Source organism: Raphanus sativus, chromosome 9 (assembly GCF_000801105.2).
Source record: "Raphanus sativus cultivar WK10039 chromosome 9, ASM80110v3, whole genome shotgun sequence".
NCBI lineage: Eukaryota > Viridiplantae > Streptophyta > Magnoliopsida > Brassicales > Brassicaceae > Raphanus > Raphanus sativus.
The window spans coordinates 32,173,165-32,240,981 of NC_079519.1; the positions used below are offsets into that span (position 1 = coordinate 32,173,165).

Below are 67,817 nucleotides of genomic sequence, written 5' to 3' on the forward strand. Positions count from 1 at the left end.
AAATGGATAAAAATTGATTAATAGAGGCAACGTGATCTGTACCAAAAGCTGTCTATATATAGCTCTCATGTGACACCTTTTGCCATTGGTGAGATTAGGTTCTATATGTTTGTAATGTGATATGTACATACATAGGTCCACATGTATGTATACACACGCCTAACTCATGTCTATATGTGTGCATATATATATGGATGAGCAATCAAGATTCTTCTAAGTTCATCATACGCTTATAAGAAATGCTTTGTTTTACCTCTTCTTTTACATGTATGGCTGTGTTTAAAACCTTTAGCATTGCAGAAAATATTTTTTATAAATATGTTAACTGTATAGATTCAGATGTGTGGTTACTGTGATTTGTTAGTGGATAGTTGTATCGGTCGACAATAACGTATTATGCTGATAAAAGCTTTTGTTTAGTAGATCCACCACGTCTACTATGTTTTGGATCGAACAAAAAGTCTTAATAACTTTGTAAGAAGGTTCATTTACTATAATTGATGAATCAATTTGCAATGAATCCAATGTTGCATAGATATTATTTACGTATTAAAGACATCGATGTTTTAATTTCTTTTATTAAAAAATTATTTACTTTAATTAATGAAGTGAGTTAATGAAAAATAATTTAAATAAGTATTTAAACTGTCTGTTAACATGTCTAAAGGAGAAAATAGTGTTAATATAGTTATTGGGAAATAAAAATTAAATATGTTTCAAATAGCTGAATTGTTAATCTTTCAAATATATATGAAGTATAAAATTAGTAAATTACTAATACAATCGTTAATTTATTAATGCAAATCAATTACTCTTTCCATTTTATGAAGATTGGTCATGTTATAAGTCTATTTTCATGAAATTGTTGGGTTGTTAATTTTTATGCAATAATACAGATGTTTCCAAGATTGGCTTGTTAGTTTTATGCAATTACAGATGTTTACAGATATTTAACATTTGATTAAGATGTGTGAAATCCTCCAAAATAAGTAGTATCACTTTATAACAGAGGGAATAAATAAATATCAAAATGTATAAATCATAGGCAAAGAAAACTCATATTCGTGACACATGAACACTCCTGAGGCAAACTATTTAAGTAATGCAAATATAAATCCGAAAAATAGATGACCCCTTCCAGTTTTATTTATGTATAACATCAAACGGAGTTCAAATATATATCAAGGATTTAGATCATTAATATTACATATAAATTATATCCCCAAACCTCTAAGCAACGAGGCAAAAACCATATACATGTCACTTACTAATTACAGTAATCCTAAAAATCACAAATCTCAAAGTAATATTCCATATTTCTGATCCATCTTGACTAATCAATTACCATTGAGTAAATGCATTGATGACCAAATATCATCCATGCCCCAATAGTTTTCACCGGTTTGATCATCAACAGTCATTGGAATTGAATAATCTGCCGTTGCAGTCGCAGTCCCAGTAACCGCAGACGCAGAGTAGTTACTATAGTTGAAATCCATGTTGGTATGTTGATAGGACGTAGTTGAAGGAGAATATGTCTCCATCGCTTGATCTTGTGTACAAAAAACATTATGGTTCGACGTACTTGCAGCTTGATCGTTGATTTCTGAGCTGTGATGAGATCCAACGGAGGACGTTGTTGTTGCTGTCACATCGGTTTGTTTAATGTATTTTTGGATTCTTGTCCTCCAGAAATTCTTGATTTCGTTGTCGGTTCTTCCTGGAAGGTGTTTAGCGATTTTCGACCACCTGATCATATAATAAGATGTAATGTGACTGATTAAGACATAGTTACGATGTATACTTTCTTTATACTTAATTAAGATGGTGAGCTAATGGTTGTTGTGGGGCAAGTACATCTAGATGAATCCAAAACATTAAGGTTTGCATCTATTTCACTGATGCTTTCTCTATTTGTCACGAGACTTTTTACTTTTGTACTGTTATTACATGTACTATGTTTGGATATGATTTATTGATAATTTTTGTGTGCTGCTAATAAGCCTTATAAAGTTTATCCATTAGTATTTCTGCAAGAGCGTTACTTTTTTGTTTGTCTGTTAAAAGGGTTTATAAAGTGAATTTTGTTTAGTAAAAGCTTCCTTTCGTATCAATAAAATAAAATATCAAGATGTAAGAAAAGTGAAGCTAATTCGAAAGTAATAAAAAAGAACTGTGAAGTTTAATGCAAGAAATATGAAATTAGTAATGATACTTTCTACTGAATTAGAAAATCATGTACTATACCTTTTTAATCTTGGGCCATATTTTTTCCAGCTCTTTTCATATCAATGAAAGATAAAATAGAAAATCGATAAATTAAACAACAAGGAAATAAATAAAGCCGAGTAAATCTTTCAGAAACGTGGGAAGTCACTTGAACAACTGGACTTATATAAATCATTTTAAAATGGGGATAACGTAGCCACGTGTTTCGGGAGAAATAATGTGCACGAGGTTTTCATGTTGTTTTGATAAAAAGCACGAGGTTTAGTGTTAATGTCAAGACAATTTCGACATGTGCGAAACTTAGAGCTGACGGCTAAGAACAAACGTCGATCAAAGGTTGTAACAAAGATGTTAAACGCTTTTTTTGCTTTGGTCACCAAAATTGTTGCTTTATTGTAAGATCTACTGGCGTATAGCCTCAAAGAGTTTCTTTTTGGGGGGGAGGGGGTCAAATAGCCTCAAAAGTATGCAAACAATTCAAAGTCCGAAGATTTTCACTTTGTTATTTCGTTACACGTAGTGTGTAATATATTCTTTAATTTGTATGATTTAAAAACCAACCTGTTTCCCCACTTAGCATGAAGTTCCATGATGGTGAGCTGTTCCTCCGGCGTGATGTTTCCACGTCGTACGTCAGGGCGGAGATAGTTGAGCCACCGGAGCCGGCAACTTTTTCCGGTGCGTTTGAGACCTATACATATATATATAAACATTCAATATAGCTTACAAAAAAAAAGAACAATCATCATAGCAATTATTGACTCGTACGTACGTGCATATCCACATAAGCAATTGATTCATGTGTGTAATTAATACATACGTATATATTTACTATAAATATATTGCATGCTTATCAAAACACTGCTACTATATATATTTTAGCTACCACACATACTTTATTTTCATCGCTAGGCCATATATATTTTAGTTACCACTCATGAAAACATCTTAGAATTTTGTAGAATGAGATATTTAACAACGAACGGACATATTAAGAAAATATTTATTCGTTCTTATAAAAGAACAGATAATAAGTGTAATTTATTTATAAGCTTACAAAAAATAAGTATAATTTATATGTGTATATATATATCGATACAAGAGAAAATATTGTATGTTGTATGATGATACCTTTACATGTTTTTTTTTGGTAAAAGATACCTTTACATGTTATTTAGGTCATACATTACAGATAACGTAAAGAAATATATATTATGTTATTGGTGATTTTTTTTTGTTGAGAAAGTACGTTATTGGTGATTTTAAAAATAAAATAAAATGAACCTGCAGATTTGGCGAGAGTGTTCCAAACGCCATCGCCGTGGTTGGCAATATAATTGATAAGAATAAGATCTTCTTCCATCGTCCACGGTCCTTTTCGCACCTCTGCTTCTCCTGATGATCCCGTACCTCCACTACTTATTCCTCCTATTTTTTCCATTTTGTTATTATTTATATATCCACACGTTCGAGATTTATATAATTTTAGCTAGAGAGAGATGAATATAAAAGAACGAGTGAGAAAATAAGTGTGGTGAGTTGATATTGAAGGTTGTGGAAGGTGAGCTACTGCTTTTATAGAGACTAAATTCACCGCGTGATTAGCAACCCTTAATCAAAATTCTTAATTAAACATGGTATTTAGATTAAGCTTTAATTAATCACAAAATTAATTTTGGGTTTAACATTATATACTAATAGTACATTGAAACAATATATAACACCTTCAATGACCTAACTATGGACAATACACACTTGCATCATCCCTGTCCGTGTGTATGTAGAATATACATGTTAAAGATTAGAGAGTCTTTGATGCATTTATGCAAGGATGCCACACATTGCCATTTAGATTCACATACATACGCATGCTTGTTGATGTGAGTGCATTAGTTTGGATTTTATATGAGATCACCCAAAAAAACAAAAGATCTTCTTCAATGGCCCATGTACGATTTAAATTAGTAGTCCGATGCTGGCCCGAACGTAAGACAGAGATATTTGTGATCGTCGATTGCATCCCCTATATAAATACTATAAAACATTAAGACAAAGTTGGATCCAACTTAATTCTAGGTAATATTTTTTTGAATACTGTATAATATAATGGATATATATATACAACATTATCCTTAATTTAATATATTTATGGTGTGAATTTAAATGGAATGATTATTAATGATTTCTTTTATACAAGATATTATTTATAGGAATTAATGTATCTTAATTTGTTAAACCAAAAAATATCTTTTAACTAGGTTGTTAACATATCTTAATTTTTCTCCAACTATTTAAATTTATATATTCATAATAGTAACAAATAAATATTTTGAACTATTTCTTATACGATCCAATATTTTTAAACATATTCTTCAAAAAAAAATAAAAAAAAATAAAAAAAATAATATTGTCATATAAATAAATTTTGGTCTTCTATAATATTGTTTTTCATTTTCTCGAACAGTAAAAAAATTCATAAGAATTCAAAAGCTTACGAAACTAATAGTTTTTTTCAATTTTATGTACAATTTAAAAGTGTATAAAATTTTAATTTTAAAAATACTATCAGTTTTCTTTGGATTTCTTAATGAATCAACTAAATTTGGATCACAGATTTAGTGATAATTTTTTTAATTTTTTATCAGGCTTCGTCAGATATTTAATTAATAATTTTTTTATTAAATTTGAATCAGATTATAATAGAAATCCACTTTTCATAAAAAGTGACAAGTGACTAACTCCTAACTTAATTAAAAAAACCCCTTTAACATCCCAATTAGCCAAGAGAAAGACCCTTTCACATTTCAATCGACAAAGACTTGCCTTTGTTGCCACATACATTCTCTTTTTGTACCTCGTAACATGCAGTTATCTATAGAAAGAAAAAGCTATGATTAGATGGACCTTAACGTAACCTATACAAATCTGCCAGCATTATTGTTTTAGCCTTCGATTTCCAATGCAGTTTGGAAAAAACTATATACACAATTTTAACCAAAAAAAAACTATATACACAAAAGTTATTTTATAAACTTGATTTTTAACGAATAACTAGATTTTGACCCGCCTTTTAAAAGGACATGTATATTTTTGTTTTTTTTAGTTCAGTTTTCATATTTATGTATTTCTTTATAATCATATATGTGTATAAATTTTAATCAAAATCGTTTTATAAAATAATAGCAATTTTATAGTTGACTCGATATATGCTCGGTGTTTTGTATTGTAATCCTATGCCCGTTTCTTTGTAATCATATTTGTCTGTTCTAGATCTTGACCCGTAGGTATAATGTTGGTTTGTAACTTTTTCTGGAAATATAAAACATTTTCTATAATTTGTTCTCATATAATAATGAAATTTAATTTATATGTTTGTGTATAGCATTTTTTAAAATATATGTAATAACTTGTTCCATCATATCAATACATATTAATAATAGCTAGCTATTAATATTTATTTTATCAAATATATATATTTTAAAATTATAAATTTTATGCATAGTATTTTTATAAAAATATTTTTTTATGAAAATAAGATAATTCATTTACATAACCCGCTGATATTAATTTTACTTATATTTTAAAGCTTCAATTTAAATACAAATTTATTAATTTATATTGGTCAAATTTGTTTTTTTTATATAAATTTACTATAAGTCATTCAATCTGTCCCATGCTTGATATATATATATATATAGAATTATTTTAATATTATAATTTAAATGTGTATACTATAATATGAAATTTTTGATTACTTTACATATCTTACTTTAATAATTAGCTTTAATAAGTTGATATATGTTGTACAAATCATGAATATATGTTATTATTTAATTTAATAATTTATAATATAGTTAATAAATGGATTAAGTTACTTTACATTTATTAACTGGTGGAGTAATTTAATTATGAATATAATTTTATAAAAAATGTAGAAAATTTTATTTCTTATTCTATATGTAAAAAATGAATTAATATTTGTTTATAATTGTAGTTAATATTAATTACGAATTTTAATATTTAAAAGTAAATATTAAAAGAAATATATATTTATATTTTAAATTAAAAAAAAATTATTAAAATAAAATCTTAAAGAGATACTTAATAATATCTTTTAGAGATCTTATTTTGAAAAATATTAAAATAATATATTAGATATGGTATATATTTAATAACAACTAAGTAAGAGAAATAATAGGAAATTAACTAAATTTTATGGTTCAACCTAGACTACTTGAAGTAGATAAAAAGTTCTTGTGTTATAATAGTATTGATACGTAACTAAAAATACATATAAGTAAATTATACAATTTTTTGTTCAAAGAAAAAAAAATTGTTACTCGGACATATAATAGATACATACGTACATCCAAAGAAAAAAGAATCATATACATCTATTTAGTTAGAGCATCTTTATCGGGAACACCTTAAGTGTTCTATAGGATTAAAAAAAGAAGAAAAAGTAAAAAGACACAAAGGATATGTCTTATTTAAGAGATATAAACAACATGTCTTACTGCACGTGTCACAGCAGCATCAACTTCTTCTTCTTTTCTCGCTCTCTCTCTTTTTCTTTCTTTTTTTTTTATGTTTTATTGTTTTTTAAAAATATATATATTAACTAAAGGATCATATTAAGAGTTATTCCAATAAAGATGCTCTTAGGGAATTTAAGATTTATAATATATTGATATTTAGTTACTTAAGGAAAACAAATCAAAGATATTTCTAAAAAAATATTCTCTTTTAATAACTTTTTTCGTGTGGAGTGGTTATAGTAAATTTAGTTGTTAGTTTAAATAAATAATAAATACAATTTTAAATTAAAAACAGTGGCAGTCCTGTAAATATTTTGAAAACCCATGAGGATGTCAAAAAAAAAGCTGCTGTTTTAATTGTATTGATTAGTTGTTAGTTTAAATAAAGAATAAATACAATTTTAAATAAAAACAGTGGCAGTTCTGTAAATATTTTGAAAATCCATGGGGATGTAAAAAAAAAGGCTGCTGTTTTAATCGTATTGACGATGCTCTTAGACTCGCAAGAGTAATTATATCTCTTCGATAAAGCTTTTTTTTTTGTCAACATATCTCTTCGATAAAGCATAGTCAAAGAGTTTTCATTTTTGAAAAGGGTACCTGATTTTCCACATCATCTAAAAGTGTATATAAGTACTCTTAAAGCACTTTTAAGAAAATTGTCTTTTTGTGGCTGCAATTTATTTAGGTAGAAATACCTCACATCACTAATATGAAATTTCAGTTTAGCAAAAAAAAAAAAAGCTCTCTAGACGCGTCAAAACTCAATAGCACTTCTCTAATGTCAAGTGTCAACTATCACGATAAATAAGTTTTTTTTCTTGTACAAAAATTCATATTAATTGACTTTGTAACTAGTAGTTTTCGTTTTTTATATGTATGGATTAGAAAAAGTTATAATTAAGTAGTTATTGTAAATCTGGAACTTATATAATTTTTATGATCCAAAATAAATATTTTATAAAAGTTGAATGGTGAAAACATATTTGATACATATTAAGTAGAATTATTATTTCTTCTATTTTATAAATTTTACTGCAGTGTCATATTATTTATCAAGAGAAAATGTTTAGAAGGAGTCGTCCAGCGGGTTCGGCTTGGTTTTGGAGATCAAATTTTGGTTAACAATTTTTTATAAAAAAATGATTATCTCAAGTAGAAATAGTTCTAACCATTAAGTCGGAGATCTTCGGTTCGAGTAACCACTGAGACGAGATTATTATTATATAATGTAGTTTGGGAGGTCTGAGGTATCACGGGTTTCGATCCCAGCATGTTAAGAAAAATGTTTAGAAGCTTTTGGACCAAATGAATCTAAACACTTTTTTTTAAACCTAAAAACTCTTACATCATCGACCTGAAAAAAAAACTTAGAGCATCTATAGAAATATTTTCTATTTTAAAAATTTTCAAACTTTATATTTGAATTTACAAGGTGTTCTTCTCAAAAAGTGGAAGCTGTCTATTTTAATATTTCTAAAAATACTTTCTATTTTGAAAATTTTCAAATTCTATATTTGAAGTTACAATGCGTTATTCTCCAAAAATGGAAGCTGTCTGTTTCAATATCTCCATATCCAATACGGAGTTATTTGGAAAGATCGTATAACTAGCATAATATCTAACTTAGTGAAACGATTTCGCAGCAGCGATCTCATCGCTGAGTTTAGCATAAACCAAACTGTTAATGAAAATAAACACACATAAAATAACTGATTTCGAATTTCATCTTATTCTCCACATAGAAGACAAGCTTGGTGTATATCTCGCTGTCTCATACGATCACCAGGTAATCAAAGATGACTCATATTTTTTATTTGGAGTAGAGATTAAATAATCACTTTGTTTGTTTTTACAATCCATACTTGGACTTGTGTTTAAGAGTTTCTCCTAAACATCTTTTTAGGAAGCTGGGTATTGATATATAGGCTGCACTAAAAAAAATTGCAAAGATTTTGAGTTTTAAATCTTTCAAATTTGTTTATACCTGGAAGTTTAGAACCAACTGCACGCTCTGGAAAAATAAAGATTATTCGTGCTCACTTTACAGAATATTTATTTTATTTTTGGAAAAAAAGTTAGGAAAACTGAAGACGTGGACTCCTCTCAGTTTCACAATAAGCAGATGTTTAGAAAGGGCAAAAGCGTATCGCTTTATGTTATGTCATCTAAAGACTGATACTGTAAGTAGGAAAAAAACAAAGCTTATGGGGTTTAATGGCGTCAACTTAAGTGACTTAAGCTTCACTTATATGAGTGGCTAAAAGGATTTCAAGCATAGTAATTTAGGTTCATCAAGTAGATGTGTGTGGGGGACCTTAAGAGATTAAGGAACACATGCATGTGAATATGTGATCCCAACAACTAGTTTTGTATAATAGAAAGCCTCAGTTCCAAAAAAAACAACAACTAGTTTTGTATCAACCAATTATAATAACTGATTTTTTTTGTCACAGATAATAACTGATTATATTCTCTATAAAGTTTAAGTTTTACAGGAATTTGTTTTGTAGATTTATGCCATATATTATTTATTGCGGCGAATACGATTTACGAAATTAATCGATAGAAAGTTTGCTTTATGGATAAGGCAGGCCAATAATCTAATAAGATGTTGCATGTAATAAATGAAGTACAACCACATATTCCAACTTGGCCACCTGCTTTTTTTTTTCTTTTTAAAATTAGAACATTCTTCCAGAAAATAATTGTTTTTTAATTATTTTTTTTTGAGAAAGGGCTCAGAAAAGAATTGTTGTTTATAATATATGTTGATATACATTAAACATGGTTATAGAGTAAGATGGAATATGAATGATGATAAATTATAGTTGATCTGTTCGCGAGTAAGATTTGTTTATTGAAAATAATGTCGATTTTGATTTTTAATAAAATAAGTAGTAACAGTATATTTTATTTAATAGATAGATTTACAAATGTTATTAATTTTATAATTTGATTTATTAGTATATATGTGTTTCTCTGATTCATTATTCTCAAACATCGCCACATAGATTTGTTATGATATTACTATCAGAAGAAAATATTCTTTTCAATCTAAAACATTGATATTTTTTCTTTCCCGTTTTGTTTATTTCTCATTCTATAGAACTAATTTCTTTAATTTAGTACTCATAAAATATCAGGAGTAAGTTTATTTTGATATTATTAATGATATGATATTATTACCTCCGTATTTTAAAACCTTCTTAGCCATATAGATATAGAGTAGAAGCCATATATATATATATATATATATATATATATATATATTAATATTCTATAAATTAAAAAATATTATAAATTAATCATTCAATTCTAAGTTGGACCGGTTCAAAATATAACATAAATCGATAAATAATAAAATAAAAATATTTTAAAAATTCTAAATAAATATATGGTCTCATTAAAATCACAAATTAATAAATTGTGTATCCATACATTTTATATAAATACAAACAAAAGAAATTGTATTATTCGCTTTGTTTACAGTTTAATTATATCTATATTTTCTTAACAATTCAATATATTTTATTAATATTTAGTAAAATTATATCTAAACTTCAGTTCAATTTTAAAAAATTATTTATATACACCAAATAATATAATAAAAATAATGTGAAAGTCTAATTTCAAAATTTTAGTTAATTTATATACGGTAATATCAATTTTTATTTAAAAAATATAATTTAAAATAAGAAAATATATAATTATTTATAAATTAATAAATTAATAAAATAATAAATTTTTAACATTATTAATTTATAGAATTTTTACGGTAGTCGATAGTTTTTCCTGGTAACAGATGGAATGTAGGTTTCAAAAAAAAACAGATGGAATGTAATAAACATGTGGATTCTCGGCCAAGTTTTATGCTGGATCTAAAAGCCTCTTTAGGTACAAATGAATGAACGTCATGTAAAGACCCGAATTTTTTTAACCTCAGGCTATGAAATACTCTCAAGGTACTTTGCGATCTGATTGTTGTTGAGATTATTATAGATTTATTCGCTCATAAATAATCAATTATTTCAGTTAGTTTTGTTTGTATGTATTGTGACGTTTTATGATTTATTATGTCATTTACCAGGTAAAATTAATTTTTAAAAATAAAAAGATACTTTAACGTGGTTAAAACTTGTTTTTGTTGGTCATGGATTAAATTTGTTAACTAAAAGAATTAAAGCAATGTTTGACAGCATGCCTGTTTTAAATGCCATTGGTTTAAAGCCTATCATCATTATTGCTACGCTATATACTGTATAGTATCAGCTATTCATTTACAAAATTGTAATTTTCTATTAAACACTGTCATTTGGCTTCTAATGTTTTTAAGTATTAATTTCCAAAATTTAGAGTAGGTTTTGTCTCCATATATAGAGTCAATATTGAATAAGAAAATATAAAATTTATTTTAAACCTTCTGATTTTCGTAAAATATCTTTATTTTCTGCTAGAAGTTATTGTATATTCATTGAAAATAATTGTTTTGCCGTTCTTTTAACCGTTTTGTGAATATAATTTTCCAAAAACCTAATCGCAATAAAAAGAGTATGGAAGTGTATTGAACTAAGAATTTTAGAAGATTTGAGTTTTTTTCTAAATTCACTGTTATTCAACTAATTATTCTTTAAATTTCTTACAAATCATGTGTTATTGAATATATAATTTATGTGAAATCATTTAAAACCAAGTGAAATTCACTGTTATTCAATTATCAATTTATAAAAACTTATCAAATCCAGTGTTATTCAATAAACAATTTTTTGTAAGAGGACTTTGTAAAAAGATTTTAGAATACTTTTCTTTCATTTTTAGTTGAAAATAGTTTATACAAAATACACACCCCCATAGGTGTTGTTTGGAGAAATTTTCAAAATTATATTAAAAAAACCATTAGAGAAAAACACGTGCAGAAGTGTATCAATGATACACTAAAAATGAATCCTTGCTACTGCCAAGTTAATAGTTGCAATTGTAGTACTTGAGATTCAAATCCAGAGGACCAGTCTACACTCTAGTTCTATAAGTTTCAGAATCAAGCTAAGAAGAAGATATGATTTGGTTGAATTAGGCAATAGTAAACAAGCAAAATAAACACGAGATTGATTCAATTAAACAAGAGCTAGCCTAGGGTATTTTATTGGGTGTTGAATTGGAGCCAAACAATTATTCAAGCGCGATGAAGTGCTTTCTAGAACTCGGATCACTCAGCTGGAACACTCCACTGTCGTGGTAGTGATCGCTTTGCAGATCGATCTCACCATCTAACTGTCGTTGGGATGAAGATCGATTGCAAGCTTTAGAGAACATGTCCGATCAGTTCACTTACCACCCTAATATCTACTTTCGCTGATTAGGGATACTAAGCTCATTCAATACATGTCAAGTTATCATCCTAAGCGGTTAATTAGGTGATGAACTAGTGATCTAACATCAAGTGATCAGTTTAATGAAAGCAGTAAGAACAGTATGAATGAAGAACAGTTATGGATCGCTTATCTATGTTTGTCTCAACACCCTAAAAACCCTAGGCGAGCAAGATCACTACTCGATCATGATGCACATAAACAAAGACATAAATCCTGAATAAAATTGCATAAGAACAGAGTATGAAACAATAGGGTTCAGATGATCTTCTCTATGAGAGGATGGATTTTTCTCCCTTACAAGTTGCAGATCGCAAATACTCAGTGTTTTCTTGTAAAAACTAGCGTAAGAAAATAGAAAATAGATAGATGGCGTTTTTATATGGAGGCGCCAATTAGAAGAAAAGAGATTAGGGCAACAGGGCTTTAATTCCCGAAATAGGAGTTTCCATATTCGTCTGGAACAATCTCCGGATCACTCCGTCTGCTTGTTCCGCTTGAGAGAGAACAGTCTCGGGACTGTTCTCTTGAGTGTTCTCTGCAGGAATGCTCCAAAAGGACTTCTTTCTCATCAGGCACCTTCTCTTTTTTCTTCTACTAACTCCAGATCTGTAAAAGGTCAAAAAGGACTAGACTGACACGAATTAGTGACTTGAAACAAATGAAAACATATATACAATGATGTAAAAAACACCATATATCAATCAATTTACTTCATTCTCCAGTCTTATACCCAACCCCCTCTCAATCGATACATCAAACTACTTCGTGAAATTGCAATTTTGTTTCGAGTTTTGATTACATCTTCTCCTTTCTTGTTTTGGGTCAGTTTATGCCGAAACATTAATTAAAAATTGTTCCCTTTCTCGTATTACATAAGATCTGTTACTTACAACAATGATACTCTCATGACAACAATCTCAGACTCAAACGAAATGCAAACACTGATAGGAGAAATTTGAGCGGTAAAGGTAAATGTAAAGATGTGATTGTTGCGGCCTCAGAATACGACAAGAAAATTGATGAGAATCATTGTAACTATATCGTTCATGAGGTGATGAAGTTGGATTTAAACGATGGAAAGGAGAGGCAGACATTGGGAGTTGCTTCTGCTACTTGTGCGTCAGGATCAACGTCTACTTCTGGTTCTACCACTGCCAGTGGTGTAACTGTAGAGTCTGATGAACCAATGATAGATATTTGGATGGTGATGCATGGATGCTATGAAGTTAATTATCATGAATGAAATTGTTTTGCTGGAGATGATTGCTCATGGCCATCTTTGATTAGGCTGCAATATAAGCTATCTAAACTTGATTATATATATATTATAACTATGATATATAAAATCAAATTTGGGATGTTAATGTAAGAAGTGGACTTTGTAATATACATTGTGGTTTAACGAAGTTATTTTCTCGCTTTTATCAATCACTGCTTTAATAGTGACAGACAAAACAACAGGGACCGCATCAAATGATAGTGAAATCTCAAAACACTACAAGTCTACGAGTCTACGTCGCTGTACTATAGTATATCCGTGTTTGATAGTATATAATTAAGGAATGATTATGAGCCATCAGTAGACAAGCACATTACTCGTAGACTTGTAGTGTTTTAAGTAATAACTCAACATTAATTTATTAAAACAAAAAACTGAAGAAAAAACAAAAGAAATGTTCATTTGTGCACTGCATCAATGGTTTACAAAGCGAAAGCTAAAAAGAGTACCTGCCTTCTACAAGCTCCATGGTCATGAATCTTGCTGAGACATAGAAGTCCTTCCGCTTGAACCTAAGACCATGTCAGCACCAAACTCAATTGCTTTCTCTATCCCATCTGAACTGTAAGATGCAATCTTGTGGTTGTATGCAGATGGTGTTGTACCCAACAAGTCATTCTCAACGCAGTTATACATCTCCTTGCAGAGATTCTTAACCACATCACGAAAGTTTATAGTCTCAGCCTTCATCTTATTCAACTCATCACTAGTATAAGACTCAAAAGGCTGGTTCAAAGTTTTGGAAAGTCTCTCAATATAACCTATAAGTTGCTGCTGCAGATTCTCAAACAGATTCTTCTTCATCTCTCTTTCCTCATCACTCATCTCTTTTTTGAACAGCTCTTCACCAAACATGTAGAAGGCAAAAACATATGTATATGAAAGAACTTTTCTTGATCTCAATAACATGTCGGCCCCATCTGTTACCCATGTCATATCCTTATGCATAACGTAGTCTTTTTTTGCTGACACTGACGCCGCCTTCTCACGGACACTCGCTCTAAGTTTATCCTCCTGCTTTGATGAATCTTTATGTGATCTGTATTGGTGATAGTAATGTGTATACCTTTCTAAATCCCTTTTAGCCATCTCCATTTGCTTCACCTTGTCTTCCTTGAACTTACCACAACTATGACCATAGATAGTAGTCATATCATGGCTTACACCAGTAGCTCCACCACACAACCAACAAAAATGCTGGCCACAGATACATGTCATGAGGTTGCACCCATAACTCCTGTCGACAGGTCTGCTGCATTTAGGACACATCTTCGTGTGGACCGTGATCCAGTTAAGCGTCTCGGACTCATCTTCACACTTCTTGCTCCATAGCTTCCACATCAAGCAAGAGCAAGGAGAGTGAGACTCGCAAAGACATTTGAAACAAAACTGATGACCACAAGAGCATTCAACCTCGCCATCATCATCTTCTTTCCATATCGCGTTACCGCAATGAGGCGTGCTCGGACACCACTTGACCCTTTTGTTATCGTCAACGTATGACTCAGCGAGGAAACGATCAAACTTGTCAGCTACTTCGGGATGAACTAGCTTCTTAACAACATCTTCATCGCAAATCGCGTTGCATTTATAAGCCATGCATGCGATTCTTTTGCTCATACCTTCGTTGATCTTCACTGTGAAATGCTCCTTCCAGCAGTTATTACAAAAGCAATGACCACAGTCCATTGTCGTCATCGTGTAGCTTTGTAAACCATCTTCCATACAGATCTCGCAACTCATCTTCTTCTTCTTCAAAGAGTACCGAGATTCAGACAAGGAAGGACGACGATCAAAGACAGTAAGACCGACAGTTTTAAACAGAATCTCTCTGCCTTTTTCACTATAAACATCGACGAGTTTATCAACGTTCCACTGGTAATGAATGAGAAGAGTCCTTGCTTGGCTCTTCTTGACAGTGAGCAGGTCCATAACCCTAGCCAAAACTTCCTTCTGTGCGGCTACGAGTGATTCATTCGTGATGAGTTGGCTAGTTGATTTTGCGGAGGGCTCCGGCTCATGTTGTTCAGCCTGCTGATATTTATCATTATCATACATATCATTGTCCTCCTCCTCTTCTTCTGCTTCCTCGTCCTCCTCGTAGCTCAAGTAATAGTCCTCATCCATGGCTAAGAAAAGATTAACCAAGAGACACCGTAGAGGAAGAAGCAGAGACCGATCAAATCTAAAAGAATATTTATTAGACTTAAATCACGCAAATCCTTAGGGGTTTGGTATTTGTTATTTTATACACAAGCGTAACATATTTCCTTAATACAAAATTTCTTCTTTTTCCTTTTTGTATTTAATTTTAGTATAATATAAATTAAAGGAAATATTTGGACTGTTTGAATCTCAGTCAGTTAAATATATGCTAAATTTCCGGAGACTTGTTAATATCCTTTTATAATCCTTTTAATAAAAAAGTAATATTAACAGAGTAGTTAAATATTTCACCACAAAATTTTAATACAAAATCGAATCAAAGAAAATGTATTATTATTTTTATTAAGATTATCTTAAAAATCTTAGTTTATTAAAAGAGAAACAAATACCAATAATCTGAATACAAATATTTTACCATAGTTTTTTGGTTCATATTCTACATCCTAGAATTTCTCCGGTTGAAGCAATTAACCGAGTTCTTTTGAGATTCTAAGTTAACACGGTTTAATTTTAATGGTTTATAATTTTCTTTCACCAAGATGGCATATCAAATCAAGAGACTTAAATATTTTCCATGCATTAAATGTTGACAGATAAAAAGAAGTTACATGAATTAATCCGATCAAACTCTATTTTCCGGGAACAAAGTTGGTGGCGTAAGCCCATGCATTGTTAGCCACAGGGTCCGCAACATGATCAAACAGGTTCTCAATCGGACCTTTACCAGTAACAATTGCTTGGACAAAGAATCCAAACATTGAGAACATCGCAAGCCGACCGTTCTTGAGCTCCTTCACTTTCAGTTCTGAGAATGCCTCAGGATCCTCAGCTAAGTTCAACGGGTCAAACGCTCCACCCGGGTAAAGCGGGTCAAGACCTTCACCAAGAGGCCCACCTCCGATTCTGTACCCTTCGATTAAGCCCATTAGCACAACTTGAGAAGCCCATATAGCTAATATGCTTTGCGCGTGGATCAAGTTAGGGTTTCCGAGGTAGTCAAGTCCTCCTTCTGAGAAGATCTGGGAACCTGCCTTGAACCATACGGCTTCACCAAATTTGACTCCGTTTTTGGAGAGAATCTCTGGGAAGGTGCAGCCTAAAGCTCCTAGCATTGCCCATCTGCTGTGGATTACTTCGAGCTCACGGTTCTTTGCGAAGGTTTCTGGGTCGGCGGAGAGACCGGCGGTGTCCCAGCCGTAGTCTCCTGGGTATTCTCCGGTTAGGTATGATGGTGTGTTCTCTGAGAATGGTCCTAAGTACTTGGGACGGTCTGGTCCATACCTGTTACATTTTGTATGTTGTGCACAGAATTATATGTTTTGATGATCAACTATATATCAAACTGATAAATATATAAACATAACCTAAATCAAATTCGAATATATAAAAAAACTTAATTTCTAGTTTTAAGAAATTTAAATAGATTTAAAATCAAACCTTGAACCGCATTTTTTTTTTTGAAACTCATTTTAATATTTAAAATGAAAAACTCATTTTCTGAAAAAGTAAAAAGAGAGAAGTTTGAGGTAAGAACCAGATGCTCTGAGGAGTAGACTTGACGGTACGACGCATGACGACACGACCACCACCGTTGGAAGCTCCGACTTTGCGGAGGAGATCGTTGGAGGGCTTAAGTGCCGTTTGGCCAGCAAAAGAGGAGTGTTGGATAGCTGAAGTAGCCATTTTTTTTTATCTAAACAAGAACACAAGTAAAGAGAAACAAGCAAAGATGAGATGAGATGGTTTTGGTGTTATGTTATGTATGTTCGATTTTATAATAGAGATCCAATGGTGTTTATCTACTGGAGATTAGCATATGGACATGTCAGCGAGTTCTGATTGGTTAGTTAGATTTCCACATACTCGATTCACATGTGGAGGAGATTTCTAGAGGCTATGGTTTTGCCACGTGCAGTAGCAGATCTTGTGCATAGAGGAAAACACGTCAGCGAGTTCTGATTGGTTGGTCTAGATTTCAACTGAATAGATTCATATTGTGCATAAGATTGCTAGAGGCTATAATTGTGCCACGTGTCAGTGGAAGATCTTGTGCACAGAGGATAATGTACACACGCACGAGGTTTCGCTTCTTTCCTATTGGCTATGCGTGAGATTTTGCGATAATAAGACCTTTTTAAGAAAAATCTTCATTTTATTCATCTTTTCATTGCCCTTTCCGGAAGCAACATTTTGATAAGACAAATTTTATATTTAAGTTGATAAAAAGCTATTTTATAAATCATTAGTCAATGAAGAAAAGGTTTGACCAAAAAAAATCATTAGTCAACTAATTAACTATAAAAAATCATACAATATCTTAAAAAGGAACGAAGGGATGACGGGGGTGATTGGTTCGACTGTGACTGTAAAAAATTAGCTGTAAAAGTTTAGCTGTAGATAAGTTGGTTGTAGCTGTAAAGCTGTTATTGTAGATTTTTTTGCAGAGATTTTTGCTGTAGTTAAATTTGTTGTAGCTGTATGTTATATGTTGTAGATATTTTAAAATAAAATATGTGATGTATATATAAAATAATTATTTTTAGTCAATTAAAATAATTTATATTAATGATTATTATAAATTATCAAAGTTTACTGTTATTTAAAATGTGATATAAATAATATTTTATGTTATTTAAAATATTTCAGCAGTTTTGAAAACACCCAGAATTAAAATAAAATATTTATAAATATTTTTATTATGATTATCTAATTTATTTGATATCATAAATAGTTTTTTTCATTTTAAAGTTTCTACATCCTATAAAACAAAGATGTAGATTTTTTGCCTAAAATACATAAGAAAAAAATTTGCTTTAGATTTTTTGTTGTAGCTTTAAAAATAAATCTAAAACATGATTGGTAAAATTTTAATTTGTTGTAGGCTTTGACTAACAAAAATAAAGCTACAACATGATTGGTAAAGTTTAATGCTTTAAAAATAAATAAAGAAAGTAGAAAGATAAAGCTAAACCAATCAACTCCGACCATTGCAGCAAGTCTAAGCTGTTTCTCAAGAGGCAAATAGTCTCTGAAGGGTACACAAATGTTAATATGCATCACCTTCACAATCTTACCAGTTAAGACTAGACAGCAAAAATCTACTCTATGCATATTTTAATATCTGTGATGTATTCTGAAGATTCAAGAGAAGTTTCTTCGAGACACTGGCTTAGACCCTTCCAACAAGAGACTCTTAATGAGCTCTTCTGATCATAACTATACAATTGGTCTGAAGATAAAGAGATTACAAAGCAAGAGATATCGTCAAACAATTTATCCATTCTAGAAACCGAGAAAATTCTCAGTAAATCTCTTAGATGACAGAGCAGGCATTACTAGAGAGACTGCTCTAGTGCCTTGAATCTGGATATTTCAGACAACTTGTCCAGAAAAGCTAGAAGTTCATCAAATTCGCTTGCGTGAGCTAATGAACAACTGAAGCACTCTTCGCCAAGATTTGTTACCTTGGGAAAATCTCCTGATTGCAATACTGTTAGAACCGAGTTCGGTCGAAACTAGTAAAGAGAAGACGAAGAACTCGTCTGTGGGTCTAACAAAGACGTTTTATAGATGAAGAGGTCAGGAACTAGTTACGGAGTAAGTGTAAAGAGAAAGACAAAGCGAAGCTCGAAGAGCTAGACAAGAAACAATACAAGATAGCGGATAGAGAGGAGTAAAACCCTAGATCTAGCCGCTTGTGAGTGTGTAAAAGTGTGGATCCCTTTCACGCTGCTTCCTCCCTTCCTTTTATAAGCGGCTTCTCGACGTTCGCCCTAATTTCCCTTGATTCGGATGGGCTTTAAGTCGACTCGCCGGCTTAACGGGCCTTTTGTCATTTAGTCGACATATTTACTAAATTAACCCCTTTTGGGCCTTCTCGTCGACTCATTGTCCTTGCTTCCTATCTTCGGTCACTAGGCCATATCTCGCTATTCATCGGGCCCTTGGAGGGATGTAATCCTCCTCCTACAGTAAGTCCCCCCCCAGTTCGTCTGTGGTCAGTGGCAACTCGATCCGGTCGGACTGTTTTATCGGAGGGTCCGGTGAATTCGCGGGTTTTGGTCTGGGATCCTCTTGGTGAACTCCAGATGCCGCGTTTGGTCGTTGGTTCTTTGACAAGGCTCGGAGTGGAGCTTTGGTCGCGACGTTTCGAGGTCAGCGGAGGTGCCTTCACTCGCTGAGGTGCTTTTACTCGCTTCGGTTGATCGCGGCACTCCCCAGCCACCAAGTTTGGCGAGTAAAATTCTCACCGCAGTCCGTGGAAGCGACTCTTTACTCGGCCGTGTGTTCGTTTTGTCGCGATGTTCTTGTTGTAACTTTCCCGAAGACGAGTTTACTCGCGGGTAAAAGCAACGGTCGTGATGTTTCGGGTAAAATCCTCACCGCAGCCCATGGAAGCGACTCTTTACTCGCCCATGTGCTCGTTTTGTCGCGATGTTCTGCTGTGACTTCCCGAAGACGATTTTACTCGCGGGTAAAAGCAATGGTTGTGGCGTTTCGGGGTTCGCGGAGATACTTTTACTCGCTGACTAGTTTCTTTAGGTTGCAGGATTCCCTGGTGATCAGGTCTGGCGAGTAGAAATCCCCATCGTAGCCCGCAGGAGCAGATTTTACTCGTCTGTATCGCTCGTTTGGCCGCGATGTCCTTTCTGTATCGCTCGTTTGGCCGCGATGTCACTTCGTGGCTTTCGAAAGCGAATTTACTCGCTGGTGAGCTTATTTTGTCGCGATGCTTCCCACGATTTCACAGAAGGATTTTACTCGCTGCTTCTTCTCCGTTACTCGCTAGCATGATTGTTGTGTCGCGATGTTTTCCCGTGATACCAAGAAATGAGTTTTTACTCACTGGTTAGCTTCAAAATTGGATTGGTTCAAACCGGTTTGGATCCTTCGATTTTTCTCCCAAGCCTTGATTGGTTTAAACCGGTTTGATCCCGGTCGGATTTACCTCTAACTCCCGGTTTAATCGGGTAATGATGTGATCGTGAGTGAGGAGAGAGAGAGGTTACGGGCCTAATTAAAGCCCATTTAGGCCTTGTTAGGTCTAATGATGATGCTTGGGGAACCGTGCCTGTCCTTTTGCTATAAATAGATAGTTGTGCTTCCCTTTTATTATTCTTCTCTGCAATCTCAGGTATTCTCTTTTCTCTCTCCCTTCTCTCTAACTTCGTTTGTTTTTCTCTCTCTAAGTCCCGCCGGTAGGGTTTGTTGTTTCGAGTAGTCATCATGTCATCGGGAAAGAGGTTATCCCGCGAAGAAAAAGGTAAGGCTGTAATTGTCTCTTCAGATCCGAAGGCGACCAAGTCGCCGAACACCCCTCCGAGAATCGATCCAGATCCGTTACGTCGCGATGCGTCGGGAAACGCGACGAACGCGGCTTCTGGGAAAGGTTCGGCGGTTAATGCGCGAGATGGGGACAGTGGAGAGAGAGTCGAAGAAAACGCCGGTTCTTCGCGCGAAGGGACTGGGAACGACGGGCTCGAAGCGCAGGCGCGAGCTTACAGAGTTCCAATTAAACGACTTCGCAAAAGGAGTGTAGATCCTCCGGAGTATAGACCCACGCGCTACGTCTCTCGTGATCTTTTTGAAGAGCTTCCAGCGATTTCTCGCGATACTTTACGCGATCCTAGGGTTGAAGGGCAGTGCTGGAAGAACGTGTTTCCCAGCTACTCTACTCACAGTAGCGTGAAGCATCTATTGAAGGTTTGCGGGGCTGTTGGGGTGACCTATCTCATACCGTCTGTTAGGCAGAGACCTTGGTCGCCGCCCGTGGGATACCAGTGTGTCTACGAGTCGTACTTCGGTGTGGACACGAAGCTGTGGTTTCCCATCCATCGCCTGATTACGGCTTATATTCTTCGTCGGGGAGTGGCGATTACTCAGTTTCTGAACGGATCGTTCCGAATCGCGGTCGCTTTGATGGTTATGGCCGCTGAAGTTAACATCCCGATGAGCGTGAGGACTTTCGAGGAGCTGACTTTCTTGAGACCCATGCCTCACGGAATGCATTCGATCAAGATGCGTCCATCCTACAACGTACTAACCGGTCATCCGAACAAGACGAAAGATTGGCAACGATACTACTTTTTCGTCAAGTCAGACGAGCACGCGTTCGATGAACCACCGGGAGATGACTTCCCGGTCCTCTGGGATAATGAAATTGGTAGATTTGTAGTTGTCTCAAGATTCCTCGAATTTCTGAAAGTTTAAACTTGTGTATTTTTTGTATTTTTCTTGCAGTTCGTCACCCAAATACAATCGCGTATCCGGAGAAGTTCTTTGAGCACGCCCAAGCTATCGCGACGCTTAGCCATCGTCGGTGGCCTGATCTTAGCGCTGATTGGATTCGCCGCTGTCAGGAGCGCGTAGCTAGAGGTACTTGATTTCCTGCTTTCCCCCCCTTTTTCTCGATAAGTCGCGATTCTATGCTGACTTGGTGAGTGTTCTTATCTTTCTCTTTCTCTTTGCAGAGATTTGGCGATCAAGATTGCCCTGCGTAGTCGTTCCCGGGAAGAAACGCTTGTCATTGTTCACAAGGAAGCAGCAGAAACTCGTGAACAAGGCGAAAAAGATGAGGCAAACTCCGGACTTGAGTGCTATTCTGAAAGGGCAAATGAGATCGTTGAGCAAGAAGAAGACTGCTACTGTCGTTGACGACGAACCTGCCGCAATGGTTAACGACGACCCTTCTCCAGTCGCGACTCCAGTTGTGGGTAAGGGTGGTCCTCCGACTGCTGATCGCGATGGAGGAAAAGAAGGGAGTGACGGTCCCTCTGAGGTTGGGCCGGATCCCGATCAAGCCGAAGAAGAGCTCCCTCGAGCCCCCACGGAAATGGCGCAGCAGAAACCGTCGAAGAAGAAGAAGAAGGAGAAGAAAAGATCTCGCGAGGAATCTTCTAAGAGGGAAACCGAGGGTTCGAATGCAAGTCATGAGGATGCTGTTGAACTTTCTGTGAAGGCGTCTCCGGGAGCGCAATCTAAGAAGCAGAAGAAGGTTCATTCTTCTCGCCAAGGGGATCCTCCGGTGGTGGACACTACCCCCGACGATCCTTTCCCGGGGGGAGAGAGGGAAGGCGACTTTACTCCCGCTGCTGATCCTTCTGTCGTGAATCAGAAGAAGGCTTCAAAGAAGAAGGTAGGCGTATCGCGTAGTGCTCCTTCTTCCAGTGTGGGTGCCTCGGGAAGTTTCACTACACGAGGGCCTCGCGTGGACTTTCCTGATCGGGTGATCTTCTCGTACGACGGGGACACTCCGTTGATCTATAATCCGGTTCAGTGTGCCGAACTGACGCGTCAGGTGAGAGGTGGACCTATCGATCTTCCGCCAATTGCTGACCTTTCCTTCAAGGATGAATATATCGAGGCTGCTCATGCAAGGAAACGGGTAACCCTTCCCTTAGGATGAATTTTGATTTGCTTCTTAAGTTATCTTTGGTTGTTTTAATTCCTTCTTACTCCTTTATTTTTACACCGCAGAGTGACGGAAGCATGAACCTTCTGGTGGAGAAGTATGAAACCGAGCTGAGACGAACGCAGGCGCAGCTAGGAGCCGCTGAGGAGTTGGCTCGCTTGAAGGACTCGGAGCTTTCCCGCTTTCTCGCGAAGGATGCTGAAGATAAGGAAATCCTTCGTGGGAAGTTTGAAGGATTGAAGACCAAGCTGCTAAACTCTCGATCCTCCGTCAAGGCCCTTTCTCGCGAGAAAGTCACGCTGGAGAGGGAAAAGAAAGACCTGGAAAAGGAGAGGGACGCTGCAGTCGCCAAGCTCATCTCGGAGAGGCGAAGGCTCAGGGATTCTCGTGTTTACGAGGTGACACTCGAGAGAGTTAGAGTTGAGACAGCTATGGTCGTGAAGGCGAAGCGCCGGTTCGACAATATTAGGGATTATTCTGCTCGTCGTGATGCTTTTGAAGAGGCGCATAACCTGTATGGTCAAGCGTTCGGGACGCGGAAGTGCCTCGAGCTAGCAAAAGAGGAAGGCTACGACGTTTCTCAGGAGTTGATCGACTTTTACAGGGTGCAGGAAGGTTTGTACAAGTTAGAAGTGGACAAGCTCAAGGTTGGTGACATTCTGGAGTCTGATCTCTCTCTTTCTCCGCTTATTCTGCCGTCCACGTTTGTGAGCGAAGAGGTTCTTGCCGGTCTTGACAAGTATGGATCGAATGACAGTTTCATCGATCCGGGAACCTTAGTGAGGATGCAATCTCCAGACGACTCTTTTGATATTATGGCGAAAGAGCGTGGTAAGGCCCCAACGGTTGCAGAACAGGGAATGACCGAGGATCCGATTGATACCCAGGAGGATCCGGGCGGGAAGGATGCGGCTTCAAGTAAGGCAACTCTTCCTCCGGATGTTGACGGGAAAGTGCTTGTCGCGGACCTTGCTGGGGTGAAGGATCCTTCGGAACGGAAGGAAGATCCAGCCAACTAGGTTGCCATGTTGTTGTATGTTTTAAATACATTAGTTTTCCGTTGTCTTCTTTTGGATATGTGTTGTTTTTTGAGGTCCTGCGGAGCCTTTGTTGTATTATTCAGAACCCAGAATGTTTCGGCTTTATCGGATGTTTCTAGTCTTTATCGTATCTCCTTCTTATCTGCTTTGGGCTCTTTCTCCTTTTTCTTTCTTGTTGTTGTGTTGCTTGACTGCCGAATTTTTCTTTGGGCAAGGAAAGAGGTTTAGTCGCTGACTTTGCTCATCAAGTCGCGCCGTTTCCTCCCTTCTTTTGAAGGCAATTTTACTCGCTGATAGCTGATCAAGCCCGGCTTCAAAAAGCAGTTTTGCTCGCTGATCCTGCTCGTCAAGTCGCGTCGTTTTCTTCCTTTTCCTGAAAGCATTTTTACTCGCCGATAGCGGTTTTAATCGCAGGTTTCATGGCTCCCGAAAGCAGTTTTACTCGCTGTTTTTGTTCGTTAGGTCGCGACCTTTCCTTCCTTCTCCAAGGTGCGATTTTTCTCGCCATATTCTTGTTTCAAGTCGCGGTGTTTTACTACGACGTGCATTCCTTAGGCATTCGTGACGGAAGAGGTTTCACTCGCGGGTTTGGCCGTCAAGTCGCGAATTTCCTATCTTTCCTTCGAGTAGCGATTTTTTTTTTTTTTTTTTTTAGGTTATGGCTGCGCCGGTTAAGGCTGCCTACGTATCTCCAAAGAGAATCAAGCCATTCGTAGTTCGTCGGAGTCGAGTAAGAGTGACGCAGAGGGTGCACTTACTCGAGTTTCCTTTTTTTTTTTTTTTTTTTTTTTTTTACAATAAGGCAAGAGTGGCTCGTGAAGCGCACTTGCCCGTTTGTTTGGTAAATGAAGCGTGCTCGTCGCCTGCTGGATCGCAACGAAGCTAGGCGGAATAACGCTTAAGATGCATGGAGTTCCATGCTCGGGGAACTGCGTCGCCGGTTGATGTTTCTAGACGATAAACTCCAGGTTTTACGACTTGTGTGATTCTGTATGGCCCCTCCCAATTAGTACCAAGCTTGCCAGCCTTCCACTCCTTAGTATTCTCAAAGACTTTTCGAAGAACGAGATCGCCTTGTTCAAGAGGGCGCGACTTGACCTTCTTGTTATAGTAGCTCTCAATCTGATGTTGGTAATTCTGGATTCGGAGCAAGGCTTGATCGCGGTGTTCTTCGATTGCGTCAAGGGCGTCAAGCAGCATACTTTGGTTGAGTGCAACATTCTGAGGCATTCGGGACCTGCGGAGGCTGGTGACATTGACTTCTGCGGGAGCCATCGCCTCAACGCCGTAAGCCATGGAGAATGGAGTGCACTTGGTTGCGGAACGCGGCGTTGTGCGGTGAGACCAGAGAACGCCGTCCAACTCGTCGGCCCAGCAACCCTTTTTCAAATCGAGTCGTTTCTTCAGTCCATCAATGATTGTACGGTTAGACGATTCAGCTTGGCCGTTACTCTGCGGATATCGCGGTGTCGCGGTGTTCAGGCGGATCCTCCACTTATCGCAGAAATCGCGGAACTGATGCGAGATGAACTGCGATCCGTTGTCTGTCACGATCTCATAAGGGAGGCCGTGACGGCAGATTATGTTGCGCCAGACGAACTTTTGAACTTCCTTGTCGGTAATGTTGGCGAATGCTTCTGCTTCGATCCATTTGGTGAAGTAATCGGTGAGGACGAGGACGAAACGCTTCTGTCGTGAGTTCGGCATCGGTCCGATGATATCCATTGCCCAACGCATGAAAGGATACGGTGCTGTAAGAGTGCGCAGCTGCTCGGTGGGACAGTGGATAGTGGGTGCGTGTCTTTGACACTTATCGCAGCGTTTGGCGTAAGACTCGCAGTCCGCGTTAAGAGTAGGCCAATAGAAGCCTTGACTCCGAACTTTAAGTGCTAGAGCTCGCCCTCCAGAATGATTACCGGCCGCGCCTTCGTGATTTTCAGCCGTGACCAGTCGCGTTTCGTCACCTGATATGCATTTCAGGAGGACCTTGTTGGCGTTCCAACGGTGTAGTTCGCCGTCGATGACGACGTAATGGGCACTGCGCGCCTTCAGTTTTCGCGCTAACCACTTATCATCGGGAAGGGTGCCGTGTGCTAGGTAGTTGATCAGATCGGTACGCCAGTCGGGGGTTTCGTCTGATGAGGAGTCGATATCCATATCGGCTGCAACCGCTACCGCAGAGACGGAGGTGGTACTCGCGTCTTGCGCCGTGATGCTGGGGGTCTCGATCCGATGAATGGGAATTGTCCGCTTGATCTGATCGTGTAGCTTGCTCCCAAGGGCTGCTAGAGCATCAGCGCAGACGTTCTCTCCTCTCGGGACTTTGGTGAGTTCGAAAAATTCGAAGTCCTTCGTGAGGTCCTGAACAAGCTTGAGATAGGCGTCCATTCTTGCGTTGTGCGCATCGTACTCGCCGTTATATTGACTGGCGACGAGCTGAGAGTCGCAATAGGCGCTGAGGCGTTTGGCTCTGACGGTCTTGGCGAGGCGTAACCCTGCGAGGAGGGACTCGTACTCAGCCTCGTTGTAGGAAGCGGGAAAGCCGAAGCTGAAAGACTGTCTTATCAGTTCGCCGGTTGGGGATTGAAGCTGAACGCCGGCGCCGGATCCTTTATTGGTTGAGGAGCCGTCGACGTGTAGAATCCAATTGCGAGATGACACGGCCAGATCCTGCTCGAGTTCGGGTGTGAGTTCGATCAAGAAATCAGCGAGGACCTGAGACTTGGCTGCTGTTCGGTTCTTGTATACGATGTCATGCTCGCTGAGCTCCATCGCCCATTTCGTTAGCCGCTGAGAGTGGTTAGCGTTCTGCATGATTGTGCGGAGGGGCTGATTGGAGAGGACTTCAACCGTGTGAGACTGAAAGTACGGGCGGAGTTTCCTCGCCGAGTGAACCACTGCAAGCGCCATTTTCTCGAGGGTGGGATAGCGGGTTTCGGCTTCCGTCATGCGTTTGCTCGTGTAGAAGATCGGTTTTTGCTCCCCCCGATCTTCGCGTATGAGAACGCTGCTAACGGCGATAGGCGTGACGGCAATATAGAGGGTGAGAATGTCTCCCGCTTCTGGTTTCGAGAGTACTGGAGGAGTAGTCAGATATTGCTTAAGTTGGCCAAAGGCCTCTTCGCATTTTTCGTCCCAAATGAATCGTTTGTTTCCTCGCAACAATTCAAAGAAGGGAAGGCATTTATCAGTAGATCGCGAGATGAACCTGTTGAGCGCTGCTATTCGGCCAGTGAGGCGTTGCACTTCTCGGCTGTTCTTGGGGCTTGGAAGATCGAGGATCGCCGATATCTGTTTGGGATTAGCTTCAATACCCCTCTGAGTGACGATATATCCGAGAAATTCGCCGGACATAACACCGAACGTGCATTTAGCCGGGTTCAGTTTCATGCCGTACTCGTTGAGTGTTGTGAAGCAGTCTTTGAGGTGCGTGAGATGATCCTCAGCTCGGAGCGACTTGACCAGCATGTCATCGATGTATACTTCCATCGTCGAACCTAGCTTGTCGGCGAACATGCGGTTGACAAGGCGCTGGTAGGTGGCTCCCGCGTTTTTAAGGCCGAAGGGCATTACTTTGTAGCAGTAGGTTCCTCGATCTGTTATGAACGCCGTCTTCTCGCGGTCGTCAGGATGCATCATTATTTGGTTGTAGCCAGAGAATGCGTCCATGAATGTCAAGAGGGCATTTCCGGCAGTCGCCTCGACGAGACGGTCGATGTGTGGGAGGGGGAAGCTATCTTTTGGGCACGCCTTGTTCAGATCCGTGAAGTCGACGCAGACTCGCCACTTTCCGTTTTTCTTTTTGACGACGACAGGGTTAGCGAGCCAGTCGGGGTACTTGACTTCCATGATTGAGTCGGCGGCGAGCAGTCGGTCCACCTCGTCGTTGACTGCCTTGGATCGTTCGGGTCCTAGTTTTCGGCGCTTTTGACGGATAGGCTTAAAGGTGGGGTCAACGTTTAACTCATGAGAGGTGATTGCTGGATCGATCCCTTTCATGTCGGATGTGGTCCAGGCGAAGGTGGAGACGTTCTGACGGAGAAACTCGGTGAGTTGCTGCTGCATATTGTCCGGTAGGGATGCTCCGATGCGGATCACCTTACTAGGGTCAGCAACGTCGAGGGATATATCGATGACCTCCTCTTGCTGGGGAAACGCCTTCTGTAAGGGGTTTGAGACGGTGTTAACATGCGAGGTTTGTCGCTGAAGTTTGATGGTTGCGATTAACATGTCTCTAGCGGCTTGCTGATCGCCCCGTAGCGTTCGGATTTTGCCGTCTGGTCCCGGGAACTTGACGCATTGGTGATAAGTCGATGGGATTGCTCGCATCGAATGCAGCCAAGGGGTGCCTAGGATCGCGTTATAGGGGGCTTTAGAGTCGACGACCGAGAACTTCACGGTTCGTGTCGTGCCACATGCGTACACTGGAAGGCGGATTGTGCCGATCATGGCCTCGGAGGAACCGTTGAAGCCTGTGAGGGAGCGGGATGACGGTTTCATACTTTCCGTATCGACGCCCATCTTGTCGAGTGTGTCTCGAAAGATCAAATCGACAGAGCTTCCAGTGTCGATGAGAATTTTGGTAACCTGACAGTCGCCAATTCCAAGTTCAACGAGGAGGGGGTCGTTGTGTGGCATGTGGATGCCAAGGGCGTCGTCAGGCGAGAAAGTGATTTGATGATCGTTCTCAGGTTTTGTCGGCCACTTACGCGAGGAAGTTGCCTGACGACGGTAGTCTTTAATGGACCTGACGGAATCACCGCAGGGCGGGGATCCTCCCATAATAACGTTGATGACAGTGTCTTTTTCTTGGGTGGGATGCTGAGTTCTAGAGGTGTCGAGCTTTTGTCGTAGATCGGAGTACAGGGGGCGATCGAGCTGGCTTCGCAAATCTGGTTTCCTGGAATTGAGCTTTTCTCGGAGATCCACGGGGCGGGGATTCATGGGACTTGGGGTATCCAGTCGGCGAGTCTTGGAGGAGTTGATCTTCTCGCGGAGATCGGGGACATGACTGACCGCATCTGCCGCTGGTTTCTCCTTCCGCTTGAGGGTGTTCCGTAGGTCGCCAAGTGACGGGCGGCTCAGCTGAGCGCGCAGGTCTGGAGGAGGAACTTGTTCAGGTTCGTCGCTTGGAGGTTCCAGTTGCGTCAGGACGACGTTGATGCGTCTTCTCGCTCTCGGAAGTTCATGATCGCCGGTGCTTTTGGCGGGCCTTGTGAAGACAGTCTCGACGCGGCGCCGGTTTCGCGGCGATTCCTCGTCGCTAGACGAGTTACCCTTTTCCGGGGATGCTGGAGCTGCTTCTTCGGGCGTTGCTCGTCTCTCTTGCTGAGGAGCTTTGCCTTGCGACTTGCTGGTTTTTTTGTCTTTGTTTTTGCTCCAGCTCGCCGGTCCTCGGGCCCTAGGTTTCGGGGGCTCGATTTCGAGTTTGCCATTCTCGACAGAGGAAAGAAATTGCTCGAAGAGCGTCTTACATTCCCTGGTGTTATGTGACTTAGCGTTGTGGTAATCGCACCATTTCTCGGCTCCCGGAGGCCGAGAGCTCACTGCTGCGGAGGAATCCGGCGGTTTTCCGTCGGTTTCGCGGTTGTAAACGTTCCAACCTTTCTCGCGCACAACAGTCGTTGACGCCGGTGAGTTCTCTTCGTCAACAGCGTACACGAAATTCTTCTTTGGGGCTGCTCGGTCGCCTGATGAGTGTTGTCGTGGCTCATGTCGACTATCCGCGTTCTTCGAGCCGGTTTTGTCGGCTGTTACAGCTTTAGACGCGTTTAGTTTGCCTATCAGGGCCTTTGTATCTTCTTCCATGCGGATAAAGTTATGGGAACGCGCGATGGCGTCGGAAAGAGACGTCGTGGGGTTCCTGTAGAGGTCATCACGGAAAACCGAATGGACATACAACGTGTTTTTAAGCGCGGCGACCGCGACGCTGTCGGGTAAGACGACCTTCGAGACTATGGCTTTGAACTTCTCCATGAAGTTGCGCAGGCTTTGGTCTTTTCCTTGAGCAAGGTTGAAAAGATCAGACACCGTCGCGTCTTCTTGAGTGAACATGATGTAGTTCTTCAGGAAAGCGGACGACAGGTCATGGAAGTCTTTAATAGAGTTCTCAGCTAGGCCTGTGAACCAAGTAAGGGCCGGTCCTTTCAAGCTTTCAACAAAAAGTTGACAGTAGCCGGCGTCGCGTTCTTCGTCGGAGAAGTTTGCACGGCGCACTGCGATGTTGAAAGACGTGATGTGAGTCGTCGGGTCGGTGAGACCTTCGTACGTCGGTAGTCGGAGCTTCTCGATGTGTCGTAGTCTGACGCCGGTTATCGCCGGGGAGAATGGTGTTCGGAGGGTGTTCGCCAGAACACGCTCTATCTGCGGTGCGGAGGTGGTGACGCAGTGTATCTTGGAGTTGATGTCTAGGAGTGACTGTTTGAGTGCTGCTACTTCGCGTACCATCTGTAGATCTGGGTTCGCAGGGGTGAAAGGCGCGGCGTCTGGGTTGAGAGTACTGGGAGGAACGCCGTGACTTGTTGGGTTAGCAGCTACGTCACTTGCGAATAGTTGCCTGCGGATGGTGTCGGTGGCTGCGTCTGGTGCACCGGCGAGAGGAGCGAGTAGTGCTGCGATTGCGGCGATTTGCTCGGTAGCTACTTTTTGGGCGGCGTCTTGCCGGGCGAAGCGCTCCATGATGGTATCGACAAAGGCGGGGGCTATCGGGATAGCCGTGACTGGGGTTAGACCCGGCGCGTCGTGCTCGTCGCCGGAAGTGGAACCTTCGGGGTTCTGACTCATCTTTGCTAACGTTACTTTGCTAGCCCCACGGTGGGCGCCAACTGTTAGAACCGAGTTCGGTCGAAACTAGTAAAGAGAAGACGAAGAACTCGTCTGTGGGTCTAACAAAGACGTTTTATAGATGAAGAGGTCAGGAACTAGTTACGGAGTAAGTGTAAAGAGAAAGACAAAGCGAAGCTCGAAGAGCTAGACAAGAAACAATACAAGATAGCGGATAGAGAGGAGTAAAACCCTAGATCTAGCCGCTTGTGAGTGTGTAAAAGTGTGGATCCCTTTCACGCTGCTTCCTCCCTTCCTTTTATAAGCGGCTTCTCGACGTTCGCCCTAATTTCCCTTGATTCGGATGGGCTTTAAGTCGACTCGCCGGCTTAACGGGCCTTTTGTCATTTAGTCGACATATTTACTAAATTAACCCCTTTTAGGCCTTCTCGTCGACTCACTGTCCTTGCTTCCTATCTTCGGTCACTAGGCCATATCTCGCTATTCATCGGGCCCTTGGAGGGATGTAATCCTCCTCCTACAAATACATCAGCCTGAGTCTCTTGTTGCGAGATTTTTTTTTGTTGGAAAGCACACATGCTCATGGAGTGGTAAATTTCAGTAATCGAGTAAGAAGATTGTTGATAAGTTTATAAATAAATTGATAACAAATCATAATTTTAAAAACTGGTGAAATGAGGAATAGGTTGGGACTTCTATTGTGGAAGAACATTTTAAAGAATATATGATTCTGCAAGTGTACTTTGTAAAAGAGTTAAATCCAGCTTCTACAATTATTTATCGAACTAAAGTTAATGTGTTTGAGAAGTTATATTCATGTTCTTTTGCTGTCAAAGAACGGTAACTTGGTAGAGACGTGATCTTCATGTATAGATGGAACATTCAAAGAAAAATAAAAGGTAACGAATTTAAAGTTGGTCAAAATGCTCTAATGATAAATTGTTTTGGCGAGAACCATTTACAAGAAGTGGTCCATGACACACTACTACGAGAGAAATTGTGCCTTGGCTAAAGGAATGATCTGATTAACTCTCTTATTTTAGATCAGCAGGTAGATTAACTGCAAGAAACACATGATCTTCTTTAATTTGTTGCGAGCATTGAATGTGTAAATAATAAGTCACGAACCGATATATTATTTCAATCAACGACCCTATAATAATAATAATAATCTTGCTAATAATTATACCGTATTAAAGCCATCTAGCATTATGTTAACCGCTTATGTATCTATCACCAATCCGCCAAGTTCTGTTCAACTGTTAGACTCGAACATCTATACTATTAAAAGAGAAGCATTCTTAAAAAATCTACTTATACAAATTGTTTGGACTCTTTCATTAACTAACATTATGTTTTCATATATCCTTACTTTTATTTATTTATAATAATAGTATCAATTAATATTGTTACCTTAAACTGAGGGAATCAAATTATGGAACTCATATCCGATCAAATACAATATAGACTATTTCATTGTTAATTGTTTATACTTTTTGATTAAAACGAAGTATATACCCGATCAAGTACAATATATATATATATATATATAGTTTTTTCATGATGGACCATCTAATAATTCAATCATCCAAGTAAAAACATTGTTCAAAATTTTATTTTAAAAAACAATTATTATTACCTTTATTTTAATGTTATACACTATATTTTATGATCATCATCTACAGTATTTAGATATTAATTATTAAAATTAGTTAGCATAGGGGTGAGCATCGGGTACCTATTCGGATTCAGTTCGAATCAATTCGGATTTTGGGTTTTAGGGTCAAAGATTTCAGCCTTATTCGGGTATTTCTAAATTTTGGTTCGGGTTTGGTTCGGCTTCGGTTCGGGTTCGAATAACCCATTTAAATTATTTTTAAAATTTTAAAATTCATTATGTACTTTAAATTTCTCAAAATTTATAAATAAAATCATATATTATAAATAAATTTGAATAACAAATGTCAAAATACCTAAACTTAACATATAAATTAGTTTGGTTTGAACATTTGGATAGAGAATCAATAGATTGTTTAAGTATTTTTGGTTTTTTTTAGTATAGTTTAGCCATTTTGGACATTTACTTTTTGACTATTTATATATATTTTCTAATATTTTGGAAAAATAAAAAGTATTTTATATATTTTAGATATTTTTAATATACATTAAATCTAAAAATAATTAATATATTTAGGTATGTATATCTATTTTGGATACATTCGGATACCCAAAATATTTTGGTTCAGTTCGATTTTGGTTCTATAAATACCAGAATTTTGAACCCATTCAGATATTTAATAAATTTTGGTTCGGATTCGGTACTACTTTTTCGGATCGGGTTCGGCTCGGTTTTTCGGATCCGGGTTTTTTGCCCAACCTTAAGTTAGCATATATCATTAAACATTATCATGTCATCTTACATTATATAATTTCAAGTATTTACAAAATCAAATTTTATAAAAAAAGATTTTGCAAATCATATTTTAACAAATATATATATATATATGTATATATATATATATATTACCTCAACTTAATTTTTTGTAAAAGGTATTATAATAAAAAAATATTTAAGATATAAACCTTAAGCCATAACAATTTAACAAATGTAATACTTATGAAAGATACACAAATATAATGAGAGAGTAGGTCTAGGTATTCAGGTATTCAGATCGATTCCTTTCTATCTGAGTACTTTAGGTCCTAATATTCAGACCCAAATAGATATTTGAAATTTTTGAGTTTGGCTTTAGGTCGGTTTTTTTCATGTCCGGATAGAATACATGTAATATTTGGGTACATAGTATGTTTAGGACGGTTAAGATATTTAAGATTTAAAAATATTAGAAATATCTGAAAATCTGAAAAATAGTTTGAAAGTGGAAAAATATCTGAAAACCAAAAAAAAAAACAAAATATATTCAAATACCCAATAAAATCTGAAATACTTAAATATAACCTGAAGAACCTAAATATATTTAAAATTTTATCGGAACACCCGAAATATATATTTAAATTCTTTTTAGTTTTATCTGAAACCTGAAAGTATAACTGTAAACTCAAACCCAAACAAAAAATAATATACGTAATACTGAAAACATATCTGAAACACCCAAATTACCTAATATGTACAAAACGTTTTTATGTACTTTGGATATCTGATCGGATCTGGGTAGGTCCGTACCGAACCAAGATCAGCCGGTCCAACAAAATTACCCATTATGTACATTTCTCTTGACCCGGATCTGATCGGATTTTGTTTTTTTTAGATTCGAGTAAATGCCTAAGCTAAAAACTGAGAATTATATAAAAATGTACATAGAAAATTTCAAATAAATTAATTCATAAATTGTATAATTTTAAACAAATTTTCTTTTTTCGTATTTTTGTAACATAGTAATGTACAACAATCCTAAAAAATTAATTCATATTAAACTTTATTTATAATAAAATAAAACCCGCGCTTTTGAAGCGCGGATCAAAATCTAGTGATTATTATATGTGTTTCTTTTTCATGGATCTATACTTGTTAGAACTTGAGTTCTTTTCTTTGTCTATAGATTTTCATTAGACTAATAGTTTTCTATATAGACATTCGTTATCCAAAAAAAAGACTAACAGGTTTATTTCGTTCTTATTTCAGTCACAGCTGTTCTTATTTGGACATGACAAAACGAACGTACACATACATATTGACAAAAGATTCTAGAAGGAACAAACTGAGACACGATAAGTAAAATTACATAATCGACTTTCCAAGAGAAACCCGCAGTTTTATGTGTGCCTCCTTGTTTTGCCCGGCTCATTGGCCTCAGTGGTCAGACTAGTATCATGTGCTTCATGGGCCTTATCCTGCACATACTGACCCATGTCTTTTCCCTTCTGCCCAGCATAGCTTACAGCGTCAGCCATACGCCTCTTAGCATAGTCAAATTGCTCCGGCACTGTGTCACTCGTCCCACGGAGGTAGTTTAGGACCCATGAGACCGAGCTTAAACCGGTCAAACCAAACAACCCAGAAGCCAAGATTGCGGTCACAGCTAGCCCGATGGTGATAGCTGCCGGCACAATCACGGGACTGAAGAGGAGGAAGAGCGGAACGGAGAGCATCAAACCTATCACTGAGCCGGCTAGAGTGAGTCCAGCCAGGGCTAGCAGTGAGCCGCCAACTGGAACGCCTACTATAAGTGCCACGACCTGCGAGTTTATTTATTTAGTTGTTTGTTTAGACCCTTTTTAATGTCAATACTCAAAACTGTAATAAATCAAAACAATGACCATCTGGATATATGATCCTAATATATACATGCATGCATACACATGTAAATGGTGCTGTCGTGGAAACTCTAATTTAAATTATATTTTTAATTGACATTTTTGCATATCTTGTTTAGGAATCCCATGACTTGAAAATAATATTCCATCCGTTTCGATTTAATTGCGGGAAATTTAGTTTTGAAATAAGTGTCATTTTTGAGTTTTATTAAGTAGATTCTTCATTTTATTTTTTATTGGTTTAAATGTGGTTAAATGTATATGTAATTGTGTTTTATCTTGCAAATATAAAAAGTCATATATTTTTTTAATCTGTGTATATAAACTTAGAACGATAATTAAAATGAAACGATAGTTAAAATGAATCTAGGAAGTATGGACTAACGAAGTTGAAGTTCAAAACTCATGATTTTTGACATTATTTAAAATTGCAAGAAAAAGAAGTTAAAGAGAACACAAAAGTACTTGGTTACTGGAGGGGCCGCTACTCTTGTAATCAGCACGACCACCATAACCATAACCATAACCGACATCACCTTCATACTGCGGCTGAAGATGAATTCGCTTGTCATTTGGGTCAACATGCACACGCCTGTCTACATTCGCCATATCGATTGATATGATTTGAAACTACAAATTCTAAGAGATCACAGAGGGTAGATGAGATATATATATAATTTGATATTGTAACACAAGATATATATAAATGGGATTGAAAAAAATATAGTAGTAAAAAGGAGATTTGGGATGAAGAGAAGAAGACACGTAAGAATGTGGTGAAGGAGGTGTGGCTTTGCATGATTCCCAAGTTTCATTCATTACCTGATCATCTTTTTGTTCTTCTCGCCCACCGTATTCAAATAAAACAAACAATACATTCGGTTTATACAAATGCTCTCGCCTCGATGCGTCCAGATGCACTTGTATGCCACACCCATCTTTCCATTTTTCTTTTTTGTTATGTTTTTTTTTGTTATGTTGTTTGACAAACTTTCAGTTATATATATAATCCTACATATTGGTAATTAGTTCAACCCGCTAAAAGAATAGTTTAAAATATTACATCGATCCAAGTTTAAGTTCAAAATACAATTCTGTCTTACGCAGCAGAAGTTAACGAGAAAAAAGTTGTTTTTGGGCGGGACATCGTGGTCCAGTGGTAGTGAACGGGTCCTGTATGCAAACACATTCTGGATTCGATTTTTCTATTGCAAAAAACTAATCTACATTGTTCTTCTCACCACGGCTATAGATCCATCCGTTTGAATATCCAGGAGAAGGTATGTTGTGGATTATACCTTCTATACCCAGAAATTAGGTCTGTATTTATAATAGATCCGAGTTAAAAAAAATTTTTACAAAGAAAAAATTGTTTTCTTTTTCTTCTTAAATAACTTTATAATACCCTAAACATTAAATTTAGTCTTAAACTTTTTTGAGAACCTTAGGAATCAAAACATAATTGAATAGGATGACTATGTCATATGATTCGCATGCATGTAAATGTGCCCAGTTGTGGTTGGACTTGGGGTAAGGGCCATAGTTGCATTTGTTGGGAAACAAAGTTTGGGACAGTTTGTGTTGTCTGCTTACATAGTCTTTGTAAATCAAATTGAAAAAGTCTCTCCGGTTCGGTCTAGAGTTGGAGCCTACTGAAAATTTGGTGATAAATTTATCTATTGGACTTGTTCTCCCCTAATAAAATCGTACTGCCTAAATCGGATATCGTTGGACCGTTCTGGACCTAGTTCTCTGCTTATCCGAATTACAAAGCTACTATAAGAGATCTACTACACAGTTAAACAAATATTGAATAAATAATCCTAATAATTATACGCTTCATTAGTATAGGTTTTCAAACCGGCTAGACCAATTCCAAAACCAGAGATCAGGCGGACTAAACCATTGGATATGATACTCTAAGAAGAGAAAACAGTCACCACGGAAAATTAGTTTGGGTTTCAAGTTTCAGGTCTGCATTATAATAATGTCAATTATGTCACAAATTGTATATATTGTCTACGGTGTAACACGAGCACACTATGGTGGCCCGTCTATATATGTTTATTGTACAAGACCAGAATAGGTTTGGTCGCTTTTGTAACACGAGCACACTATGGTGGCACAGTGGCTTAGTTAGTACTTTTTCTCAAGTTGTCTGATCAGAGAAAACGACGTCTTCCATAGAACAAGGCTTTTTCATTTGTTTCTGTTATTGAACCTTTTTAAGTTATTGGGCGGTTTACTGGTAGTCCACTGCTAATTGATAATGATGAGATGACAAACTTCTCTATCATTCTCATGTTCCACAATTTGGCTTATATATGGGAATTATGCGTTTCTTATGTGTGCCCTTCGCCTTTCTGACTATGATTGATCGAACCAGTAACATGTTAGGTCTATGGCTCAAATCGCAAGTACTAAAATAGTAGGTTTCTTTGGAACAAGGACATTTCACCGTATGTCCATCCCTAAGGGCAATTTTTTTTAACAACAATTAACTAATAGCCTAAGAAATCTTTGGTTCAGATAACCAAGGCGGATGTAGAGAATCGACATATAATATAGCTGAAGAAGAATTCTTCGCATCACGTGTAAGCTTGTCCGCCATTGTATTTTGTGTTCCTAAAAACAATTTTATCGGTTGAGATGTGGAAAAAAGTATCTCAAAGTATTTATTTTACTAATTTACTATAATACATCTTTGTGGATAATTGTTCTTCTTCAGGCACTTAAAAATTGCCACTTATCCAAAAAAATCTTAAGGGATTCTCTAAACATCCTAAATAAAACCCATTACTGTATTTTCTTTTCTCTTCTTTTCATTTTATTTTATTTTTATTTCTAAGATATCCTATTAGAAACAAACGTTGGACGTTCTCTAAAGTTTCTTGAATATCTAAACAAACAAATATTATATTTTAATACAATTTATCTTTTGTTTAAATTTAATACTAATCGAATAATATATGGACATGAAAGTGACACCCATTGGCTGAATACTTCATGGTATTTCATAGTTTCCGAAATTTGGTTCGATTTCGGTCTTTCAGTTTTTGGTTCTAAAAAAAATCCTTGAATATTTATGATTTTTTATTCAATTTCGGTTCTCAGTTCAATTCAGATAACAATTTAAAAATTGGTTAATATCCAATAAAGTATTTGATTCTAATTCGGTTTTGGTTTTTGGATAACTAATGTGAGCGTCAGTTTTTCGAACTTTAGATAAAATAATGGATAAATCAGATAAATTTAAATACTACATATTAAAAAAATGTTGTATTTTGATCCTTTTAAATAATTCAGATATTTTAAAACATTTTGGATTTAAAACATATTTAATTTTTTCGGTTAGTTCCGTTTATAACTAGTATATCAAAAAATATTTAGTGATTTTAAATTAAATATAATTAATATTTCAAATATCTAATCTATTAATTTAGGGTTCTATTTTTATCTACCATTAACAAGTTATAGTAGGACCACTTGAACAATTAGTTAATATGACATATTTGATTAATTATACTAATAATAAACTAACTATAAAATTGAAACTTTTCGTAATTATAACAAAATCTGTTGAAAAAAATCTAACAAAATCTTACTTAAATATTTAAACTTTTTTAAAATAAGATATTAATTAATTTCTTAATTAGTAATATAATATTTTATAAATCAAAGTTAACTAAAATTTTATTATAAAACAAGAAAATAAAAATTATATAATATTTTGTAAATCATATAATTATATTCGGTATTATATAAAAATAGAAGTGCTATGTGAATTTAATATGAAAATATATTAAATAGGTAAATTAACAAAAAAAAATGTTTCATTTAAATAAATTATCACTCACCCGTAAAATGAGTTGAAATTCATAAACTATATAATATTTTTTTACAAAATAAATTTATTAACATAGGTTACACTTTTATATCTACAACTATATATTATAATTTTATTTATTTTGAAACTCTCAACAATATATTTTTTTTAAAAACTATGTACAAAAATATAATAGTGTATAATGACGTTTAATTCATATGCTATTTAAAAAATGTTAATAGAAAACTATGAAATTTTAATAATTCATTTAAAATATTAATGATAAATCAAATTTAATTATATTTTTTAATTATAACAAGAGAAATTGCCAAAAATACCATTTTCATAGTACCACTTTTCATGTTTACACTAACCACTTTTACCACTACTTTTAATGAAAGGTTTTGATTTGAAGGTTTAAGATTTAGGGTTTAGATTTGATGTTTTAGAGTTTAAGGTATATAGTTTAGGGTTTAGAGTTGAGAATTTAGGGTTTAGAATTGAGGATTTAGGGTTTATAGTTTAGACTTTAGGGTTTAGGGTTTAGGATATTGAATTCAGGGTATATAGTTTAAGGTTTAGGGTTTAGAGTTGAAGATTTTGGGTTTAGGGTTTAGAATTAGAGGTTTAGGATTTAGAATTTGGGATTAGAATTTTGAAAAGCATATAAAAACAAATATATAAGAGTTTTTACCATTTCAATAAATAAGGTATTTTTGAAAATGTATCTTTAGTGGTGGTAAAGATGAATAATGGTACCTTGAAAGTGGTATTTTTGAAAATTCCCCTTATAACAAAATATGTTGAGAAAAATTGGAATATTACCAAAAATTAAAATATCTTTTTATAAAATAATGTATTAATGTAGTAACAAAAACAAATTCAATATGTATGTAATTTTCCAAACTCAAAAATAGTAGTGTAATTTTCAAAATTTTTTGACAAAACATAAATTTTGAAAATAAAATATTCAGATTAAAAATGATAATAATTCAAATTTTACAAAAGATAAAATCATATATAATAAAGAACAATTTTTTGAAATGCATCGTGGAAAAACAAACTATATATGTTGTATAAATTAAAGCAATATAATATTTTGAAATATTAATTAAAAATTAACAATAAAACTTAATATCATAACATCCAAAATATCCTATATTAATAAAATTTACTAAAATAATATGATAGATGTTACCATGTATAAAATTTACTAAAATATTAGGGATATATTATTTTTAAAAAGTGGTACGTAAAATACTAAAATAATATATGTTAAAGTATATATTTTTAAACACAACATGTAAATGTAAATTATCTTAAACATATTTCTTTTCCATAATATAAATAATTTTTTTAAAAATGTATCATAGCAAAATGTATAAAATAAAGAAAAAACATATTTTAAAGGAAGTTATCTATTTGATTATTTCATATTGTTATTTTATTTTACCTAAGTCGAAAATATATTAGCAAGTAATAGAAAATAATAACAAAGTAAATGTATTAAAAATTACTATATATTAATAATATCGAATAAAAAGTATAAAAATAATATTATAGAATTATAATATCAAATACATTTAAAATGAAAAAACATCCGCATAGACGTTCGGATTAAAATCTAGTATAAATTATATTTTAGATATTTATGTACTCATTCAATTCTCGGTTTCAAAATTGTAAGAGCCATTTGAAATTTTGAATATTTGCCTATTTGGTAATTTTTTTCTCTTTCACCTTTTTATATTATTTTTTGGATTAAAACCCTATAAAAGCTTTCGTTGTAAGTGCTGTTAATACAAATAGTTTCGCTGGAGTTTTATATGGTCATCAACTTCAGAATTTGAATACTGAAAAATTTTCGACCCAACAAAAAAATAATGTTGGAAATGTTACTTGTGTGAACCCGTGACAGATAATTAATTATAGATTAGGTTTTTCTCATTTGAAATTTTCATAAGGTGTTAATTTTCTTTTCAAACCGTAAACCATTTGTTATCATTTTGTAATTATCGCAACAAAGGAAAACTATAGGAGAACTGAAGGAGACTGAACAAGATGGGAGGGAATAATAGAGGAAAAGTCTAAAGATGTGTACAATATGAGATAATATATCACATGGCAAAACAGTCATATTTCTGCAGTAGACAGTGATAGTGTAATAAATAAAATGTTAAAATAAATAAAAAATGTTATAACTAAATGATAGCAGAAAATGTACCTTATAGTTATGTTTCTGAATCTGACTCAACATCGTTTTGTCAAATTTAACGATTGACTAACACAATATTAATCAAGGTATGTTTTACAATACGGTTTAGAGTTCAAGTATACAATTCAAATTAGTTTTTAGTTTAGATCGTATTTGTTACTTATATTTTATTTGGATATTAAAAGGCACGCCACTAATAGTAAATGTCGAAAGAGGCTATTTTCCCGTATCAAGCACACATGTATTGATCACCATCTGCCAAAGCATCGCTGTCTTCTACGAATGTAATCTTCATAGACACCAACACAATGAAACTTCTCCTATCACGCCACTGTATTACTTTTTCTAGTAATTCAAGAACTAATACATAAATTCTTAACAATTGCATCTTCAGTCTTTCCCTTTTATGTATGTGCATTCATTATAGCTAGCTTAAAAACCACATATTTAATCTCTTTCTACGAATCATATCATAGTTGAAAACTAATTCGAAAATCATCACCCTCCAAATCTAGGTAGGAATTCTATGACACCATCTTTATATATCCTCATTTAAATTTGTCCTACTTAATGAACTAGTTTTCGTCCTCATCCTCCAAGATTTCACCAATATTTTAGATGGTCTGTTCTTATACAATTTTAAGCGCATATAAAACGAAAAAATAAAATGCAAAAAGTAAAAGATACAAAAAATTATTAATAGAGTTTATTTTCTACATCCCCATAACCTCCTCCAGATTTCATTCATAATTTACTATTGCTATATCCTATTTATTTTTCCAAACTCAGCAAATCCATATATCACAAAACACGATTTTCCATTCAGTTCCAGCTTCATAACATATGTCTATATTGCCTCATAAAGTACTTCATGAATTAATACAAAAAATCTTAACAAAATACATCTTCAAACATAAGATTAAACAGATAATGTATTCAATGCAAAATTTAATATATAGTTCATATACTTGTGATAAAAGATAAACTAACGCTTTAAAACACACTTAATTATGACCCACGCTTAAAAAGGTGGGTATATTTTTTGTTTTACATTTTTTTAAAATATAGTTTTTATATTTGTATTTTTAGTCATATTTATATTTTTGTATAATATTTTTCTTAAATGATTAATAAGAAATTTTACTTTATTCTATTAAAATAGTTGGACTATACATATATTAATGGACTATGATGCTGTTTTAATAGAATAATAGATAGATATCAAAATTTAGCTATGTAATAAACCATATTCACTTTATAATTTTAAAACGGTTTGTTTCCGGTAATTCTTTCCACATAAAATCGGAATTGATTACAAAATCGTAACACTTTTGACTTTACATGAATATCTAAACTTGTAGTTTAATAAAAAAATCGATATTATACTTTTTACTCTTTTAATATGATCATCAATCACAACTAATCCAAAAATAGAGTTATGAGTGGGTCAATTGGTGAGTTGATTTGTATGTGAATATATTTGGTTTGTTAGGTAGCCGCCAAATGACATGAATGAGAATGGACCGACTTTAAAAAGAGATTCCCTATGAAGATGTGCTTATATAATTAAAGGTAGTAGATTTCATGTTTTCAGCAATTGATTATTTATTTAATTTTTTCTCATGTCGACAAATTTTATAAAATCACTCGACTTTCGAATATTTTCAAACTTAAGCAAAAAGAAACATCGAATATTAGCAAAATGATGTTTCTGACCAGTGACTAGCGTGTGGAAATCTAACAACTAATTATTAGCCTACTTTCCCGTGAGTCTATTAAAACTGTCGACACTAAGATATACTGTATGCTTTTAAATATCTTAATTCAATATTAATATTGCTTCCTTGACATTATACACAAACCCGATCATAAACACTATGATGCATGGTTGAACTTCAAAATACTTGGTTAAATCTGCTAGCTAACTTCAACCAAAAGTGTTTCAACCAACTTAAATCATCTTGTTAGACTATAGGAAACTTTGATTAATTTGAACAAGGAGAAGATCGCATTGAGCTGTATAGTATTTGCTTTGATATCAGGCATATAGCTAGAGATTTTACGGTGGTCTCCTTTACTTTCATACATAGAGAAAATTATATGGCTGATTGGATTTCAATAACTCACTTATAGTGCTTGTATCGGCTGTTTTAAGTTGATTATAAAAATAACAGTTTTGACCCAAAAAAAGGAATAAGGTTGTGAGTACTCCCGTTTGGAGTTTGTGTGAGTAAATAAAATAAACAAGTTCAAGTCATTGAAAGGTAAGTCTGATTTGATCCAATGATATTTTGTTAAACAAAGATAGCCATAAATATGTTGTTAACTAATCAACAAATAAGTTTATCTAACATCGAATTAAGTAGATTTTACATGAACTGAGATATCTAACATTTTTGTTTATTTGTCACGAGAAAAAAACTAGTTTCACTACCTTCTTACAGTATCCTCACTTGGAACTTATAATTAAGAACGCATCACAAGCACATACATGAATTAATTATTTCCTTATTCAACATATTCAAAAGTATCCGTTGACCTCCCATGTAAAAGTAAGTACAATTTAAATTACAAAGACGCATAAGTATGTACATACACATACATATACATTACATACACATACATACGAAGATATCCTTATCACTTCCATCACATCAACCGTTCACTCTCTCAAAGAATGATTGATGGACTAAACAACTGTCGTTTACCAGTCAACCTCTCCGTCCACCATACGCCGACGTTTCACCGCCTAGACAACTAGCATACCTCATGAGATCAGCATTTGTCTCCTCTAACTCCCTTTGCAGCCTCAAGACCTCTCTTTGAAGCACCGAGATGGCCCCAACGCAGCCATAAACTGGATCTTTTAGCCGTGCCTCCGCTTCGTAAGCCAGCGAGTTCACCGCATCTTCCCGTTGATGCGGGGCCACTTCATGAAGGATCTTGCTCACGTTGCTTGCTCCAAATATCCGGTGGACGTTAGCAAACTTTAAAGGTTCATCTGGTGGAAAATATGGTGCGAATACGCATTCTGAGGTGCATTTCCGCCGGAGGAACTTGCATGCTGCGCACGGTGAGTTTGTGTAGTTCGAATACGAAGATGATGACATTTTTTTGTTATATATCCCCTGAATTTTCAATTGCAGGAAAGAAAATTAAAAAAACGACGTAATCACAATACAAATTTTATCACGAGGTTGTGGTATTCATAAGATTGATACATGATGAATCTTGATCCACAACGATATTGTAATTCTTCAAAATCTACTTCGTGTATACTTCAGTGTCTTTTACACAATACGTCTTCGAACACATTAATAACATTGATAGATTTTAGAAAATTTGTTTTCCAGTTTGTGTTGGTAACTAGCAGATTGTCTTATTAATTGGTTATGTATAAAACATAAGATGTTCTTATTAGTCTTTTTATCCTCGAAATTCATTATTCATAGTAAGAAAGGCAACTAGATTCATTGCTTACATGAAATATGATGCTTATAGTCTTTATCCCTAAAATTCATTGCTTTATTGGAATGCTGTTACCATTAAATCCTTACTTGAACTAAATCTCAAGAACTATATATACAGATATCCTAGATGTTACTTTATAATCAATTACTTTTACACATTATTTTGGGACACCAAAACCAACGTAATACCAAACATACTACATATATGTGCAAATATGTTGAATCTATGTGTATTGGTGAATCAAACACACAATACGATTATGAAAAGTTATAGAATTAGTTGTGTAATGCAATATTACTGAAACATTTGAAAATCATTTTAACATCCATAGCTATATAAAGAAAGTGAGTGTTGCTATACTAAATTCGAATTGAAGGTAGCTCAGACTGATTTTACGTTCTAGAGTATTGGTTAAATCCGACGGGACCATGTGCCTTTATAAATAAGATAACAATATGTTCTCACATGTATATATATATATGACCTTAAATTCACTACTGTGATTTTCAAAATAATTTAAAAGAACATAATATATGCACATTTTTTCCTATCATACACTAGACTTAAAAAAAAAACATGGCCTTTACTGTAAATATGATCAGTATTGGTTAACCACCAATTTGGTAAAACAACGTAATTTAAAAAAAAAAAAAATTGGAAAATTTTGATTACTCGTTTTTTTTTTAATTCGAACATAAAAACACTCTTGCCATACATTTTTGTTCTTGGCGTTTAGTTTAGCAGCTTTTCTTGATTTTATCCTCATAACAGTCTCTGTCTCTCTGACTCATGAGATCTCACTCGATCCATACAGCATATATTGGTTTAATTTCTTGAGTCTACGACCTAATTAAATTGCTTCACTATATCGTTAGTGTTTGAGTATGGAACCTACATTATATATAAGAAATCATGAAATCTAAAACTACACGTTCAATTATAATTACTTGGAAGTTCAAGATCAGTGATCAGATCAAAACTATCTAATATTGTATAACAAATCAACAATCTATATATATTATGCAAGTATGTGTGTGTGCGAATTGGCTGAGTAGAGTATGAAATACTTTTGGTCTTACCTTTTATTGGAGCAACAAGAGAAAGTGCCGGAGATATCTACTCAGAATGGTTTGATCATCTTGCTTCTCTTGTTTGTGTCTTTACTATAAGAATAGATGAAAAATCCTCAAGAAGGTTTTCAAATTATTATTGGTATTCTTTTGTTGTTTCTAGAGTGAAAACCCTAGTTGGAGAATGGGGAGTCTCTAAGGGGAAAGTTAGAGAGAGAGAGAAAGAGAGTGGCAAAAGGCATTTTGGTGGTATGAGCCAGAAAGAAGATGAATATAATGCGATTGCAAAAAGACAAATTGGCCTCAACTGATTGAGGACCTAAAATAGTGAACTAAAAAGGAATAACTCTGAACCATGGAAAATTTAACTCCATTTAATAAATTTTCAGTAATTGATTACTTTGGGATACAAAGTTACAAAGACATCAGAACTGTTGAGAATCTGAGCAAATCCGGCATATGTGTAGTGGCATTTTGTTTGATTGAATTCAAGTTAATTCAACTGTTAACATATATAACCCGGCCCTCTTGATATTATCTTAATTTTTCCGAAGAATAATGATATATACTTTTAAATTTTCTAATTAAATAATCGATTAATTGAATATTTTGTTCGTGTGGAAGTTTTCTTGGTCAAGTGGTTTAATTAATGGTTCATTAAAGCTTTTACACTACAAAGTTTAAATTTCAATTCTTGAAAAAGATAAATTATGTAGAATATTGGAGAGAAGACTTAGAGGAGATCTTCATGTTAAAAAAGGTCTAGAGGAGATCTTCATCATAGTGCAAGAAGCACTATCAGAAATGAATTTTATTGGGCGGTTCATGGTGATGCTAGGAGATCTTTGTAATGTTTCTCATAGATTATAATAGCATACTTAACCAATGAACAAAAAAATAATGTTTTGTTCATTCAATATTTGGGCATACCCTGATGATTGACTAGTTGAGGCACATGTTTAAAATATAAAGAAGTTGTAAATAGCGCATATTTTCTTATATAATCCGAATTTTTCAGAATTAAAAAAATAAAACAACATATTTCTTTATACTATACCGCATTATCATTTTAATTAATTTAAAATTAGTATAATCTTACATTCTTACATGGACATCATCAATTAAATTTACTTGTTAAATCATAAGATTTAGTTTATTAGTAAAAATATAAGACACAAATATATGATCACAAAATAAAAAGTTACCAATTTACTGTTTTGTCGTATTTCTTTTCATATCAGTAAATCATGTATATACATATTGAACGTCCCAAACATTAAATATATGAGCCAAGAAAGTAAATCCTATGAGGTTCTACAGAACAAAGTAGTCTTTAATTTGTTTTATTTAAATCAAACAAACTATTTTGTATCCTTTAAACCCAAGTGCTTTAGCAAACAAAAATGATTAGTACCAAGGCATTATTGTTTCCATAATATATATTTATACCAAATTCCATAAGTGCAATATTTGGTAGCATGTGCGTGGATTGTACCAATGATTATATGAGATAATCAATCATTGGCAAGCCTTACTTTGCGTATTCATATTTTCATAACGGTACTTTACGTATTTGATATCCTAATTAGATTTCATCAGTGCATATCAAGGTTCTAAAAATTGGCCGCCTATGCGGTAACTGAATCCTATCCTAAATGATTTTTCTAAAATCTGATTTATAATGATTTATACAATTTGAATTGGTTTAAATATTTTAAATAGGTTAAAATATCCATCAAAATTAATTTAAATATATTAAATTAATCAATAATGTTAATATAAATCTACAAATTTGATTTATTTTTATTTTTTTTATATATCTAATTTTGATAATTTATCACAATAATTTTATAACTAAAATCAAAAACTAATTATCTCATATAAATGTATAATATATATAAATAAATCAATAATTCATTAACGCCAAGATCTCGCATAACCCGAATAATCCGTCTAATCGATATTTTCATATGAAACGCATAGTTACCGCCCAGCGATTTCTTGAAATAATACGAAACCCAAAGAAATGCGAAAAAGGAAAATATCCAAATTTAGATCCGGAAAAATGAAGCACATGAATACGCATATACCTATGGCGAATGCAAATATATTAAGCTATGATCGTATTATAAATAAGCCAATGTGGAGACCAAACAAACAAAGCAAATGTGACGTCCAAGAAAAGGAGAAGTCGAGTGTGTATGCTAATTGCTAAATTATATATTCATATAAAAAGAAAATAATTGTATTATGTATTAAATGCATGCACCTAAAAGTCGGTAAGGTTTGCTATCAGTTGAACAATTGGGAAGCGAGTTTTCTTTTTTTTTTTTAACTCAACATCAACTATTTCATTAACCTATAAATTGGTACAACTCATTTCACCACACCAGTTTAACCACACATACAACAATGCATCTTAGCAACACCCTGGAACACTTACTAGGTGATTTCTCACTCGGATCCAGCGCAACCTAGAGTACATCATTGTATTTTTGACCACTGTGAGAACAAGTTCATCCCAAGACTCGGAATAAACCGTCTCTTAGACCACCTAATTCTACCACTAAAAAACAGATAACAAAACATGACTATAACCTATAAGACTTCTATATTGAGAGAACATTGAAGCACATAGCACCCTGGAACTTAGAATGGGACTGTTAAAATACAGCCAGTTGCTGCATCGCCCGTAAGACGCATACTCTCGCCAAAGAAGACCATACGCTATAATCAGTGGTTCTGAAACTGTTAAAAATCGGGTTGAGGCAGTGGCTCCATCCACGTCGAGCCAGAACCCTGCAAGTTAGGAGAAGTAGCTCCACTACCGGATCTGTCACTAGATCGGTATCGCGAATGTGATGCTACTAAACGCATTGAACACCAAGCTTCATGGCTTCTTCCGTAGACCACACGGAAGAGCTTGAGACTGGCCACGTTCCACCTCCGAGAACCGGAGGACGGACTCCTCTTACTGGTCGCTCTACACGCCAATGACGTAGCTTCGTTTGATCAAAGTGAAGTACGGGAAGCGAGTTTTCTTGCTCGCCTCCTACCTCATCTTTTCCTTTTTCTTTTTAGCAAGAAATAATATTGGTGCATAGTCAAAAAAAAATATTGGTGCATAGTCAAGTAATAATACTATACATAAAAAAAATTACAGAACGGTTTAAATGTTAGTATGTCATATATAATGAAAGTTAAAACAGGTACTACTTTGACTTTCTTGAATTTAAATGCATATTTTGAAAGGGAAATTATTAATAGCCAATATTTTTTTTTTTTGGTAATCATGTTAAACTTTCATACCATTTTCAAGAGTTTACATGTTGCTTAGCAACTTATTAGAGCGAAAAAAAAGAAACAAAGAAACAAAAACAACCCAAACACAGCTAGAGATAAGAGAAAGATACAAAAAGGAATCAAGGCGGTCTTGTGCAGGCGAAGAAGAACTGCAGTAGAGGTGGCTGGAAAGCTGGCGACGGCTTGATAGAGAGAAGTCTGTCCCTGATCTGGCGATCCACAGCAGACCGCACTCCGAAGGCCGATGTTACCTGCGTAGTAAAGATCCTCTTGTTCCTTTCTTTCCATATCAAGTAAATGGAGGATTGGAACATGAGTCTAATGATGTACCGAGCTTGCGGCGAAGATGATCGATGCAGGTTAATCCATGCAGCTACAGAATGAATGTCCTGCGGTGGATTATCCCATACCTTACTTGCAAAATAATTCCAAACCGAGGATGAAAAGCTACACTCAAAGAAAAGATGGTGATGTGTCTCAGGAGCAGCAGAGCATAGGACACAGACCTCCGGTACAGACATTCCCCATCTTCTCAATCTGTCCCTCGTTGGCAAACGACGAAGCATAGCAAGCCAACACTACAAGAAAAATGAGATATTGTGACTACATCTTGAGACCACCTGTTTTCGTCACAATTTAGTTACGATTTTAATACGTTGTTGTGACTATGTTTCTTCGTCTTAATTCTGTAGTTATTTTGTCACAATATTGTGACGATATAAGTCGTTGCAAGGTTTCGTCACAACTAAATACGTAATTGTTACTATAGTATTAAACGTAACAGTCGTGACAGAATGGTGACTATATGTAGCGTCACAAAGTGGATACGAAACTGCGACAGAAATATGAGTCTCTGTTTGTAACTTAACTGTGACTCAAATTTAGTTGCTAATTAACACCAAATAAAACAATTTATCGTTGCAAGCATTACATGATTGGTTACAAGTTTAGTTTATAACAAATATTTACATAATAACAAAAACCATTTAAAAAGGAAAAATTCTTTTACAAACATATGCTAATGTTACGTATATAACAATCTTTAAGAACTATATTCCTTATCTGATATAGAATATACTTTACTATTTCCTGTTTATATTATTAATTAAAATCATGATATCAGAAAAAATCATAATATATAGAAAACATACGACCATTAAAAACATATCAGAAAGAATCCAATTACAATAACGATAGAAATAAGAAAATGTTGATCCAGTGCACGTTGAAACACTAACACATGTACATGGTCAACAAAAATTTAGACTTTGCTGCAATGCAATATGAAAACGTTGATCCAGCGCACGTTGAGACACTAACACATGTACATGGTCAAGCAGAAGATTTTGAGTATATGGAAAAGGAAGTAGAACTTAGATCAGAGGCCGAAGATGGAAATCATGATATCGAACTAAGTGATAAAGACTCTGATTAGTTTATTAGAAAATTACGTACGAAAAATTTAATACTTTTCAAAGACAAAATTTGGGTTCACCCACTTTTAAATTCACCTCTATTAAATTTATTTTTAAATTGATAAAAAAAAGAATAACGCTAATTTTAACGATACTGACGCCGCCAACTAAACCGTAAATTTTATATTATAAAGTATAAACCTTATATCCTAAACCTAAACCCTATACCATAAATCCAAATTCTAAACCCAAATTCTAAACTCTAAATACCCAAACCTATACCTTGAACCCAAATCGTAGACCCTAAACCTAAACCGTAAATCTTAAATCCAAATTCTATATCCTAAACTCAAATACTAGATCCTAAACCTAATCGTAAACCCTAAACCTAAAGTATAGACCCTAAACCCATACCGTAAATCATAAACACAAACCCTAAAGCTTGACACTATAAAATTTGGGTTTAGGGTTTACAATTTGGGTTTAGGATTTAAAATTTGGATTTAGGATAAAATGTTTGGATTTAAGATTTAAGGTTTGGGTTTAGGGTCTTCAATTTGAATTTAAGGTATAGAGTTTGAGTTTAAGGTTTATGGTTTAGAATTTAAAATTTACGGTTTAGTTGGTGGCGTCAATATTGTTAAAATTGGTGTTATTTTTTTAGTTATTTTAAAATAAATTTAATATTTTTTATTTAATTATCTATGTGGTACTTTGATTAGTCATGGAAAAATATGTGAATTTAAAGGTTCATCTTAAAAGGTGAACGTTTTGTTCTTTTTTTAATACAGTAGTACTTATTTTATTAGAAAACTACATACGAAAATTTTACTTTGGAACTTTGGTCATTAAAGGCGGGATTCTGAAACTCTAAAGATACACCGCTATAAATTTTGCCAAAAAAACCTTAAATATTAAGGCTTTTTTAGTGATTAAATATCATTAAGCCGTCAAAAACCCTAATGTTTTTCTCAATATATAAACAGCTTCACAATTCACTGTCAAAATTATAACCCTAAAGTACTTTCTCTTTTCTCTTGAAACTTTTTCTCTAGCCGAATCTAGTGGTGTTCCAAGGTTTGTATTATGTCACCGTTAATCCTTGTTATTTATCGTTTACATGTATGCAATATATCATCAAAATCGAATAGGTTGAAAGATTGCTGAGTCTTTATCAATGGTTGCTTTGATTCTTGTGCTTCACCAATTTCTTAATTAACTTTATAATCTTTGGATCTAATTAATTAAGGTTCTTTAGAATTGTGCCGTTAGATAACTATAATAGACCACTTCTGAAACAATTTCGATAACTATTAATTATTAAAAGAGAAGTTGATTGTTTTATATTCTTGTCATTTAGGTAGGACTAAGATATGTATACTGAGTGCACCGCTTGAGAATAATGAGAAGCACTTTTAATAATTTATGATGTTGAGAGTCCGAATAATTGCAGAGAAATGTGATGAATATGTTCAAGAACGCTTGTCAGAAATTGAATCTTCTAATGGAGAGGATTTGACGAAAGAAAATCTCACCCATAATGAGGAAAATGAAATCTATTCTAAGGTAAGATCTCAAACTTTTGTGTTACTTTTAATTTGTTTGCGCTTAAATCTGTGTGTTTACATGGTAGTATAGTTTCTTAGTTCTGAACATTGTTTTTATTGCTTTTATATGTGACTATAATATCTAAGTTGTAAAATGTGACTTTTGTAGATTGTAAGGAACATCAAAACAAGGTCGTATATTTTGACTTGGATCACTCCAAAGAGCTGTGCCTTTAGAGTCTTCGACGGCAGCTTGAAGCTGATCTGCTTCAACACAAATTAGTTTGGTTTATGGTGCTATTTCTGGTTTTGGTTTTTTTGGTGTTTTTCTTTTTGGTTTCTAGTTCTTTTATTTATGATAATTACTAGGATTTATTTTCAGTTTTCATTGTTGTTGAAATTAAAATATATTATGAGTATTTCATGTTATGGAATTTTTATTTTTAATAATTTTTTGCTTTCTCAATTTTTTTTTGATAAAATAAATATCAAAAGCACATTGTAATATAGCTAACAACAGTCATTTAAAAGATTAAAAATATAAAAATCGTGACTAATTTAATAAAAGTAATCACTACAAATTTTACATCTAAATTAGTAGCTGATTAACACCGATTTGTGATGGTCGTTTAGTGAAGAACTGTGACGAATCGGAGACAAAATATAAATATATAATTAAAAGAAAATTAGGATGAACATTCAGTGATAATAAATAACATATTTGAGACTGCCAGTTAGTAGTAAATTTAGACTGTTTAGTGACGACCTATTAGTCCTCAATTGTGACTATTGGAGACTAATCATTCGTCAGACCGAGTGACGAAACTGAGACGGTGTAATGGTCACATAAAATGACGGTTTTGTGACTTGATTATTAGTTGGTAATTGTGGCTGTTTTGTCACCTTCTTGTATCGTCACGAATTGTGTCGGAATTGTTACGATCTTAATAAGTCACAATACTGTTACGTTTTTGATACCAAAAAAAATTGTGACGATTGTATTGCAACCGTGTACAAACGGTTACAATTACGTCACAATATCGATATTGTGACGAAATTGTTTCTATTGTGACGAAAGAATTCGTAACAATATAGCTTTTTTCTTGTAGTGCAAGAGATAAACGAATTCCGGGGGATGTACTGCTTAAACCAAATGACAGAGTGCCAAGATATTACCGGAGAAGGATTCCTCAAAGATTCATAAGTGACTCTTGATGAAAAAGTTGATCCAAAGGTCCCATTTGCTTGAACCCAAAGAAACTTATCATCAGTTGCCGTCGGAATTGGAGGTGCTAGAGAAGTCAAGTGAATTTGCAGAGCTTCTACTTGGGGGGATCTTGCAGCCGGTAACTGCCATTGTCCATCTGCAGTAGCATCTACTACAGAGGCTGTCAATCGGAGACGAAGCTGGCGCGGGCCAGCAGCTCCCACAAACTCAATCAGAGGACCCAAATCATTCCAGGAGTCAAACCAGAACATAGCTGATTTGCCATTCCCCACTTCACACCTCAGGTAATCACCTAACATGTCTTTAATTTGGACCATACTTCTTACCGCTTTAGATAGTCTAGCGGAGTCTTCCATTAGCAAAAACGGTTTCCTATGAAAGACATTTGCCTTGAGCCATCTGATCCATAGAGAGTCTTTATTAGTGAAGAAGTTCCAGACATGCTTGAGACGAAAAACCATCTCGAACTCCTCCAGCAATCTAATACCCAGGCCACCCTCTTTCTTTGGCTTACATATGTCACTCCAGGCAACTCTGGCTCCTCGCGCATTTCCAGTTTTATTTTTCCAGAGAAACGCTGCACATAGAGAATCAATTTTGGCATAGAAAGATTTTGGCAATACAAACACCGAGCTCCAGAAATTGACTTTCCCATAGATAACTGAAGTGATAAACTTGATTTTCCCAGCAAAGGACAAGTACTGCACAGTCCACGAGTGAAGCTTGGTAGTGATCTGTTCCAAGAAAGGCTGTAGAGTTGCTTGGGAGATACGTCCCGGTTTAAGCGGAAGCCCCAGATACTTCGTCGGAAATAGCCCCAAGTAATAGCCAATATTTTGGATACCACATTTCTTTTTCTTTTTTTTGAGAAAGAGGATACCACATTTCATTGTCGTTGTTACAAGAAAAGTAATGATAATGAAACTATTTAATTGATAAGAATATATGATACGATCGACCAAAATTTCGAACGAATCGTATTAATTGGGGCTACTTTTGAGGAAAAAAGAAAAAAAAAAAAATATATATATATATATATATATATATATCTAGCTGCGCAAGATTTGTATAAACCCTTGATTCAAAGGTACTTATGATTTAGTAATCATAGGTTGGACATTGTGGATTGGTTGTTGAAGAAATGTATAACGCTGGAAAATGTCGACGGTATTATTGCAAGTCAAGTGTTAGTATTCATGTGGCCACAACAATCATTAGATACGCACAATTATTTGATCAAATTTAATTTACTAATGCACCTCTTTTCATATAATATTATTTATATACATCGAACCCAATCTAGTGATGTCCAATCTTATATATTTACAATTTAATTTTTCATTCATCTATTTTTTTGTTTTCTTTGAAGAGATACAGATAATAATTTAAGTGTAATATTGAGTACCAAATAGTATATATGATAAGTTTAAGAGATTATGTTTTGCATTGTTTTTGCTTAATTACAACGCCAGCTTCTTATAGGCAAAGTTCATGCAAAAAAAATTACAGAGCAAAAAAAATTCAATATTGGTTGGGAATCTTGGGATGAATCAAACTTGCTTTAAAAACTATTTTGACTTATAAACTGTTATCTAGGTTTCAGTTTGCTATGTCTCAATCTAATAAATCAACTTGTAAACATTACACCCCTGTGTAAACCCATTCTTTGTACATTACCTCTGGCTAAGAGGCCTATTTGGGCTACTCTCGAAGTTCATATTGGCCCTATATAAGTAAGCAGTCCGTTTATTAATTTTCTCCGTGCTGTTGAAAGTGTTGGTGTCAAGTTGTCAACACGACGGACGATCTTTGAAACGCATAAAAGATGTAAAAAAAACTTCTATGTAATAATGCAACTAAGTTACAAGTTACAATGTTATCATACAGAATTACAAAACATGCTCTATATGTAATAATGCAACTAAGTCGAGAGACCATCTCTTTTTCAGTTGTCATTCATTATTCCGCAGGAGTCTGGAGTAATCTAGTTTGCAAGTTGATGGAGTCGCAATATACCACTATCTGGCGTCTTTGGTGGACACGACCTGGAAAAACGCTTCTCTATTTTTGCTTTGTTATGCTTTCCAAGCTACAGTACACTCTGTGGCGAGAGACTGAGAGAGGAATGGTAGGAAGCACGGGAACCATCGCGTGACCAAGCTCACCTTACTGGTTTCATTGATAAGCTGATTCGAAATCGTATCGACTCGCTTCGAGGCAGCAGGAATGGTAGATTCGACAAGCATCTGCAAGAATGGTTTACAGTATATTAAACCTATTACAAATAGAGTTGTATTCATCCTAAAAAAGTTTTTTTGATTCAAATAAGTTTAACATTCATTAAAAAAAGAATTATAAGACATAAATTACTAATAATTGTTGAAAGTATTTCTGTGGTTTAAGAGCTTCAGATTCATTTCATGCCAAAAAAATCATTCAGATATAACCTGGAATCAATTTATACAACAAATATCTGTAAACTAATAATATTTTTGACAAAAAGAATGGCCAAGAGATTCTCCAACGGTTTAGGCTCTTTAGGGAGTGACAAGAAAATAATCTCTAATGGTTCGCCTTTTGACGGAGGAAGGAGGGTTTAGGACAGATAATGGACTGTTAACCGAGGTTTCTGGTGTTCTCTCGCATGTTTTATCTTCCTCTGAGGCTGATAATGACATTGGTGATGATAATGATGTTTTCGTCTTCTGACTCTCTGGAGTTCTGATGATACGCACTGACTGATTATCACCATCATCTGATGAATACTTTTGGGGACTCTCAGGTTCTCTGTTCATCTCAAGCCTCTCTTTGGCTTCAGTATCTGACAATGCAATTACTCTGCGTTTAACTCTTGACGCAGGCCCTGATGAGTCTGCGGTTGTGCAGCGGTTGTTCTCTATGTTCCACAATCTTACCTGGTTAGGAACAGCGGAAAAAAAGTCAGAAAATGGAGAAAAACAGAACATAACTTGTTTGATTTTGTCAACATATGAAATGTTTTGTTACCGTGAAATCATCTGACGCTGTTGATACCTTCCCAAACTCTGATGGAGACCTGAATAAGAAATTTAGTTAATATTCATCGAATGGAGTAAGAGGGAGGTAGGTAAAGTATAAAATAAAAGACTCGGTGAAGTGGAGTTACCAATCTACTGCGGTTACTTCAGAGTCATGGCCTTTCAAGATTGTAGGATCCACTTGAGGCTTATTGACCTGTAATTAAAGCGGTTCTTTAAGCTCTTGAACCATTGATTTATTAGAGAAAATGTCAAAAACTAAGCGGCAGAGAATTCAAACCTGCCATATGTAAGCGTTACCGTCGCTTGAACCGCTCAAAATGTATTCACCATCAGGACTAATCATTGTCTGCAGAGTAAGATTTCGTTGAAGAGTGAGCGAGTGAAAATGCTAAAAATCAAATAACTTGTCTGACTGAAGGAAGGGGCAAACTGTGGACAAGCATTATTACCCTTACGAAAAAAGAATCTATTCGGCAACCAGAGAAAGATTGTATAGGTCCTTTGTCAAGCTGCAGTATGTTGTATAGATAGATACTGCAACAGATTATTGAAAAGGAGATAACATAGTTCATTAGAGACTTCAGAGTTGGATGTTTTAACAAAAGGATTTTCTCATAGTGCAGTGTTAATTACTATGAAAAGTTTACAAGTGTTGATATTAAAAGTCAAACCTGTTGTCCTTGCATGATGCTGTGAGTAAGGTTCCACTTGAGTCCTGGGACAATGATACTATACCATGTGCTCTCTTTTCCTGAAATCACCAAACAAAAATAATAACCAGGTTGAAGATTAATATAGTTTCCATTTGAACAGTTCAGTGCCTAATTTCACATTGAAACCATTCAGAAATAACATGTGAATGGGTGGGATATTATCTGAATCTAAGTTTAGGAAGCTTAGCTTACCTTAGTGTTTGTTGAGTCTGACTGTGGAGATGCTTGAGCAAAAGGAACTTTCAGCTTTCTTGTGTCCCAAAATTTCAATGCGCTAAGAGAAGGGAAGAAAAAAAAAGCAGAAGGGTGTAAACAACATTGCTATAAGAGCTACCATTTTACATGAACCCTAATTAAGGTTGTGTAAGTGTACCTATCTGGTGCTCCAGCAGTAGCAATTGTGATCTCGTCCTTGAGATAAAGCACAGAGGTAATGCTTGATGAAGCAGCCTGAAAACACGAAGGCATTAGCGGAGAAGATAATACAAGTATAAAGGGAGGAGACAGACACAAATAGGCAGGAGTATTAACCTTGCTACGTCTGATTCGTTTTGAAAGAGGAGAAAGATGAGCTCCTTTTAACATACCAGTATAGCTGTGTAAAGGCCAGAACCACAATCAATACGGTTTGAAAAAAAAAGACCTTTACAGCTATGTTTAGACATAAGGACCTACTTGATGCAAAACTCTTCTTTGTGAGAGCTACTTTTACATCTTAAATCCCATAGCGCAAAACACCCATCTCTGGAGCCAGAGACGAGAAGATCTGCAAACATCAAAAAGTTAAGAGCTATCCTGATGAAAAAACAACATCAACTAGTAAAACAAAGAAGAGACAATTTTCAAGAAACAAACCAGAATCCGTTGGATGCGAGCACATTGATTTAACAGTTCCTGTGTGCCCTATAAGGACTCCAGTACACTTGTTCTCCTCAACATCCCATACTTTAATCTGCACTCACATATAAAAAAGCCTATCTTAACTTATGTTGTTCTCACAAACTAGTTAACGGGTAATGTTGTTCTCACTACTTACAGTCTGATCACCAGAAGCAGTCAGAAGACAACTATCTCCCTGCAACAAATTTTATACAAAGTTCACACATCAAATAAACTTCTCTTAACTCCAGAAAAGATTCATGAATATAGAGTTTAAGTGCGGTGCGCATATGGCACACCTTAATCCAAGAAATGTCGAAAACCGCATTATAGTGAACAACCCAGTCACCAACCCTGGCATTTTCTATTTAGACAAACGAAACTCAGTATTTAATTAAGCATCCCAGAATATAAAAAAATAAAAAAAATAGGGTTAACAAGAAGAAGAAGAAGGCAACCAAATACCTGTATTCTCTTGGTGAGTAGCAGAAGAGGTAAAAGACTTGTGATTCGAATTAAACAAGCTCACATGTCCTTCCTCATCTGACACCGCGAATAACTGAGACTTCCGGCTACCCTGTAACGTTTTAACCTAATCGTTAATTCTAATCACAAGAGACCATAATATATAATCAGAAAATTTCATCTGAGACTTGAGATTGGATCTAGGGTTGGAATTACAGTTAAGAATCAACTGAACTATATAGATACCTTACAAAACGAAACGGCCAACGGAGGAGTTGGATCGCCGTCGTGTTCGACAGCTACGCCGGCTACTTCTCTGCAAATCAGCTCGGAATCTGCGAAGAACGGTCGCTTCCTTACTGAAACCAGAAAAAAAATGTTAGTTTAATCAGCACAATACTGAGGAGCTGAAACTCATCAAAATTAGAGCTCTAAAGATTCTCAAAACGCAACGCGTTTGAATGTAAGCGTGGGGGCATATTCTACCTCGAAATCCGTTGAGCTCTCTTAGTCCGATGTCGACGAAGACGGATCTAGATCTGGAGTTTTCCATCGGAGCTTCCCTGCGAATCGAATGGGAGAAGAGAGAAGCGGCGGAGTAACGGTAGAGAAGTGTGTTAAATGAAGATTTACGCCGGGGCGGGGAGAAAACACGTTAAAAATGTGAAACCGGGCGGGACTAATCCTTATTGCTTCCATTTTTTAGGCGGTGACGCGGGAAAATTTAATTTTCCCCCAAAAAAAACTCAGGAAGTGTTTTGCTTTTGAAGAACAAAGAAAGCCCAATATATTTAAATCTTCAAAGCCCATTAAATTTTGTAATAAGGCTTTTAAATCTTGGGCCGAAACAAGCCTTGCAATAATCTGTGTGGGTAGAAAGTGGCGGGAAAAAGAACCGTTGTTAGCAATGTTTCTCAACACCATGGCGCCAAAAAATAGACAGAAACGCGTTATCTAGTTTCCGATTTTACCCTCTCCTCTGCTTCCTATGTAAGCTTCCTTCTTGTCTTAAAATTCCTGGGGAAGCAAAGCAAATCATAGGAGTGTCTTTAAAAGTAAGAATCTCCCGCAGACTTTTCACTTATCCCTTCTTCTTCTCCGTACTCTCCTTCCTCCAACAGAGAAGAGAGATTTTTTTTCTACTTTTTTTTTTGTTTTCGCATCTTCTTGATCGGAACTAATAGAAAAAAATATGGGTTGTTCTTCGAAGAAATCACAAGTCGGAAGAGGATTAGACAGTGATGGTCAAAAATGGGTCATCGCCGAAATCTCTATTCGGGCTTCACTGAAACCGTTGAAGACGAAACTGAGAAAGCCGGAGAGAGAAACAGAGCCAGAGGCTGAAGAAGAAATCTACAGTGGCAGCGAAGAGTACTGCTGTATCACACCCACGGCGAATGACGCCAAGGCCCCGGAGAAACTGAAGTGTCCGCCGGCGCCGAGGAAACGCCGACCGGCCTTGAAGTGTCGGAGCAATGTCGGTGTAGAGTACTTTGTGCCTCCTTCAGATTTGGAGACGGTCTTCATACGACGCCGTTAGTGTTAAAACAACATATGTATTCTCAAGACTCTCTTTGTCAGCTTCGACTATAAAATTTAGAATTAGATTCTTTAATCAAAATTTGAGGCTTTTGATTTGTCTTTAACTCTTCGACAATTTGCTTGATTTTCATTATCAGTTTGGTTTGGTTTCATAAATAAACCAAAATCTTTTTTAAAAAGACTAATGGAATCAAAGTCAATTAAATTTAACACTTTTGAATCATCTCGGCTATGGTCTTGTGGCACAAGTTGTCGTTTCTTGAAACAGAATTTAATTCGAGATAGAATATGAATTCAAGGTTCTGAATTTGTGGCCGAGTGCAGAAGATTACGAAGGGAGTTAGGGATGATTGTTACTTCATGCTAGAAAGACGATCCTAACGAACGGCCAAATTTCACTGAGATCATGCAAATTCTCTTCCGTTACCTCTCCACTATCAGATAGTTCAGAATTTAGATCACAGTAACAAGAAAAAAAAATTCGTGTGCTGTACTACAAACGACTCTGTTGAAAAATATAAAAATTCCGGCAATACAAACGACTCTGTTGAAAAATATAAAAATTCCGCCGTTGCCGGGGATCGAACCCGGGTCACCCGCGTGACAGGCGGGAATACTTACCACTATACTACAACGACTCTGTTGCTGAGGTTAGAGAAACAATTAGTATAAATAAAGGGGAGCTGCGGAACAAGAAGAGGAAGCTGCGGAGCAGGAAGAGTCTGGTAGAATAACGTATTGGAACCGAGAGGAGTTAGCAGGACGGAACATAGGACCTTATGGAGACTCAAGTCATGAATTTAGAAGAAATGAAAGGGATACACGTAGGCGAGGAAATCCAAAGATAGTGATGACGATAATACAAGAAGGCAGGGAGAGGATTTTAAGAGAAGAAGCCCTGATCCTCGACCTAGAGTGAGGAGTGATGAAAATGTGCTGAGTGATCTTGATAACACAATGTGGGATTCTGGAGATGAAGAAGATGCACCGGCTGATTACATTTCGAGCAGTGATGAGGATGAAGAAAACATGACAATATCGGATTCTAAACGACCAAGATTCAGTTACAGTAGTAGTTCCAGAGATGGTATCAACAATTTGAAGACAAAGGGATGAGGAATGGGATAGTGATTAGAAATAAAGAACATGAGATCAGCGAGTTTCTGATCTTTTTGTTTTGTCAGCCTTGGTTTCTGATTATTGAAAGCTGATATTCTATGTTGTTAGCTTTGGTAATCGAACATCATCGATAGAAAGATGAGCCCAGAACAAGAATATGACGACAACAATATCAACACAATCTTACACTTGAGAAAGGAAGCAAGATGAGAGCAAAGTAGAGAAGCTAACTGCAAAACTGATAGAACTAGGAATTGATGTTGATAAGTAAGAGTGACGAGTCAGAAGCTCAATGTGTTGTAAAGATCAAATCCTCTCATCAAGTAAAATCTTAAAAGCAAAAGTCTCAAGTTCAATGGTTTATTCCGAGGTTTAATAACTTTCCCTGCTTCATCTTGTGTTTGAAACATGTTACATAGGTACACATACATTTTTTTTTTTGAACAACACACGGTTACACATACATATAACACTAAACTCAGTGTGATTCTAAGTTAATGCTGCAGATTCACATCTTATTGAAACAGTTCCAACACAAGACAAGAATGTACAGAGCCTGATGGACCGACTAGAGTAGAAGAAGCTAGTGATTAATCAGCACAGAGCGACGCCATTAGATTCCTAGGTGAACTCCAAACATCAAGATCAAATAACGACTGCTTCGTCTCTTCTTCTTCCACTCTAATTATTTCTTCTACAACTTCGCACAGGTTTGACACATCATTGATTATCACTTCTTGTGCTTCCGCCTGTAAAATTTTCAAAACATGTACAAACCATTAGTGACATTTTCAATCTAATCGAATGGGAAAGAGAAAAAAAAAAAACCTAACTACTACCATAGAGAGAAGTTCGTCGAGGAAAACAGACGCGGAAGAACCATGAGACGACGTCGCTTCGTTCGCGTTTAACCTATCATCATCTCCCTCCTGCTGCGACGTCGTTTGAAATCCACCAGCAGCTTTCTCTCGCATAGCATCGAAGCTGTTCGACAGAATCTCCCACTGCTGGATCTCTCTCTGGTACTTGCTTCTGAGCTTCACCAGCGTTCTCTTCTGCCGCTTCCTTCGATTCCTCTCCTCCGCGGCGGGATCTAACCCCGGATCCACCGGATTGGATGTTGTTTCTCCAGGGTCCGAGATACGACGGATTCGCTTGTAAACGAAACCGTCTTCGTTGCATAGTTCCCAATCTTCGTCTCTTTCCATCGCACAGTGGAGTGAGAAAGATTTGAGTAAAGAGGGAGGGGACTGTTGGATTTGGTTTAGATCTTGCAAAATAGAAAATGTTTTTTTTTTTACAGCTCAGTCTCGTGTTCAGCAAACTTGTGATATCATAAAATAAATTTGGGCCCATAGCTTAGATATATGAAGGCCGGGTGCATATAGATAGGCCCAAAAATAAAGCCTGTAAAAGGAAAATATTGGGGGCGTTCCGAGAATTGAACTCGGGACCTCTCGCACCCTAAGCGAGAATCATACCACTAGACCAAACGCCCTTTTTGATATATTATTTTCTTTGTATATATGAAATCCGATTTTAATTTTTATTATTGATTTTAAATACATTATTTTTCACTATAAGACCTTTTCGTTACGATAAACCAATAGTGTTTCGGTAACATGACAGACAACTACTTACTGCGTGCCAACAAGTTCATTATTGCAGATTTTGTCAACTGTCAACATTATTGTAGATATCTCGCTAATTGTTCCTATAATATAAACAAGTAGCATTGATTGACACGAAAGAGAGAGAGATGACTTTTTTTTATAACTAGAACATTTAATTAATCATCAATCTAAAAGCATAGATGAACAGCAATATTGATCAATTATTACATGAAACGAAAGTCCAACTATCCAAACACTAATCTGCATTCTCTCCATCTTCCCTAAAATGTTCACCGTGGCGTTATCAGGACACGAGCATCGTCTACACAACCGTCCTTATGCTACGAAATGCGAGGTTTGTTATGGATCGTATCGTGGTGGCTATTATTGCCGTATATGCAAGTTCACCATTCACAAGGTATGTGCTTTTGTGTTTACCACACAAGAAACATTCGAGAACCCTTCTCATGTTGGACATCATCTCAAGCTTCTAACAAAAGGTGCTCCTGACCACACTGATCCAAAATGCCATATATGCGGTAAAAACACCAAGCGTTTCGTTTATCATTGTTTCACCTGTAATCTCAATATGGACGTTGACTGCATGGTTGATGCAATGTTGAGTGAAACCCAAGTGGTACTGCCGTGGCACTCTCATCCTCTGTTCGTACTTGATTTTGGAGATAATATGCGGTGCCAAGTTTGTGGTCGGTCCGGCGAGTATGGATACTTTTGCCTTCCTTGTAGGTTGATGATTCATACAAAATGCTTCTCCAAATTCATGTTAGAGATCACTCATCCATCTCATGCTAGACACCCTCTTAAGCTTCTCACTAACGGAGCTCCAGGCTATACTGACAAAGAGTGTCATATATGTGGTGAAGACATTGAAAACTTACTTTATCATTGTGATATGTGTAAGTTCAACTTGGATCTTAACTGTGCAGTCAAAAAAACCCCACCAGTTTCTCTTTCAAATCTAAAGATCCATCATCATACACTCACGCTCATGCCAAGAATGATCTCATTCATCTGTGATGCTTGTGGGACTAAAGGTGACCGGGCTCCTTATGTCTGCTTGGAGTGTGACTTCATGATGGTCCATCAAAAGTGTGCTCGCTTACCACGAGTCATTCATGTCAGTCACCATGATCACCGCGTTTCTTACACGTATCCTCTTGGTCCTGGAGAATGGAGGTGTGGAGTTTGTTGGGAAGAGATTGATTGGTCATATGGGGCTTACTCTTGTTCCATTTGTCCTAGTTATGCTCTTCATCCAAAATGTGCAACAAGGAGAGATGTATGGGACGGGAAAGAGCTTGACGGAGTACCCGAAGAAGACGAAGATATCGAACCATTCAAGGTGAATATTGATGACAACACAATCACTCATTTCGCTCATGAACATAACATGAGCGTCGAGAAAGAAGGTGTTGCTCCGGAGGAAAGTATCTTGTGTGGAGCATGTGTTCGTCCCATTGGAGATGACGACATGTTCTACAACTGTTCAGAATGTAGTTTCCTCCTCCATGAAACATGTGCTAATCTTCCTAAGAAGAAACGACATTTTCTGAGCCCAACACCTCTCAGTCTTCTGAATGAGAAATATATGGCAGGTAAAGAATGTGATGCTTGTCTGCAACGTTGCTGCCAAGGCTTCATGTATACGAATGGATCTCAGAACTTTGACCTACTATGCATCTCGCTTACAGTGCCTTTCAACCACGGAAGTCATCCTGATCATCCCTTAATCTACCTCGGAAGAAATAACATAGCTCAACCAAAGGCATGCCAGAGTTGCGGCATCCGTGGAAAAGGAGTCATCCTAGGTTGTATCAAATGCGACTTCTTCTTGGACTTGCGTTGCGCTACTCTGCCCCTAACAGTAACAACACTTCACAGGTACGATGATCATTCACTCACCCTTTGTTACGGCGAAAAGGCAAGCGACAACAACTACACATACTGGTGTGATATCTGCGAGAGACAAACAAATCCAGAGACCTGGTTCTACACTTGTAAAGATTGTGGAGTCACTCTTCATGTTTTCTGCGTGCTTGGGGATCTCAAGTACGCTAAGCCAGGAGGAGATGCTGGAGACGGTATTGAGTTACTGCCTAACAATACATCTTCACGACCACTTTGCAGCACATGCCGTCGTCGTTGCCCAGCTCCTTTCATTCTTCAGAGGTATTATGACAATGTATTCCAATGTTCTTTTCATTGTTTCCTAAAGAGCATATCTATTATTAGATCCATATGCCCTCCTTGGGCACCAGAACCCAATACTTGAACATGTAGTTATTAGTTCGAGTCTGAAACCCATCTGCTTTGGTTCTGGCATGATCGTGTTAATTATTTTCATATTATCTAAATCTTGTTACTGCTGATGTGTTATGCTGTTTAGCCTACAACTTCATTGAAAATTTCTTTATATAGCTCAATGTAAAAAAAAAAAGTGGTATAAGTAAGAAGCAAAATATTTATCTATATTTTTCCAACAATACTATGATTTAACAAAAAGAAAAAAAAAGTTAATAAATGTGCTTAGAATATTTTCGTTAGCAGAGAAGGCAACGGAGTGTAACTCAGAAAGAGAGACAGTTTTGTTTGTTTTTTGTTTTTTTTTTTGGTTACCGGTGAGGTCGTGAAGAAGAAGAAGAAGAAGAGTTGCTGTGAGCAGATGCTTCGAAGTAAGCTTTCTCTGCATCATCCAATCTGTCTTGGAACATCGTCCACTCTCTCCTGCATCTTTCCCTCACCTGAGAGAACCATATAATTAAGTCAGAAAGAGTTTTTTGTTATATCTTAAAAGACTACAAAACACGATATATAATATTGCATCTATATCTTACCCCTTCCCATGGTTGTTTCCCTTGCTCTTGTTGTCCCTGTCAGGTATTTAGATTCACCAAGAAAAAATGGGCAAAAGGTTAACAACTATGATATTCAGTGCAGAAACTGTGTTATATAGTTTTTAAAGCCAGCCCACAAAATGAAAAAAAATCTTAATAAATTAAATGGAAGAGGAAGTTGTGTGAACATACTTGGTTGCCTAGTGATGGAACACCTTGATGAATGATCCATTGAGCATCTACCACTCCAATTTTCTCGTGCGCATTCTATTAATTGCAAGATTAAATATTAGCATACCTGAATTGTGTATATAGGTGTGTGTCGAAAAGGAAGTGAAGTTGCAAACCTGAACGCATTTTCGAACCGCAAAATCTAGACCCCATCCATGAACTAAATCGTTCTGCGGTTATAAATTTTAACAATTAGAATTTGCTGAAGACAAAACAGAGATAAGGTTCTTTTTTTTTCCGACATACCTGAATCATATGCCAAACACATCGCCATGCTTTACGGGAGAAAACAGGAGCCATAATCTCAACGAATCTGATAGTCATTTTACATAATAAGCATGAATGATAAATAAAGATATCCAATCTCCAAGCTGAGCTAATAATCATCAGTGAAATACTTTAAAAAAAAAAAAGAAGTTATTTAGATATGTGTATATAAAGTAGCATACGCTGCACAAGGGGGTAGATTTGGATCACTGCACCACCCATTCCTCTCCTCAGCATTCCTGCAAGAAAATATTGTTGAATATATGATCATTGCAATGTTTTAAAGAAAAAAAGATAACTTAGGAACTTAGATTATATATGTATATATTATCCTCACTTGTGGACTTCAGTGTCATCTCTTTTCTTTGTCATTTCCCATGTGAGACCTTCATATGGCTCTAACCCAGGCTGTGAGATCTCCAAACCATGTTTCTTCACCACCGCCAGATATCTATCAATATAATTCAAATGTTTAATAACCTAATAAGCCATTAGATGGAAGCTAAAGCTTCAAAAAAAAAAAAAACATACTTCTCAGAATCAAAGTGTTCCACGCCAAGATCCTCGTCCCATATGAAGACATAATCATAAGGAGCAACTATGTCCGGATGAAGAAACCGCTTGGCGTACCACCTTCAGGTTTAAGTGAATCTTGTCAGTACATAGAAAACTCCTATTAGGAGGGAAGACTGGTAGCTGCTAACCATTTTGTTTGTTTCCTAATGCTCACATGAATGGCTCGCTTAGACCATTCAAACTCTTCCCACTCGCTGGCTCGGCCATCGTAGTGAAACAGCATTATTGTGAAGTTATCTGAGAACTGAGAGAAACAAAAAGTTAAGCAATGAGAAAAGGAAGAAAGGAGATTATAAAGGACGGCAGGATACCTTCTTCAACGCAGCGTCTATGTTTTTCCTCTGACCATAACCAACCGTAAACGTTACAAGATACCGCTGCTTGGTTTTCAAATCCTACACGCCATACAAAACCAAAATGTAAAATGATCTTTTGAAAGCCATACTGATATATAATACAAGAGCCAGTAAGTACCTCATTAGGGTCACCCCACAATCGACGGAGGTATAAATCTGATTCAGGGGTTACTATATCTGGAGGCAGCCTCTCAGCACCACGGGGATTACTAGCAACCCATATCTGCAAAAAAACCTTCCATCATTTCATAACAAAACACAACATAGAAAGTCTAAAAAAGAAACGGACCCCAAACCTTAGTGTCATTATAGGTATAGGGGGGATCAGGGATGTCATGCTTGGGTTTGGGGCTCTTTGTGGAAGACCAAGAGCTAAACAGTCTTTTTCTTGATAAGTTATCCTCAATGTATGCAAGATCAATGGAGGGGAACAGCGAGGAAGGAAGATTCATCTTAACCATTTTCAAAAACAAGAAGATCAAAAAAAAAAAAAATTACCTTGTAATGAAACAGACATAATCAAGGCATAGAGATAGAGAGACATTGGTGTGCACCAAGAGGAGAAGGAAGGGGTTAGACTTACCTTAGTTAAGGTGAGAGTTGGAAAAGTAATACCCATAAGGAAACCAACTATAACTCCGAAAAAGGATGCTACAAGCAGCTTCATCATTTGGCTAGGTCTTCTCATCTTTTCCACTGCGGATTGAAAAATAGAAAATGGTTTTGATACTTGATGAAGTTATTGTACTTCCAACACATTGATTAAGTACTACCTACAAGTTGTTACTGTCTATGCAGGTAGTGTCACATGTTCATTCCTTCGATTTCGTCACAATTGCATTCTTTGATCCGATGCATCTAACTACAACAACAACAACAAAAAAAAGAAAGAATAAGATAACATGATCAACTCAAGAAGAACCCTTGAGGATCTTGGAAGAGATGAGCTTTTATAAAAAGCCTACACTCTATAGTATACTGTGAGGCAATAACCACTTAGTGGACAACTATTT

General features: G+C 36.0%; 12 protein-coding genes, 1 long non-coding RNA gene and 2 other non-coding genes across 19 annotated transcripts in view; 3 read left to right on the forward strand and 12 right to left on the reverse strand.

Moving 5' to 3' along the window:
- Positions 1–1,111: 1,111 nt before the first annotated feature.
- LOC108825906 (transcription factor MYB21) lies at positions 1,112–3,786 on the reverse strand. The gene is made up of 3 exons (XM_018599264.2): positions 3,514–3,786; positions 2,791–2,920; positions 1,112–1,749 (listed from the first exon to the last, which is right to left on the reverse strand). The coding sequence occupies exons 1-3, from the start codon at positions 3,668–3,670 to the stop codon at positions 1,338–1,340; spliced, it is 699 nt and encodes a 232-aa protein (XP_018454766.1). The 5' UTR covers positions 3,671–3,786; the 3' UTR covers positions 1,112–1,337.
- A 9,717-nt stretch (positions 3,787–13,503) lies between these two features.
- On the reverse strand, positions 13,504–15,746 carry LOC108827347 (putative E3 ubiquitin-protein ligase ARI4). The gene has a single exon (XM_018600724.2). The coding sequence runs from the start codon at positions 15,543–15,545 to the stop codon at positions 13,890–13,892; it is 1,656 nt and encodes a 551-aa protein (XP_018456226.1). The 5' UTR covers positions 15,546–15,746; the 3' UTR covers positions 13,504–13,889.
- Positions 15,747–16,141: 395 nt separating this feature from the next.
- LOC108823381 (chlorophyll a-b binding protein 2.4, chloroplastic) lies at positions 16,142–17,338 on the reverse strand. The gene is made up of 2 exons (XM_018596566.2): positions 17,119–17,338; positions 16,142–16,865 (listed from the first exon to the last, which is right to left on the reverse strand). The coding sequence occupies exons 1-2, from the start codon at positions 17,265–17,267 to the stop codon at positions 16,214–16,216; spliced, it is 801 nt and encodes a 266-aa protein (XP_018452068.1). The 5' UTR covers positions 17,268–17,338; the 3' UTR covers positions 16,142–16,213.
- Positions 17,339–24,917: 7,579 nt separating this feature from the next.
- On the reverse strand, positions 24,918–30,818 carry LOC108825305 (uncharacterized). The gene has a single exon (XM_018598613.1). The coding sequence runs from the start codon at positions 30,816–30,818 to the stop codon at positions 24,918–24,920; it is 5,901 nt and encodes a 1,966-aa protein (XP_018454115.1).
- A 3,598-nt stretch (positions 30,819–34,416) lies between these two features.
- LOC108825857 (oleosin S2-2) lies at positions 34,417–36,034 on the reverse strand. 2 transcript variants are annotated; one of them, XM_018599213.2, is made up of 3 exons: positions 35,916–36,034; positions 35,559–35,732; positions 34,417–35,015 (listed from the first exon to the last, which is right to left on the reverse strand). In XM_018599213.2, the coding sequence occupies exons 2-3, from the start codon at positions 35,700–35,702 to the stop codon at positions 34,593–34,595; spliced, it is 567 nt and encodes a 188-aa protein (XP_018454715.1). In that variant the 5' UTR covers positions 35,703–35,732; positions 35,916–36,034; the 3' UTR covers positions 34,417–34,592. The 2 variants fall into 2 exon arrangements, with proteins under 2 accessions (XP_018454715.1, XP_018454714.1); XM_018599212.2 differs by having other exon boundaries at positions 35,559–36,029.
- A 7,588-nt stretch (positions 36,035–43,622) lies between these two features.
- Positions 43,623–45,929, reverse strand: LOC108824194 (LOB domain-containing protein 25). The gene is made up of 2 exons (XM_018597567.2): positions 45,685–45,929; positions 43,623–44,262 (listed from the first exon to the last, which is right to left on the reverse strand). Exon 2 carries the CDS (start codon positions 44,242–44,244, stop codon positions 43,846–43,848), a length of 399 nt encoding a protein of 132 aa, XP_018453069.1. The 5' UTR covers positions 44,245–44,262; positions 45,685–45,929; the 3' UTR covers positions 43,623–43,845.
- Positions 45,930–49,097: 3,168 nt separating this feature from the next.
- On the reverse strand, positions 49,098–49,499 carry LOC130500235 (uncharacterized). Its single transcript, XM_056995000.1, has one exon. The coding sequence runs from the start codon at positions 49,497–49,499 to the stop codon at positions 49,098–49,100; it is 402 nt and encodes a 133-aa protein (XP_056850980.1).
- Positions 49,500–51,344: 1,845 nt separating this feature from the next.
- Positions 51,345–52,392, forward strand: LOC130499738 (uncharacterized). The gene is made up of 3 exons (XR_008938614.1): positions 51,345–51,470; positions 51,847–51,959; positions 52,110–52,392. It is a non-coding gene; the product is annotated as an uncharacterized LOC130499738 (long non-coding RNA).
- Positions 52,393–55,580: 3,188 nt separating this feature from the next.
- LOC108825753 (uncharacterized) lies at positions 55,581–58,883 on the reverse strand. The gene is made up of 16 exons (XM_018599105.2): positions 58,732–58,883; positions 58,492–58,604; positions 58,246–58,357; positions 58,080–58,144; positions 57,938–57,976; positions 57,757–57,853; positions 57,577–57,667; positions 57,433–57,496; positions 57,275–57,351; positions 57,094–57,175; positions 56,860–56,939; positions 56,638–56,722; positions 56,466–56,534; positions 56,314–56,381; positions 56,175–56,223; positions 55,581–56,083 (listed from the first exon to the last, which is right to left on the reverse strand). The coding sequence occupies exons 1-16, from the start codon at positions 58,796–58,798 to the stop codon at positions 55,706–55,708; spliced, it is 1,536 nt and encodes a 511-aa protein (XP_018454607.1). The 5' UTR covers positions 58,799–58,883; the 3' UTR covers positions 55,581–55,705.
- A 375-nt stretch (positions 58,884–59,258) lies between these two features.
- On the forward strand, positions 59,259–59,918 carry LOC108826630 (cyclin-dependent protein kinase inhibitor SMR6-like). Its single transcript, XM_018600015.2, has one exon. The coding sequence runs from the start codon at positions 59,438–59,440 to the stop codon at positions 59,783–59,785; it is 348 nt and encodes a 115-aa protein (XP_018455517.1). The 5' UTR covers positions 59,259–59,437; the 3' UTR covers positions 59,786–59,918.
- A 435-nt stretch (positions 59,919–60,353) lies between these two features.
- Positions 60,354–60,425, reverse strand: TRNAD-GUC (transfer RNA aspartic acid (anticodon GUC)). Its single transcript has one exon. It is a non-coding gene; the product is annotated as a tRNA-Asp (tRNA).
- Positions 60,426–61,255: 830 nt separating this feature from the next.
- On the reverse strand, positions 61,256–62,210 carry LOC108825607 (uncharacterized). The gene is made up of 2 exons (XM_018598931.2): positions 61,746–62,210; positions 61,256–61,655 (listed from the first exon to the last, which is right to left on the reverse strand). The coding sequence occupies exons 1-2, from the start codon at positions 62,112–62,114 to the stop codon at positions 61,497–61,499; spliced, it is 528 nt and encodes a 175-aa protein (XP_018454433.1). The 5' UTR covers positions 62,115–62,210; the 3' UTR covers positions 61,256–61,496.
- Positions 62,211–62,332: 122 nt separating this feature from the next.
- TRNAP-AGG (transfer RNA proline (anticodon AGG)) lies at positions 62,333–62,404 on the reverse strand. The gene has a single exon. It is a non-coding gene; the product is annotated as a tRNA-Pro (tRNA).
- A 326-nt stretch (positions 62,405–62,730) lies between these two features.
- LOC108828722 (uncharacterized) lies at positions 62,731–64,857 on the forward strand. Its single transcript, XM_018602482.2, has one exon. It carries the CDS (start codon positions 62,806–62,808, stop codon positions 64,810–64,812), a length of 2,007 nt encoding a protein of 668 aa, XP_018457984.2. The 5' UTR covers positions 62,731–62,805; the 3' UTR covers positions 64,813–64,857.
- A 126-nt stretch (positions 64,858–64,983) lies between these two features.
- LOC108828723 (uncharacterized) overlaps positions 64,984–67,817 on the reverse strand; it is a 3,259-nt gene continuing 425 nt past the window's right edge. The window contains exons 2-15 of one of the 4 annotated variants that reach the window (XM_056994656.1): positions 67,582–67,662; positions 67,388–67,500; positions 67,101–67,256; positions 66,923–67,027; positions 66,760–66,843; positions 66,577–66,692; positions 66,404–66,505; positions 66,210–66,323; positions 66,055–66,111; positions 65,852–65,918; positions 65,722–65,775; positions 65,567–65,641; positions 65,375–65,410; positions 64,984–65,281 (exon numbers count right to left, since the gene is read on the reverse strand). In XM_056994656.1, the coding sequence (XP_056850636.1) occupies positions 65,153–65,281; positions 65,375–65,410; positions 65,567–65,641; positions 65,722–65,775; positions 65,852–65,918; positions 66,055–66,111; positions 66,210–66,323; positions 66,404–66,505; positions 66,577–66,692; positions 66,760–66,843; positions 66,923–67,027; positions 67,101–67,256; positions 67,388–67,492 (1,200 nt within the window). In that variant the 5' untranslated portion in view covers positions 67,493–67,500; positions 67,582–67,662 and the 3' untranslated portion in view covers positions 64,984–65,152. Of the gene's footprint in view, positions 65,282–65,374; positions 65,411–65,566; positions 65,642–65,721; positions 65,776–65,851; positions 65,919–66,054; positions 66,112–66,209; positions 66,324–66,403; positions 66,506–66,576; positions 66,693–66,759; positions 66,844–66,922; positions 67,028–67,100; positions 67,257–67,387; positions 67,501–67,577; positions 67,667–67,817 lie in introns of all 4 variants that reach the window. The other 3 variants (XM_056994655.1, XM_018602487.2, XM_018602486.2) reach the window with 3 other exon arrangements.

Excerpts from the sequence above, each read along its gene's own strand:
- LOC108826630 (XM_018600015.2), top strand. The coding sequence starts at position 59,438 with ATGGGTTGTTCTTCGAAGAAATCACAAGTCGGAAGAGGATTAGACAGT.
- LOC130500235 (XM_056995000.1), bottom strand. The coding sequence starts at position 49,499 with ATGTCTGTACCGGAGGTCTGTGTCCTATGCTCTGCTGCTCCTGAGACA.
- LOC108825906 (XM_018599264.2), bottom strand. The coding sequence starts at position 3,670 with ATGGAAAAAATAGGAGGAATAAGTAGTGGAGGTACGGGATCATCAGGA. Across the intron at positions 2,921-3,513 it reads CACTCTCGCCAAATCTGCAG|GTCTCAAACGCACCGGAAAA; the intron begins GTTCATTTTATT and ends ATATATGTATAG. Across the intron at positions 1,750-2,790 it reads CATGCTAAGTGGGGAAACAG|GTGGTCGAAAATCGCTAAAC; the intron begins GTTGGTTTTTAA and ends TTATATGATCAG.
- LOC108825857 (XM_018599213.2), bottom strand. The coding sequence starts at position 35,702 with ATGGCGAATGTAGACAGGCGTGTGCATGTTGACCCAAATGACAAGCGA. Across the intron at positions 35,016-35,558 it reads GCGGCCCCTCCAGTAACCAA|GTCGTGGCACTTATAGTAGG; the intron begins GTACTTTTGTGT and ends ATAAACTCGCAG.
- LOC108828722 (XM_018602482.2), top strand. The coding sequence starts at position 62,806 with ATGTTCACCGTGGCGTTATCAGGACACGAGCATCGTCTACACAACCGT.
- LOC108827347 (XM_018600724.2), bottom strand. The coding sequence starts at position 15,545 with ATGGATGAGGACTATTACTTGAGCTACGAGGAGGACGAGGAAGCAGAA.
- LOC108824194 (XM_018597567.2), bottom strand. The coding sequence starts at position 44,244 with ATGTCATCATCTTCGTATTCGAACTACACAAACTCACCGTGCGCAGCA.
- LOC108825607 (XM_018598931.2), bottom strand. The coding sequence starts at position 62,114 with ATGGAAAGAGACGAAGATTGGGAACTATGCAACGAAGACGGTTTCGTT. Across the intron at positions 61,656-61,745 it reads TCGACGAACTTCTCTCTATG|GCGGAAGCACAAGAAGTGAT; the intron begins GTAGTAGTTAGG and ends AAAATTTTACAG.
- LOC108823381 (XM_018596566.2), bottom strand. The coding sequence starts at position 17,267 with ATGGCTACTTCAGCTATCCAACACTCCTCTTTTGCTGGCCAAACGGCA. Across the intron at positions 16,866-17,118 it reads TCTACTCCTCAGAGCATCTG|GTATGGACCAGACCGTCCCA; the intron begins GTTCTTACCTCA and ends AAAATGTAACAG.
- LOC108825753 (XM_018599105.2), bottom strand. The coding sequence starts at position 58,798 with ATGGAAAACTCCAGATCTAGATCCGTCTTCGTCGACATCGGACTAAGA. Across the intron at positions 57,352-57,432 it reads AACGAATCAGACGTAGCAAG|GCTGCTTCATCAAGCATTAC; the intron begins GTTAATACTCCT and ends TCGTGTTTTCAG. Across the intron at positions 56,084-56,174 it reads CAGCGTCAGATGATTTCACG|GTAAGATTGTGGAACATAGA; the intron begins GTAACAAAACAT and ends GTTCCTAACCAG.
- LOC108825305 (XM_018598613.1), bottom strand. The coding sequence starts at position 30,818 with ATGAGTCAGAACCCCGAAGGTTCCACTTCCGGCGACGAGCACGACGCG.